This window comes from Oncorhynchus kisutch, linkage group LG4 (genome assembly GCF_002021735.2).
Source record: "Oncorhynchus kisutch isolate 150728-3 linkage group LG4, Okis_V2, whole genome shotgun sequence".
Lineage (NCBI taxonomy): Eukaryota > Metazoa > Chordata > Actinopteri > Salmoniformes > Salmonidae > Oncorhynchus > Oncorhynchus kisutch.
Window position 1 is genome coordinate 64,140,462 of NC_034177.2, and position 72,089 is coordinate 64,212,550.

At 42.5% G+C, this 72,089-nt stretch overlaps 2 protein-coding genes, 2 long non-coding RNA genes and 1 other non-coding gene across 5 annotated transcripts; 3 read left to right on the forward strand and 2 right to left on the reverse strand.

The window, feature by feature from the left end:
• Positions 1-3,662: 3,662 nt before the first annotated feature.
• Positions 3,663-9,277, forward strand: LOC109888762 (uncharacterized). Its single transcript, XR_002255197.2, has 6 exons — positions 3,663-4,164; positions 4,637-4,705; positions 6,126-6,332; positions 6,419-6,508; positions 8,573-8,699; positions 8,805-9,277. It is a non-coding gene; the product is annotated as an uncharacterized LOC109888762 (long non-coding RNA).
• Positions 9,278-12,837: 3,560 nt separating this feature from the next.
• Positions 12,838-12,931, reverse strand: trnai-uau (transfer RNA isoleucine (anticodon UAU)). The gene is made up of 2 exons: positions 12,894-12,931; positions 12,838-12,873 (listed from the first exon to the last, which is right to left on the reverse strand). It is a non-coding gene; the product is annotated as a tRNA-Ile (tRNA).
• A 6,571-nt stretch (positions 12,932-19,502) lies between these two features.
• On the reverse strand, positions 19,503-30,508 carry LOC109889828 (transmembrane protein 229B). Its single transcript, XM_020481567.2, has 2 exons — positions 30,262-30,508; positions 19,503-20,972 (listed from the first exon to the last, which is right to left on the reverse strand). The coding sequence occupies exons 1-2, from the start codon at positions 30,311-30,313 to the stop codon at positions 20,488-20,490; spliced, it is 537 nt and encodes a 178-aa protein (XP_020337156.1). The 5' UTR covers positions 30,314-30,508; the 3' UTR covers positions 19,503-20,487.
• On the forward strand, positions 26,342-29,011 carry LOC116374018 (uncharacterized). The gene is made up of 3 exons (XR_004209818.1): positions 26,342-26,547; positions 28,471-28,566; positions 28,676-29,011. It is a non-coding gene; the product is annotated as an uncharacterized LOC116374018 (long non-coding RNA).
• A 4,005-nt stretch (positions 30,509-34,513) lies between the features above and the next one.
• Positions 34,514-37,306, forward strand: hcar1-3 (hydroxycarboxylic acid receptor 1-3). The gene is made up of 2 exons (XM_020481569.2): positions 34,514-34,706; positions 35,180-37,306. Exon 2 carries the CDS (start codon positions 35,284-35,286, stop codon positions 36,289-36,291), a length of 1,008 nt encoding a protein of 335 aa, XP_020337158.1. The 5' UTR covers positions 34,514-34,706; positions 35,180-35,283; the 3' UTR covers positions 36,292-37,306.
• The last annotated feature ends 34,783 nt before the right edge of the window (positions 37,307-72,089 follow it).

Consider the following 72,089-nt stretch of genomic DNA (forward strand, 5'->3'; position numbering starts at 1 on the left):
ATTTATTTTCTAATGAATGACAGTTCGGTTACCCCAGGGCAGATGAAGGAGGAGATAAAGGAACAGGCCCCACCACCACGCTTAAAAACCCTTCACCTGCTGTTCATTCCCAAGTCTCACCACTATCTCACCCTTTCACAGGTCTTTTTTCACCGAAAAAGATAGAGCTTCTGTTTGACCCCCTAGATGCACCACACCTCTCCAAAGCATCATGCCTGATCAAGTGGTAAATGTCTGTTTTCCAACTGTGCTTTCTGTTTGTTGTAAATGTGTCTTTGTATAAAACGTTATATGCTGCTATTTTAGCCAGGTCGCTCTTAAAACATAGATTTTTAATCTCAATGAGATTAACTTCGTAAAATAAAATTCTATACCGATATGATGACGAACCAAACCCGTACGTACGTACATATGCTGCTAGGCCTACACCTTGCCTCATTTAGTCGTCAGACTGAGGAAGGAGATTTTGAGAAGAATTTAGCTTTGATATATGGAGACCTTGTGAAATCAATGTGACAGAACACCATCCAACAAGTACTGTTCCAACGTAAGAAAACTGGAGAGGGAAAACTATGCGTGCCATTTCACTGGAACACATACCTGTGTCACAAAAGATGTGCACACAAGCAACTACATGAACAACACAAACACACATTCAGTGTTTCACTACAGTCCTGTTCATCATTTAGCCAACACTAATCCACGCAAAATATGTCAGAGAAGAAACTCAGGATTCATTTACCCAAGGGCACATTTGAGTTGAACGTGGATTGATGAGAGAAAAAAAGATAAAACACTCCTGGAAATGTTTGGATAGACAAACAAGTGTGTTGTGGTTATGATGGTGTGTTTGGCATGTCTCCATCAAAACCTGTCTATGCTGAACCGACAAGCTTTCATACAATACACTGTCTCCACAAATGGAGATATGGTGATGTGTGTGTGCCTTAGGAGAAGGCCTATATGGGCAGAGAGCAGAAGAGAGAGCCTACGACTCCCAGAGTAGAGTACAAGAACATCTTAATGGGGTTACCCTGCATTCATAATCCAGTGGGAAGGTAGTATTTACTACATATGACTGGGAAAAATCCACTTCAACACCCTCCAACTGGTAATTAGCCTACTAGTAGGAAACCTGTCTATCATCCCTGAGCTCCAACTTCTCCCACATGCTGTGCCGCACGGGAAGAGAAACATGCAAGCATTGTAGCCTACAACATTCTTAATGCAGTCGCGGGAAAACACATTTGAAAGCAGTTTTGACGGCCACTGTTAATGAAAGAGGAGGATCACAGAGCGTTCTAGTGTACACATTTCTCAAATCCCCCAAATGTGGGAACCGTTTTGGAACAAGAGTTTTTAGCAGCGGCATGGTTACTAAATGTAACATGGGTCAGGTGTAACATGGAGGCCTACAGTATATTCGCAGTACATGATCCTTGGCTGAGTGCCAGTGGAACTTTTTTTTTGGGGGGGGGGGACATTCAAGCCTTCAATATGTTGCTAACTAGCAACAAGATAATGCTTAGAGTTTGATCTAGCTAAATGCAGATGGGCAACCCTCAGCCTATTTATTTATAGCCAATATTCCTCATCGGTTGGGCTACAGCAGGTGATAATGTTTATTGTTGAATAGCACACCTCCCTGATAACATGGATCAAAATGTTATTGGGCTCAATTCTGGAGGGGGAAATTATATTTTAGACCATCTCACAGTCATATGTCCCACAAAAAATGGTAGATCCATCTGTATGCTGTGATATGTGCTTTTGTCAGCATATGTTGTTTAGGCTAACATTTTAAACTCCTTGAGCCCCACCGCACCGTATTTGAACTTCTAACCCCTTTTAAACATTTGCGCCACAGACTTTGGGGTTGTACCATTGAATGTGTCTATTTATTTTGCACCCATATATACCAGCCATTAGTCTGTGTGATAAACAGGGCTGAGCTAGAGTGGTTTTGGTGAGACAAGGGCAGTCAATTATATAGTTCTTAGTCATTCAATTTGGGATGAGTGTGTGTCTTCTCACAAAAACGTCTGTAGAGTCCCAAATGGTTTGTGCTATATTATGACCCAGCTATGAAAAGCTGAGACTCTCACAAACACGTACATGTGATCTGTCTTGCTCTATGATGCTCAGAGTAGTTAGAAGGTATGAGATTCTTCTACATAGAAGGTCATTGGCAATCCCAGGACATAGTGCCTATAATACTGTAATAAACTCACATAGTTGCTGTCACAAACTCCACACAGTTGTCACTGACTAGTTGGATATTAATTTCCTACCTAGCAAACCATTTCTATTCTCCTAAATGAATTATTATCAGGTTTTTGCTTGGTGGACCTTATTTTAGTTGTTGTTGACATTTGTCAATAAAACTCATGTTTATGTCAAATTGTTTTGTGTTGTACTTGTTGGCCTGGTTTTCCTGAAAGTAAAATACTTCAATGGGATGCTAAACATAAGCAGTGAAAAAAATGCAGATTTTTGCTGGGGTCCTCGGGCCTGATGTTAAATTGAAAAACTCCTCCATACAGCTACAGAGCTTGTGAGAGTCTTGAGGTTACTGGTGGGGAGAAGACTTTTCATTTTTGCAGTACAAGAGGGACAAGTTCATCACCTGCTGTGACCTTGTTTCCACTGATCTCATGCTAATTGCATTTAGCGTTCAAGTGTTCCTGGGAGGGCACTAAATGGACAAAAGGTTCAATCCCTCAACACCGAATGTTTTTTAAAATCAGCTGTGTTCTTTCTGTGTAAGAGTCAATTATATGAAACTTGGAGTCATTTAATTTGAGATGATGTCAAATCCTGAGTGTGTGTATTGGGGTCGGGAAGAGGAGGAGGGGGAGAGGGGAGGGGAGTTGAGCGGAGTGGAGGGGGAGGCCAGCTGCCAAAGCTCTCTCTGCTCAGTGCTCAGTTTTCTCTACTGTAAAATCTCTCTCCTCTATCATGTGTTACTTTTCTTCATAATGGATCCATCCACTCACACACGGTTGTCTAAATTAATTAGGTGCTACCTAAATAACAGCTTATAGCCTATTCCTAAAGAGTTTTCTTATCAGCTTTTCACATTCCCCTAACATCCATTTGTTTTACACGTTCTTTCCCCGCAACATTTACATTTGACCATGTTTTCTAGAGTGTAATGTATACAGTAGGATGTATTCAACATTGAATCAGTATAGGAAAACATTCTGATCAAGTTCAGGGAGCATTCTCAAACATGCGCACACAGACAAATCAGTATAAATCATCATTCTGACATTTAAAAGAAACTGTATTCATGTCAACAGAAAGGTTGCGAATGATGCATCAATCAAATGTGTCTAAATCATTCAACGAAAGAGAGGCGTGGCCAGTCACGACCAGACACCAAGCCTCATTGATGTATTTAACTAGCGATGTTTACGCCCAACTCATAGCATGGACAACAGCGCCCCCGAGTGGAACTTGATACACTACATTGCAGGCTGGCCAGAGAAGTATACTAATACACCATTCTAATGTAATACTGGTAAATTACCTCAACTACAGTCACTCTCACCTTGTTCAAGTTCAAATGCAGTTAATTATCAAATACCATCTCCTTTAGTGAAGTTAAACAGCAAGTCTTATTACAGCCCAATAGATTTGTGTAGAAATTCCTTCATGCTGCCTCCTATATATAGATAATGAGAGGGAACAACTTCAGCTCAGTTTGATGAAATACTGTGCTGGTCAGAAACACACTTCTTACATTTACAGCTAAAAACGAATAATATATTTGCACTTTATATTAGGCCTTAGCAAAGTCCTCCCACCAAATAGTGTCACAAAAACAGAATAACTAGAAAAATTGCTAGGCCTACACATTGAGGTGTGCTACAAGATAACTGGTAACTCTGTAAACAGGAGTAGGTGCATCACCGGTCACTGAGCTGGCAAGCTAAAGTTAGCTAGTTAGTCACATAAATGTACGTTCAGCCTGATGATTATTTATCTTACGAAGTCAGCATGGCTTAACATAGTTTATTTCGTTTTTGACCTCGACATTGTTGCTGGATAGATACTTTCATACCTAACATGCTGGCGCTGCTAGCTAGCTAATGCTATAACGGCGCTAGCTAACCTCATATCTGGATGCCTCACTCTAGTTCCCGAGAGAGCAGCATACTGGTAAGTCAACTTTGCTTTCAAGCTTTGTAATCATCTGAAAAGTTGTTTTACATGCAATCATACAAGCTAGATAGATAGATATTTTTGTTAAAAAGCCTGATATCATTCATTGGTTGTTTCCTTGGAGCTAGCTAAGCTATCACTAGCTAGCTAGATGGATAATAATGTAATGTAGTTGGCTACAGCAACGTTACAGTATAATATAGCCTTGTTACAACTAGTTGGTTGATATGGGGTGTAGTGTGCTAGCGTCGTTGTTAGCCTATTTTACCAGGTCAAAAATAAAAACATAATGGTTGTGTGCACTCTAGCTGGATAGAATTGTGTGGTTTGGTGGCAGATTTTCTAAAGAAAATAAACATATACAGTATATGATCAGCAATTCTCAATCAGTTCAGATACACATTGAACCCATGTTGAAGTTCATTCATACATGCGGACACTAATTATTGTTAATATTCCAATTCTCTAGGCCCTCCATTCCCAAACCTGAAGCCCCCTGTCCCCAGCAAGAAAGACCAGGAAAAAGTGCTAGCTTAAGGTACAGCTTCTATTTTGAGGAAATATAAGACAACTCAATGTCACATTTAGATTTAGAGTTACTGACATGAATAGAAGCATATACAAGCAATCTATCAAATGTATTTTATTAAACCCCATTTTACATCAGCAGTAGTCACAACGTGCTTATACAGATACCCAGCCTAAACCCCAAAGAGCAAGCAATGCAGACGTAGAAGCACAGTGGCTAGGAAAAACTCCCCAGAAAGGCAGGAACCTAGGAAGAAACCAGGCTCTGAAGGGTTGCCAGTACTCTTCTGGCTGTGCTGGTGGAGATTACAAAAGAGTCCAGCTATTTAGCCAGATTATTCTTCAAGACGTTTAAACGTTCATAGATGACCAGCAGTGTCAAATAATAGAGGGTTATAGAGGGTGCAATAGTTCAGCACCTCAGGAGTAAATGCCAGTTGGCTCTTCATAGCTGAGCATTTAGATGTTGAGACAGTAGGCCCGGTAGAGAGAGACAGGATCAAACAGCGGGTCTGGGACAAGTTAGTACCTCCAATGAGCCTTGAGTAGGTCAGGGTTCCATAGCTGCAGACAGAAACAGCAGAGACTGGATGAGCAGCACGACTAGGTGGACTGGAGACAGGGACAGCCAGGAGTCGTCAGGCCAGGTAGTGCTGAGGCCATGGTCCTAGAGCTCATGTCCTGCATCCTTTATTTAAATTGAGTGTAGACTAAGCCCTAGAGGTTTGTAACTTCACATGATTTAACATACTTGTCAATCCAGATCCTTTTTACTGTACACGGTTGATAGTAATTTTTCCCAAGCTAATCACTGATTGGCCTACTACAAGGATGTAGTCAGGTTGATACTTCTAGGTCATAATAACACAGAACACACACGCACACACACACACACATCAGATTGCATGGGCAAGTACAATGAGCAGTAGGGAAAATGAAGTCTGCTGCGTGGGTTGCCAGACACACACACACAAATTTAATTTGTTGTATTGTATTTATTATGGATCCCCATTAGCTGCTGCCAAGACAGCATTTACTCTTCTTCTTCGGGTCCAGCAAAATTAAGGCAGTTATACAATTTGAAAAACATTACAATACATTCACAACACATTAAGTGTGTGCCCTCAGGCCACTACTCTACTACCAGATATCTACAACACAAAATCCTTGTGTACGTGTGTGTACAGTGCATATGTTATCGTGTGTATGCATGGGTCTCTTCACAGTCCCCGCTGTTCCATAAGGTGTTTTTTTTGTTCCACCAATTTTTTAAATCTAATTTTGCTGCTTGCATGAGTTACTTGATGTGGAATAGAGTTTCATGTAGTCATGGCTCTGTGTACTACTGTGCACCTCCCATAGTCTGTTCTGTTTAGGTTAGTGTGTAGTCAAGGCTTTGTCATTAAAATTATATTGTGCCCATTTTTCAGACCTGCTCGGTGGGTGACAGGTAACCGTCTTTCCACCAAGATGGGCCAGGCCTGGAGTGGGTGACAGGTAACTGTCTTTCCACCAAGATGGGCCAGGCCTGGAGTGGGTGACAGGTAACCCTCTTTCAACCAAGCTGGGCCAGGCCTGGAGTGGCACGCTGGAACTTCCAGAGGCTTGTAGACCTGAAGCAGTGTGATGTGGTCCAGGTAATTATCAAATACACGTATATACATTCACTCACTCTGTTTTGTTGTATAATTTTAACTTAAAAAATGGTTCCTCTCTCTTTGAGATCTGACACCCCTATTAGCTCAACCACAGTCTTCACAGCTGCAGTCGTCTGCCCCTGCATCTGCTACACCGGCCACGACAGGTGATACAGGTAATTATCACATGCATGTATACACACATGCACACTGTCCCTCACTTGGGGCTCTATTCAATCAGATCCGCTTTAGCCGACATCCACATAGCGGTTGTGTAAGAGCTGTCAAATTCACAAGCGGCTCCTGGCATTATACCTAAAGCGGACATTGCCATTGGCTTCACTGAGTCGCATTAACAGAAATCTCATGCAGTCCTGTTTACAGGTTAGAACATTGCAATTTGAGATATAATCTACATCTCGACTAGGCTGACAGAAATCCTCATTATTTAGTTTAACGATTTAGAATTTGAGCATCGTTATTTCTATATAACCTACACTTTCTGGTTCTGTACTTGTAAAGAGAGTAGGACGGGTGTAGTTTTGTGACAATGATCAAGAGCTGCTGCTTACTGATTTGATAGATCCAACGCAGTTACACCTCAGACACCGGCAAAACATCAGCTATGTGGGTGTTGGCTATCGCCGGTTAACACTTGATCTGAGGTGCTTCTACACCTGCATTGCTTGCTGTTTGGGGTTTTAGGCTGGGTTTCTGTACAGCACTTTGAGATATCAGGACGAAGGGCTATATAAATAAATTTGATTTTGATTTGATCTGATTGAATCTAGGCCTTACAACTAAATAGATTGAATGAGTGCATGATTAGTGGCTTGCGAAAGTATTCACCCCCCTTGGTATTTTTCCTCTCTTGTTGCCTTACAAACGGGAGTTAAAATAGATTTTTTGGGGGGGGGGTTGGTCATTTGATTTACACAACATGCAAAATATTTTTTATTGTGTAACAAATAACACAAGAACTTGCATAGCTATTCACCCCCGCAAAGTGAACACTTTGTAGAGCCACCTTTTGTAGCAATGACAACTGCAATTCTCTTGAGGTATGTCTCTATAAGCTTGCCACATCTAACCACTAGGATTGTTGCCTATTCTTCAAGGCAAAACTGCTCCATCAAGTTGGATGGGTTCCGCTGGTGTACAGCAATCTTTAAGTCATACCACAGATTCTCAATTGGATTGAGGTCTGGGCTTTGAATAGGACATTCCAAGACATTTAAATGTTTCCCCTTAAACCACTTGAGTGTTGCTTTAGCAGTATGCTTAGGGTCATAGTCCTGCTGGAAGGTGAACCTCCGTCCCAGTCTCAAATCTCTGGAAGACTGAAACAGGTTTCCCCAAGAATTTCCCTGTATTTAGCACCATCCATCATTCTTTCAATTCTGACCAGTTTCTCAGTCCCTGCCGATAAAAAAAAAAAAATTAATAAATAACATCCCCACAGCATGATGCTGCCACCACCATGGTGTTCTCGGGGTAATGAGAGGTGTTGACATTGCATTTTCCTTGATGGCCAAAAATCTCAATTTTAGTCTCATCTGACCAGAGTATCTTCTTCCATATGTTTGGGGAGTCTCCCATATGCCTTTTGGTGAACACCAAACGTGTTTGCATATTTTTTTTCTTTAAGCAATGGCTTTTTTCTGGACACTCTTTCATAAAACCCAGCTCTGTGAAGTGTAAGCTTTGCAGCTTACTTATTTTCCACCATAATTTGCAAATTAATTAATAAAAAATCCTACAATGTGATTTTCTGGATTTTTTCCCCTCATTTTGTCTGTCATAGTTGAAGTGTACCTATGATGAAAATTACAGGCCTCTCATCTTTTTAAGTGGGAGAACTTGCACAATTGGTGGCTGACTAAATACTTTTTTGCCTCACTGTATATACTGAGATCATGTGACACTTAGATTGCACACAGGTGGACTTTATTTAACTAATTATATGACTTCTGAAGGTAATTGGTTGCACCAGATCTTATTTAGGGGCTTCATAGCAAAGGGGGTGAATACATATATGCATGTGCCACTTTACCATTTAAAAAAAAATTTCACTTTACCAATTTGGACTATTTTGTGTGTGTCCATCACATGAAATCCAAATAAAGTCCATTAAAATGACAGGTTGTAATGCAACAAAATAGAAAAAAACACCAAGGGGGATGAATACTTTTGCAAGGCACTGTATTTTCAGTGAAGAAAATTGTGTCTGTCTCTTTTAGATCTGCCACCCCCAGCAGTTCAGCTGCAGTCACAGCAGTCCTCTGCTTAATTTACCGACTGCACCAGGTCCTACTACACTGGCCGTTAAGGAAGAAACTATTTTTTACGATACCCAGATGAATACAGGTTATTCAGAATTATATTGCATATGCTCACCCACACCAACAAGTGTACACACAGACATGTTGTTGAGCTGTATACTTACTGTCACTTTGTGCATCTCTCTTTCAGATCTGCCATGTACTCCACCACTGCCTGACAGCCTCACCCAGAAGTGCATACACACGGGGCCTAGCAAGACTGACAAAGCAGAGATGGGTGGCTGACAAGGAAAAATAAAACAACATGCACTCAAATACATTATCCACAATGTAAATAAGTTGTAATTACTTGTTCATTTAATGTTTGGCCCATTTTATTTTAGGATTGGATAGATCTACTCCTTCATATCCATTGTCAATATCTACATAATTACTCTAAATATCTATCAAATCAAAGTGTGATTGATCATTTTGTAAAAGGCTATGGCTTAATGTTTAGTTTGCGAAAATTCTGTGTGCTTTTTTCTGAGTTGAAAAACATGTCTCCCTCTCACACACACATTAGACCCAATGTAAATAAATTGTAATAACTTGTTTATTTTATGTATGCTACATTTTATTTGAGGAAAATATCTGCAATAAACTACATTCAGTTAAATCAAATCAAATGTATTTATATAGCCCTTTGTACATCAGCTGATAAACAGCAAGCGGCAAGCAATGCAGGTGTAGAAGCACGGTGGCTAGGAAAAACTCCCTAGAAAGGCCAAAACCTAGGAAGAAACCTAGAGAGGAACCAGGATATGAGGGGTGGCCAGACCTCTTCTGGCTGGGCCGGGTAGAGATTATAACAGAACATGGCTAAGATGTTCAAATGTTCATAAATGACCAGCAGGGTCAAATAATAATAATCACAGTAGTTGTCGAGGGTGCAGCAAGTCAGCACCTCAGGAGTAAATGTCAGTTCGCTTTTCATAGCCGATCATTAAGAGTATCTCTACCCACTCCTGCTGTCTCTAGAGAGTTGAAAACAGCAGGTCTGGGACAGGTAGCACGTCCGGTGAACAGGTCAGGATTCCATAGCCGCAGGCAGAACAGTTGAAACTGGAGCAGCAGCACGGCCAGGTGGACTGGGGACAGCAAGGAGTCATCATGCCAGGTAGTCCTGGGGCATGGTCCTAGGGCTCAGGTCCTCCGAGAGAAAGAAAGAGAGAATTAGAGAGAGCATACTTAAATTCACAATGGACACCGGATAAGACAGGAGAAGTACTTCAGATATAACAAACGGACCCTAGCCCCCCGACACAAACTACTGCAGCATAAATACTGGAGGCTTAGACAGGAGGGGTCAGGAGACACTGGCCCCATCCGATGATACCCCCGGACAGGGCCAAACAGGAAGGATATAACCCCACCCACTTTGCCAAAGCACAGCCCCCACACCACTAGAGGGATATCTTCAACCACCAACTTACCATCATGAGACAAGGCAGAGTACAGCCCACAAAGATCTCCGCCACGGCACAACCCAAGGGGGTGGCGCCAACCCAGACAGGAAGATCACGTCAGTGACTCAACCCACTCAAGTGACGCACCCCTCCTAGGGACGGCATGAAAGAGCACCAGTAAGCCAGTGACTCAGCCCCTGTAATAGGGTTAGAGGCAGAGAATCCCAGGGAAAAGAGGGGAACCGGCCAGGCAGACAGCAAGGGCGGTTCGTTGCTCCAGAGCCTTTCCGTTCACCTTCATACTACTGGGCCAGTCTATACTCAATCATATGACCCACTGAAGAGATGAGTCTTCAGTAAAGACTTAAAGTTTGAGACCGAGTCTGCGTCTCTGACATGGGTAGGCAGACCATTCCATAAAAATTGAGCTCTATAGGAGAAAGCCCTGCCTCCAGCTGTTTGCTTAGAAATTCTAGGGACAATTAGGAGGCCTGCGTCTTGTGACCATAGCATACGTGTAGGTGTGTATGGCAGGACCAAATCAGAAAGATAGGTAGGAGCAAGCCCATGTAATGCTTTGTAGGTTAGCAGTAAAACCTTGAAATCAACCCTTACTTAACAGGAAGCCAGTATATGATCAAATTTGTTGGTTCTAGTCAGGATTCTAGCAGCCGTATTTAGCACTAACTGAAGTTTATTTAGTGCTTTATCCGGGTAGCCGGAAAGTAGAGCATTGCAGTAGTCTAACCTAGAAGTAACAAAAGAATGGAATAATTTTTCAGCATAATTTTTGGACAGAAAGTTTCTGATTTTTGCAATGTTACGCAGATGGAAAAAAGCTGTCCTTGAAACAGTCTTGATAATGTTAGTCAAAAGAGAGATCAGGGTCCAGAGTAACGCCGAGGTCCTTCACAGTTTTATTTGAGACGACTGTACAACCATCAAGATTAATTGTCAGATTCAACAGAAGATATCTTTGTTTCTTGGGACCTAGAACAAGCATCTCTGTTTTGTCCGAGTTTAAAAGTAGAAGGTTTGCAGCCATCCACTTCCTTATGTCTGTAACACAGGCTTCTAGCGAGGGCAATTTTGGGGCTTCACCTTCTTTCATTGAAATGTACAGCTGTGTGTCATCCACATAGCAGTGAAAGTTGACATTATGTTTTCGAATGACATCCCCAAGAGGTCAAATATATAGTGAAAACAATAGTGGTCCTAAAACAGAAGACAAACCATTCACAGAGACAAACTGAAATCTTTCCGACAAATAAGATCTAAACCAGGCCAGAACTTGTCCGTGTAGACCTCGGTCTGACGCCATTAAAAGGTCATTTACCACCTTCACAAGTGCAGTCTCAGTGCTATGATGGGGTCTAAAACCAGACTTAAGCATTTCGAATACATTGTTTGTCTTCAGGAAGGCAGTGAGTTGCTGCGCAACAGCTTTTTCTAACATATTTGAGAGGAATGGAAGATTCGATATAGGCCGATAGTTTTTTATATTTTCTGGGTCAAGGTTTGGCTTTTTCAAGAGAGGCTTTATTACTGCCACTTTTAGTGAGTTTGGTACACATCCAGTGGATAGAGATACGTTTATTATGTTCAACATAGGAGGACCAAGCACAGGAAGCAGCTCTTTCAGTAGTTTAGTTGGAATAGGTTCCAGTATGCAGCTTGAAGGTTTAGAGGCCATGATTATTTTCATCATTGTGTCAAGAGATAGAGTACTAAAACACTTGAGTGTCTCTCTTGACCCTAGGTCCTGGCAGAGTTGTGCAGACACAGGACAACTGAGCTTTGAAGGAATATGCAGATTTAAAGAGGAGATTTGCTTTCTAATAATCATGATCTTTTCCTCAAAGAAGTTCATGAATTTATTACTGCTGAAGTGAAAGCCATCCTCACTTGGGGAATGCTGCTTTTAGTTAGCTTTGAGACAGTATCAAAAATAAATTTTGGATTGTTCTTAAAGCAATGTCTTTGGTTTATTGGATACTTCTCTGAATACAATGTGTGACCAGAAGGAAGTTGGCAGACCTGCAACCCTTGGACAGTGTAGGTTTGTCATCTGGAGCTGAAAAATAGAGAGCCAGGGAGGAGAGGAAGAGTGCAGTTGAAAGGTTTATCATAAATACTGACAATTCTATAATGAATACATATTAGAATAATAATAGAGAGATCAATAGTATGATTGTTTTGTGTTTTATATACTCAATCAAGTAGTGTCCCAAGGTGGGATCGAACCGTGCCTCAAAAGCAGCAGAAAAAGTCAAATAAGGTCACCAAAATGTCCGTTATAGATATACACGACTGGCCCCCGCGAGGGGAGTGTGGATGATAGCTATTTTGTTGTATGTCTTCATAAAACAACAGGAATATATGTTAATGATAACATGTAGCTAAGAAATAGCATGTAGCTAAGACATGACAAATTGTGATTAAATCGAATCAAATCTAATTGTATGGGTCACATACACGTGGTTTGCAGATGTTACTGCGAGGGTAGCGATAGGCATGTGCTTCTAGTTCCCACAGTGCAGCAATATCTAACAAGTAATATCTAGCCTACTCTACCTACATTTTTATATTTGTACTAGGTTTAGGCAAAAAAATATGTTAGAGAAGAAAGTCCCTACCTGATATTGTCTTGGTCTACACTGCTTAATTGACAGTCACTGACAGTTTAGGTAGCTACTGAGCGGCTGGTTCACGTATTCAATGTTATCTCAAGTTCAACCGTTAATACCTATCACTCTTCTGCAGCAGTAAAAATACTGCTCCAGGTGAGGCTCGAACTCACAACCTCGGCATAGCTCTACAATGTACTGTCATATAAGTACCGCGCGCTAACCGATTGCGCCACTGGAGCTCCACTTCTACGGCTCAGCAATAGAGATTATGAACAGTCTAAACCGGATGCTATCTTCTCTTTTTTAATGATTTATTATCGGTAATTATATTGTCTGTTATGTGTTACAACACAACCAGAACCATACAGCAACACCCATAGAAACCGATCAAGACCCGACTAAGCTTTAATAAATTACTGATTTGCCGAATCAGTCGTTTGCGTTGTTTGAACATCGCTAACTAGCTTGCTAACGTTAGTTCGCCTGAACTGCTCATTGGATGGATAGAGAGCTATTTGTTGTCGAGTCTATTGTGACTAAATTGTATTTTCCTATATTGGCCGTGTGTATTTGACAGCTAATCTGGAAAGTGATATAATATTGTGTGGTTGTAGTACGAATATTCATTTCATAACAAGTTGCTAATTTCTGTGAAATCGTGGCTGCTACAGGGTCCTGACTAGTTATCACAGCCACAAAGTTATGGCTAAACCCCACATAGTTTTACAGTTTATGTTCCTAACCGTAACCCTAACTTAACAACACTGCTAACCTTAATTATAGTCCTAACCTTAAATTAAGGAACAATGTCAGCATTGCTGGTTTGGTAAAAAAAAAGGTAGGTGTATAAAACAGTATCTTGCAGGATTCAACCGTTGGAATTGTAAGAGTTGTTGCCCTGTCCTGGGGACTTTCGATCACCATAAAGACAATGCACAATACAGTAATTGATTGACTACATTGACACATCAACTGTTTTGTGATGTGATGATGTGGATCAGTTCTGTTGTATTCAGCGCACGTGACAAATAAACTTTGATTTGATCACCATTTTTCAGCTACTTAGCTGTTAATGCTACTTTGCTCACATTTTTCTCTCTCTCTCTACCTCTCACCCTTTCCTCCTCCCTCAGGAGAGGTCTTCTATGACTCTAGCCAAGATTCCCCCTGTCTACAGGAGTCTGATCATTCGTGGACACAGCCAGTGAGTCAGTTTTCTTTAGAATACAGGAATTAGCTAGTGTATGAGAAAGTAAAAGAGAAGTAATCAGGTATATTGTTTATTTCTTAGTTAACAGTGGGGGTGGGCTGAGGGGGTTGCCCTATTCATCTTACAGAGCCCTGACCTCTGATGTCATCACCCTGGTTGTGTGTCATCAATCTGGACCCAGACAGTAAGAGCTGATAGTAGAATAGTAAGTCCTATGCACCTTTTTTAGATCAAATCATTTGATCTTGTATTTGTCACATGCTTCACAAACAACAGGCTTATACTAACAGTGTAATGCTTACTTAAGGGCCATTCACAACCATGCAAATAACACAAATAAATACACAATGAGTAAAGATAACTTGGCTATATACACAGGGTACCAGTACAGAGTCGATGTGCAGGGGTACAAGGTAATTGAGGTAGATATGTACATATAGGTAAGGGTAAAGCGACTAGGCAACAGGATAGATAATGAGAAGTAGCAGCAGCATATGTGAGGAGTCAAAAGAGTTAGTGCAAAAGGGTGTCAATGCAGATAGTCCTGGTAGCTATTTGCTTAACTATTTAGCAGTCTTATGGCTTGAGGGAAGATGCTGTTTAGAGTCTTGTTGGTTCCAGACTTGGTGCATCAGGACTGCATGTCGTGCAGTAGCAGAGAGAACAGTCTATGCGTGGCTGGAGTCTTTGACAATTAGAAGGGCCTTCCTCTGACACCGCCTGGTATAGAGGTCCTGGATGGCAGGGACCTTGGCTCCAGTGATGTACTGGACCGTACACACTACCCTCTGTAGCGTCTTGCGGTTGGATGCCAAGCATTTGCCATACCAAGCGGTGATGCAGCCAGTCAAGATGCTCTCAATGGTGCAGCTGTAGAACTTTTTGAATATTTGAGGGCCCATGCCAAATCTTTTCTGCCTCCTGAGGGGGAAGAGGCGTTGCCGTGCCTTTTTCACAACTGTTTTGGTGTGTGTGGACCATGCTAATTCCTTAGTGATGTAGACACAGAGGAACTCTCAACCCGGTCCACTAAAGCCCCGTCGATGTGAATGGGGGCGTACTCGGCCCTCTGTTTCCTGTAGTCCGCGATCAGCTCCTTTGTCTTGCTGATGTTGCGAAAAGTGGTAAGTGGTAAAAGAAGGGGATTTTAAGGTGATGAACTCAGCCAATAAAACAGGTTCAAACATTGAGTACAGTCAATTTAAAATGTTTTTTAAAACATAAAAAAAATACAACTAATTTAATTGTACCTTTTATAATATACATTGCTTATCCATGTACATTCTATGAGACTGCAGACACTGCAGTGCTAATTTTAATGTGATTCCTGCTTCCCTCCTACTCATTAACATGTGCAGCCCTCGTCCCCTCATCACTTCACTCCATCACATTACTGACAAGTGTTTCCGCTTTGGTTTTATATGACCGCCCACATCACTGTCACTAGTTTTCTTATTGTGGGAATGGAAGCAACCTTTCACCGATCACACCAGACTCCTACCCTAGTTATCCCACTTCTGTATTTTGGACTCTCAGTCTCTCTGAAACCCCCCCCCAAAAAAACACACAGAACTAAGTGATTCAATACGCAAAGAGTTATTTTTTCAGTTACAATTTTCACATCACTTTGCAATAATGAGTGGGAAACCACTTCTTGTGAACGTGGACAAATGGATTGCAGAGAATGAAAAGGCCTTTCTACCACCAGTGTGCAACAAACTCACGTGAGTAGCAGCCTGGGCTAGTTTCGCTTAAAGACATAGTTAAAGTTTCAGTTTTAGTTGCACACTCCGGTGTCACTAGATTAAACTATAACTTATAAACGTATAAACTCATAAAGTCTTCATATGAAGTGTTCATAAGCATAGATGCTTCACAAATCATCTATAAGATTTATATGAAGCATCTGTTGTTTTTTTTAAATGGGACCATGCTATTATCATGTTGAGTTGTAAAATAAGTTCTGTTTACCCCCTGACTATCTTTAGTAGTCAAATAGGAATCATTCACGCTATGTTGGCAAAGATTGACAAAGGTAATGAATGTGAGCAAAGTGCATGCTTTCATATTTTCTTTCTCCTCTAGGCATTTTTGTCAGCTGTACATCATGCTTGTTGGAGGTCCCAACACCAGCAATGATTAACACATAGAGGAAGGGGAGGAGGTAGGAGAAAAGGCCAGCATTCACCTATGACATTGACCAAATACTGTGGCAAAGGATTGAGTGATGTTCTTCTGACTGAGTTTATGTGAGAAGGTTAGGCACGTGGGCCAGGAAAGATACTACGTTGGCTTGACTGATTGCTAACTAACTAGCGTGGTATTGTCCTTGCATCAGTTGCTTACTTTCAGATAGGGACATTGCATAGGAATGATATCTCAAGCACTTGCAGACAATGGGCATTCAAACGACTAAGATATATTATGTATGTGATATAAGACTTATCAGACTTATTTGCGCTATGTAAAGACTTTATACAATGAGTGTACAAAACATTAGGAACATCTTTCTACTATCGACTTAGACTAGCCTCAATTCGTCGGGGTATGGACTACAAGGGGTCAAAAGTGTTCCACGGGGATGCTGGCTGTTGACCCCAATGCTTCCCATAGTTATGTCAAGTTGGCTGGATGTCCTCTGGGTGATGAACCATTCTTGATACACACGGGAAACTGTTGAGTGTGAAAAACCCAGCAGCGTTGCAGTTCTTGACACACTCAAACCGATGTGCCTACTACCATAACCTGTTCAAAGGCACTTCAATCTTTTGTCTTTCCCATTCACCCCTCTGAATAGCACACATATACAATCCATGTCTCAACCATTTCAATGCTTAAAAATCCTTCTTTAACCCGTCTCCTCCCCTTCATCTACACTGATTGAAGTGGAATTAACAGGTGACATCAATAAGGGATCATAGCTTTCACCTGGATTCACCTGGTCATGGAAAGAGCAGGTGTTCCTAATGCTTTGTGTACTCAGTGTATTTACAAAGCAGAGAGGATTGTACTTGCATCTTCAAGAACACAATCTAACCACTGGAGGTCAGTAGAAGCAAATTCATAGCTTAGTGAGCACTTGAATGTGATGTGAAGCCTAAGATATGATGTATGATGTATCTGTTTTTTCTAGTCTGAAGGTATTGCTTTTCACTGTCATGTCCTCTTCCTGTCTTGTTTTGTGCAGCTCTACTCGGTGGAAGGGGACATATGTCTGAAGGTGGTAGAGAATGGTAAACATAAATTTAACTTGGCAAGTCAGTTAAGAACAAATTCTTATTTACAATGACGGCCTACTCCGGCCAAATCCAGACAGCGCTGGGCCAATTGTGCACCACCTTATGGGACTCCCAATCACAGCCGGATGTGATACAGCCGGGATTCAAACCAGGGACTGTAGTGACATCTCTTGCACTGAGATGCAGTGCCTTAGACCCCTGCACCACTCAGGAGCTTGTGCATATCCACAAGGCACCGGTGAGAGAAACAACAGTTATTCCAAGCTTCTCTCGCCAAGTCCACTGTTTAACATAAGTGATAGTGCCATAAAAACTATGCAGATTTTTTAGGTTTGTGTTTGTGTCACACACACCCCATGTCCTCCTGTGTCCATATCTGGTCCTCAGACATTTCTGCTCCTAGCTCAGATCCCCCACTCCCCCCAGAGACTGGATAACACTGTGGGGCTGGTGTTGGAGAGAAGGAGGCTTCATTCAAAGACAGACTGTTTAAGGTACCACCATCCACCATGCCTTCTTCTTACACACATCTCACACCTCACATCCCCTTGACCCCCCTACGAGAGAAAGAGGGAGAGAGAGAGAAAGAAAGAGAGAGAGAGAGAGAAAGAAATCATGCCTCTGTGGTTTCAGGTACTGTGTGGATTACACTACAGACATTTTGAGAGGCCAGTTGGTGCCAGTGATTCAAAAGTGAGACGCATGTCATTGAGTTTAGTCCGGCATTAAACAGAACACTTTTTTTGTGAACATTAGTGCTCGGCAGGGAATACTCAGCGGATGCTGCGGTCCTCAGTTTTTTTTGCATCGGAGCAGCACAGAACAGGCAAGTTAAACCCAGGTGACTCCCCCTCTCACAAAGTGACAATGGGAAAGGTGGGCTTCAGTACGTGTTGCACACTACTTTTATTTTTTGTGTGGTTTTACATCGGGTTTGTGGATATTTTGCTGTGCAAGTGTGTCCCACGACACGAGAACCCTGTTGGCCAATGTGCTATCATTTTCTGTCTGTCTAGACTTCAGACAGCCTCAGAACACCTTGCATGTGATGACCCCCTTCCACTTCAGAGACTGAGTGGAAAAACAGCGTCCCTCCCTGGCCAGCTGACACCCCATCTGCATGTTCAGGGCCCAGTTTGAGACGGAGGTGACCCTGGAATATCTGGAATGATGACTTAGCTATTTGTTGACCTTTTACGTTCATTGAAACCTTTCAAAGCGACCAACAACCAGTCCAGACTGAGCTCCCCACTGATTCAAACTCATGACTTGCTAATATTGAAAGTTACAGTAAGTTGCTCACTAGTGTAGTAGGAGGAAAGTGAGCTATAGGTCTGGTTTATCAGACTAGTGAGTGTAAAGAGGATGATGGTGGTGCTAATGATACTTCCACTACTCTGTGACAGACCATGCTGTGTGGCCCCGGGCAGACAGGTTTGTAAACAAGAAACTGATGTCTGGTTATGGCAGTAGGTACAGTATCACTAATCTATTCGAGAATTTGCATTTCTGTCACGTCATCAATGCCTTCACTATTTATTTAAACGTGTGGTATCTCTCTCTTTTCATTTCACTCGCTCTGCTTCCTTCTGTCTATTTGCACTTTCGTCCTCACCTTCTCATCCTCTCCCAGGAGGGATCCCTCCCCATGTGACTCTGGATGGCCAAGAGTTCCCTCAGTCCACAGGAGACAGCCTACTCATTCCGGGACACAGCCAGTGAGTGGGATGATGAGTGTGGTAATAAGAAAAGGAAACGGAAGATAGAGTGGATATGTGCATGTTTGTGAATTGCCCCAATAAATAATGGCTCCAGAGAAAGAATGTTGTATTCAAGTAACCCAAGAAGAAAGAGGTCGCCACTCATACATTAGATGCTATTATTTTGTGGTTTGCTAGAGGAATCTGTTTGAATTTCTGTTTATGTATGATTCCGGTGCTTCCGGTTCCAGTGGAGGGGAGAATTTGCCTGTTTGTCACTCAAAACCCAGGAAGGAGACGTGCATGACCTCTGACGAGCACGCTCTCTGCTGCGACGCACAAGGGAAAAGGAGGGTCAGAGAAAGAGATTGTATGTTCTTTTGCTGCAGAGACCGTGATTGTAACCCTGAGTCATAAATGACGTTAAAGATTAACACTGTAATGAGCTCAAAGATAAGATTTGGGTAAGTATTGAGTAAAACAGGAAGTCAAAACAAAACTGTAATAGAACATCTTGACAAATAAACATAGCAACAACAATATATTTTCATGCTTTCGGAATAAAACCATTGCATGAACACCTGAATCAGTGTTGAAATGTATTCAAACTGAATTGTACATTTGTACAATTTGTACAAGTGTTCATAAATAAATACAAATATGGTATGTGATCTTTTATTTGTTAACACACCAAATGGTTTCGTTAGCACTTCCCAGCAGTCAGGATGGTTGACTGAGGAAGTTCACACGTACTTCCTGTAATACTTCCCTTCATGTAAACCACACACTGAAGCATAACTTTTTTATCTTCCATTGATGCAATGCTGCATTAGATTCATTTTAACAACATCCATTTAACCAAGTTAAACCCAAAGTTCAGAAAAACTCATTTTATTTCTCTGTAGTCCAAACCTGATGCATGTAAGATAGCAGAACAAAATAGAAATCAGCAATTCACTGAACGTTAGTCGAGATATTTGACGGGCCTACTAATTAAAACCTTTTTTTAATATGAAGCCTTTGATCCTTTAGGATGTTTGAACAGTACTTAGGTTGTTCAACTGAATGTGGTGTGTGGGTTTGTGACAGTGGCCCTACAGTAGATTCTCTTCCCAGCACAGTGTACTGCCCACAGAGCAGATGACTGATACATTCTGTCATGTTCCAGCTTGCCTCATTTGATGCTTGATAGTGCACTATTCGCTGCCATGGCAACCGACTAGTGCTCTCTCGGTAAAAATGCTTTCCGGTATTACCATGTTGACAGTTTATTACCATGCTCACTGAAAACAATGGACTTAAGGGTTTGTGAGGACACTCAATTACATGGTGTGTTTCCATTTATAAATTGGGTGGTTCAGGTCCTGAATGCTGATTGGCTGACAGCTGTGGTATTTCAGACTGTGTACCACGGCTATGACAAAACATTTATTTTGAATGCTCTAATTACATTGTTAACCAGTTTATAATAGCAATAAGTCACCTCGGGGGTTTATGATAAGGACTGTTTCCAGGCACTCCACGTTGCGGCATGCATAAGAACGGCCATATACCACACCCCCTCGGGACTTATTGTTCAAGTATGCTGTGTATATAATAGGATGTAGGTGAGACTGTATGACTTGGTAATCCTCTACAGAGAGTCATCAGTTAGCCAGTCGCACTCTCAGAGTTTTTCTGATGACATGCTGCTCTGCTATTAGTGAGGCCAGGGCCCAGGGCAGGGCGTACTCAAGAGTCACCAGCCCTGCCAGGTTATAGCTAAACCCAGAGTAGTCCCATGGACAGGCTCCTAAAAACCTCAGCACCACGCCCCAGCTAAACTCCCACAGGTAGATGAACAGGGTGTAGACCAGCATGCGTAGCAGCAGGGGGCAGCGCTGGGCCAACAGCCTGCCACGCAGGCCCTCTATGAGGAAGATGGCCAAGGCATACATGGGGAGGGCCCAAAGGCTGGTGTGTCCTGCCAGCCTCCTGTCCTTGGTCTCCCACCAGTCCCATACAGCGGTGAAGCCCACCTCACACAGGCAGCCATGCAGGGCGTAGACATAGAGGCGGGCCAGAGGGGACAGGGGACGATGGGTCACCCGCTCTGGTGGCTCTGGTGGGGCCTCCTCGTCATCACCAGCCTCTGTCACAGGAAGAGAATATCAAGACTTGTCGCACTCTATGAAGTATTTCTCACCTGTCCAGACAGTACAGTCGATTACGAGTGATGAGTGCACAGCGTTACATGCTGACCAGACTGGACACGTCGCGTGCGCGAGCATCCCAAAATACATTTTGAATCCATGTTATTCAATTATTGCACCCACACTGCTCACGGGCGCCAACGAGTGTCTGCGTTGCCAAGGGCTAAAAGAGAATTCCTTTCTATTTCTGACGAAGATCGCGCTGAAAGTCCTACCTCTCCCACCTCCTCAATGGTTTATAGAAGCAGGTACCCACGTGCCATCTCCTCATTGGTTATACCCACGTGAATGATTGAAAGACAAACTGTTTTGCCGATCACCATATAAGTTCAAAGATGAAAAAGCCTGGAAGGAGGAGAGATGACTAGAAACGATTCGGTTGGCCGTTTTATGTGTGGATTAATTGTCGGAGTAGAGGACCTTGTGCATTTCAGGTAAAATAACAACTCAATGTTTATCTCCCAGGACAAATTAGCTAGCAACAGCAAGCTAGCTAAACAGAAAGCTAGCAAGTGCAAGCTAACTAGCTAAATTGCCATACCTGTTTAATGCTTTTCGACTTGTCCCCAAATTAATGTCATTGGTTCAGAGTTTGTTTTGCTATTTTAACCTGCATCTCGTGATCACGTTTGGTGTAGAGGGACAAAATAAATGTATGCACGATAGAACAGGATGTCACACGCGCGCAGCAGGTTTGGGTTCCGTGATACAGTTACAGTATTATGCAACACAGAGCAGTTTAACAGTCTCACAAAATACTTGCTCCACATATCTGCATGCTCTGGTTAAATGCACATAGTCATAGACCCATGCCAGTGCATATCAGGAGACAACTCTACTATTCTCTGTCACATTTATGTTTCTTCATCATCTGTTGTCTTCATGATGTCTTAGCATGTCCAAATGGAATGGTTTGAGATGGTTCACTCTGTATGTTTCCATGTTCAGTTACAGCTCTGTGATACCTACAGTATGATAACTATTTAGTTATGCAATATTAGAAATTTCATTTTGACAGCAGGTTCACCAGGCAAATACACAAAACCCCAGTTGTCAGATCGAGAAAGACAGTCATTCCCACTAGTTACAGCATCAACTTGTGTGTAACCCATACACCCAGTGTGACTTTTACACCCAATAAAGTTTGCCCTTTACTAAATGGTTTTAAGGATACACTCTACAAATATTCTACCACTAAAATGATATAGTTATACATAATAGATATATGCTTACTACTGTAGCTACACCCATGAGTGATCCTGCAAACCCAGCCATGTGGTGGGCTACTGAGATAAGGGAAGCTATTTTAATGAACTTTCTCACTTGGTACTGTCAGCTAAAGAAGAAGAAAACCACCGCTGAAGATGCTATGATGAGTGTAAATGTTGAAGAGAATGTTTCTTCCCTGGTTTGCATTCCCCCTTTTGCAGGTTTTACTATATCATTGAGTCCATCTTCGACACATTTCCTCATCACAACCTTCCTGCTTTCATGCTCCTCCCCTATGTAAACATGTTTTGTTACTTCCCTTATGCACTATGCTTTTCTGGGAGCTAACTTCACCACAGGTCAATATAGTCTACAAGTCTGTCTATCCTGACCTCTATCCACCATGCATAGTGACAATAGTGGTAAGTGGATCGTTTGTCCACATCTGCAATAGGCTTAACTGTAAAATCATTCAAAGCTGCACCAAGGCTGTCAACTGCAGTGATAATGTCATTTGAACAACGGCGCAAAAGCCCTGTGATTTGAATATTGCCTTCCATTTGGATCAGTTGTGGCTCTGCTCTCGAATGGTTTATAAGGTCTAGAAAGGCACAGTAGCAGGCCAGTCTGCTGTATTTTGTGGATCATCATTCTCCCAAGTCGTCCTATAATAATGTGGCCACATACAGTACCAGTCAAAAGGTTGGACACACCTACTCATTCTTTATTTGAACTATTTTCTACATTGTATAATAATAGCGACGACTATGAATAGCGAAAACTATGAAATAACACGTGGAAACATGTAGTAAAAAAAAAGCGTAAAACAAATGTAAATATATTTTATATCTCAGATTCTTCAAAGTAGCCACCCTTTGCCTCGATGACAGCTTTGCACACTTTTTGGCATTCTCTCAACCAGCTTCATGTGGTAGTCACCTGGAATGCATTTCAATAAACAGGTGTGCCTTGTTAAAAGTTAATTAGTGGAATTTCTTTCCTTCTTAAGTGCGTTTGAGCCAATCAGTTGTGTTGTGACAAGGTAGGGGTGGTATATATTTGGTTTAAAAAAACAAGAACAGCTCAAATAAGCAAAGAGAAATGACAGTCCATCATTACTTTAAGACATGAAGGTCACTCAATCCGGAAAATTTCAAGAACTTGGAAAGTTTCTTCAAGTGCAGTCGCAAAAACCATCATGCGCTTTGATGAAACTGGCTCTCATGAGGACCTCCACTGGAAAGGAAGACCCAGTTACCTCTGCTGCAGAGGATAAGTTCATTAAAGTTACCAGAAATTGCAGCCCAAATAAATGCTTCAGAGTTCAAGTAACAGACACATCTTAAAATCAACTGTTCAGAGGAGTATGTGTGAATCAGGCCTTGATGGTCGAATTGTTGCAAAGAAACCACTACTAAAGGACACCAATAAGAAGAAGAGACTTGATTGGGCCAAGAAACACGAGAAATGGTGGAAATCGGTGGAAATCTGTCCTTTGGTCTGATCAGTCCAAATGTTCGATTTTTGGTTCCAACCACCATGTCATTGTGAGACGGAGAGTAGGTGAACGGATGAGCTCCACATGTGTGGTTCACACATGAAGCATGGAGGAGGAGGTGTTATGGTGCTTTTCTGGTGACATTGTCTGTGATTTATTTAGAATTCAAGGCACACTTAACCAGCATGGCTACCACAGCATTCTGCAGCAATACGCCATCCCATCTGGTTTGCGCTCAGTGGGACTGTCATTTGTTTTTCAACAGGTCAATGACCCAACAAACCTCCAGGCTGTGTAAAAAAGGTACGCTTAAATTGCTCTGCTTCCTCTCTACAAACTTACGCTTTAATATAGTCTGTATTTGTAATTTCACTATTTAAATTACCTTTCATGTGTGACACAAACACAAACAGTCACAATGTTCTAATCTGATTAGGCTAATTCAATGGAAAGAGACATGTGTTACAAAACACCAAAAAGTGTAATGACATTCAGAGATTGTCAAGCCAAGCCTTCGATACTGGGTAGGCCTACAAGGTAGGGAGGGATGTAGACCTATATATTCTGTTTGTCGAGATTGACAAGCCTATTTGATTGTGGTGTTGAAAACGCAAACCATGATGTTGAAGCGTCCAAAGTCGATATGCTTGGCTTATTGGTTCTGTGGTGCATTTGGCACAGAAACCTGTTGGTGGATAATGAATTGCATATGTTTTATATAATGATAAATATTGCATCAACATTTTGTAAATCGGATTCCTACCTAGCTGATCATTGTCTGCAGCCGGCTCTGATCGTAGTGTAATGAAACAGGTAGGGAGAGTTAACTTGTCCGTGGTGGTCTGCGAACCCTCAACCTTCTGGCCCGTAGCCCTGCATGGTATCGACTGTGCCACAAAAGCATGGTGAAGTGGCGAAGACGATATCCACGTTTAAAAACACAGGGTCGCAACAGTTATTGTTATTTGTGGTCGTAAACATTGTTTTGGGTTAATTCTATAAGTATAAGGGGGAGGGTGTGCATTTGTACCAAGGTAAAGACAGTTTCAGGTTGGATATTCAATGGATATTTGCCTGTAGTTTTCCTTAAGACCACCAACAGCAGTTAGGGACCGTCAACATAGTAACAAATCAAATTTTTCAAATGTCAATAGCTCTTTACCCATTACACCTAAAGCTTTCAAAACTGGTTGTAGCTAACCCGATGGCATAGACACACATTGCACAAAAGTGTATTTACATCTCGCACTATTTTAAATGATTTATTTACATTTTTGAATTTCAATAGCTCCTTGGTCATGTGACCTACTGACTTCAAACAAGGTTCAGAATGTCCACTGACTACCCTTCTATATTGCACACCCTTTAGTTTGTCCATTTTCATCTCACATGATTTTATATGAATATTTCTAAATTTTACATTTCAATAGCTCCTTGGTCATGTGACCTAATGACTTCAAACAAGGTTCGGTACGTACACTCAGTGGGCCTACACATTGCACACCCTTTAGTTTGTCCATTTTCATCTCACATGATTTTACATGAATTTTCAACATTATAATTTCAATAGCTCGCTCCCTGGTCATGTGACCTACTGACTTCAAACAAGGTTCAGAATGTCCACTCGGTGGGCCTACACATTGTACACCCTGATGTTTGTCTACTTTCATCTCATGCTATTAGATTTAAATCTGTAAGCTTTGCAGGCCTTCATTTTACATGGGTGTTCAACATTTTTGGGGGAAGTTAACAAATGTTCCAGCCTCGCAATAACTATTGTTCACATGGACACTGAAAAGATCCACAAATGGCTGTATGCGGAATGGATCAAGGACGGGAGAGGTGTTCGAACAGAGGTGCTTAAAGGAAGGCGCACAGGTAGGCCTCATGAAAAACATATGCTCTTTATATTCACAGTAATAGGCAGGGATTTGTCAGTCAGAGTGAGCTTGATAACGTGAAATAATCATTTTCATAGCATCACTTTCATATACTGTACATTAACACAAATCCTTCTACTGTGAGTATTATCACGCAGTTTACATAACCTGATAAAGACTTGATATTTGAGTGCATTCACAACAAGCCACCTGCAGACAACTTACAAAATACTATAGTGCATTTGAGGGTTCGTTTTTCTGATGAAAATAGTTATTTGATGCATGGCCTACTATTTCTAACTGGGAAAATAGATTCATATGTCTTTTGTGTATCACCAAAATGTATAACATTCGCACCACAACTACACGTTGAAACTACAGTTTTTTCCTGTGAAGTGATAAAGGTATCGACATAAAGGTATCGACATAGTGATGAATGAAACTTTTAATGTCATTCCAGAAAACATACAACGACAACAAAATGATTGAGTTATTAACAACACATTAGAAACGGAGCGTGTCATGAAACTGGCAAATAAAGAGGACAATGGAAAGGGAAATATTGATGGTGGCCAGAAGTTCAGTCAACACCATCTAGATCCTTACTCCAGAGACAGAGGGACAGAAGGTGAGGCAGAGAGACACTAGAGAGGACAGGGAAGATGACAAACAATCACGAAGTGACAAAGTTTTTTTTTTTTTTCAAATGTTAAAGGTTGGTGATAGTTTGTTTTCGGTTCTTGTTTAAGAGGACAATAACTCTTCTAAATGTGTTTCATTTGCATATTGCAGGTCACAGCTCTGTGGCGAAGAAACAATTGCGAGGTGGTGGTTGCTGTCGTGAGGTCTACAGACAAAAATACCCTCTTTCCTTCTCCATCATTCAGAGTTTAAAACTCTGCAGCCCCACAAATGCTTGTGGGTGAGGTAAATAAATTCTCGTCATAACATGACAATAAGCTTCTTTTTTTATCACAATTCTAAACATATTGTGTAAAACATAATTCATTCAGTATGAAGGATGAACATAGAAGAACATTAGATGTGCAACTAACCAAGTATAAGGACATGTAATATCATTATGTAGTTATCTGGAAATGGAGCTGAATGTTTCTGATGAAGTACACTTTAATATTTATGTCCCTCATTTTTTATGACATACTGTGAAAAACTGTCTTGGCTGCTAGCTCTGTCACTTTCAGACATGCGCAGAGCAGACTGAAAGCGGAAGGGTAGCTCTTGACTTGAACCACAGGGGTTCTCTGTAAAGAGAGAGTCATCCAAAAGGCACAGACACATCACTTGACTTTCAATTGGTCTCCGTGGTGCTTAGTCAATGGGATCTCCATTGCTGGCCCCATTAAGTTTTTACACAGTCTGGCAGTCTGACTAAAGTGCCAGAGGTATGAGGAAAGACATCCTCCATTGTATTTATGGGAACAAATGTTTTCTATTGCTTTGTATCCTATTCTTGGACAGTTAGAAGACAATGCATTAATGCAAAAAAATATATATTACTAATTACTGGCAATGAGTAACATCAACCTTGTGGGTCTGTGGATGTTTGGGCCAATAAAATGCCAACTCAATTCTACCACTGACTAGTCACTCATGCCCCTATGAACGGGGACACAGGACAATAGTTTTTAATCTAAACCAGACTTTTTTAACTGGAGTACACTAACCCCTAATTGGGGCTCTTTTCTTGACACACGGTAGCAGTTTACCAGATAAGAAGTCAAGAAGATCAAAAAGTAGATTGTTGTAAGGGGTGTATTACGTCCTGTGATGGCCCCATTGTCATATCCATTATGGATTCTGAGTGGTAAAATCATAGCTGAAAAATACCTCTATGTACGTGTATACTGTATGTGGGAATGTCTTATGTCCGCCCTACATTTCATGTTGGTACATGGAATATTGCTCATCTGTATATGTCATAAATTGTTATTGCAAATAGAGGTATTATGTTCAAAAACGGACATTTACAGATATTATTTTGACAAACACACTTTAACACACTTTGGTGCATACAATTCATTCTCCGTTGTCATAGATTTGGTGGGCACTGTCATTTGTGATATGACTTTCTTTAAGCACGTACTGATGAAACTGTCCCTTAATAATTTTTCCTTAAAGTCTACAAACGCTCTACATTTATTCACTCTGTGATAGGGTTGGATCCTATATGCTACTTTTATTATTGTCCTGTAAATGGTTCAGTGCCTATAATTAGGCTGTGTGTGTGTGTGTGTGTGTGTGTGTGTGTGTGTGTGTGTGTGTGTGTGTGTGTGTGTGTGTGTGTGTGTGTGTGTGTGTAGAATGGGGCATAAAGGAAATTACCTCTACTAAATTACAGTGATAATGAAAACAGCATACATTTTTGGCCTGTGTATTAATATGCCTATATTAATCAGAATCCCGCTATGTTTAAATAAAAAAGAGAATAACTCAAAATGAGAAGATCCTGTCATGGAAAAGATGACTGGGTGGACAAAGTGAAAAGGAGGGGAAATAACTCCCACCATGCAGCAGGACACCTTCAGCTGTGGGGTCTTTATAATGCAGGGTTGAGAGTTATATTTTCAATAATGGATGGTTAGCTGTTATGTGACAATTAGGTCAAAAACTCAATTTTATTTTTGGTGTAAATGACCAAGGAAGTTGCACAGAACTTCCCCAACATCCCTCCCAAATTGATATAAAACCTTCAAAAACACATGGAGCAACTGCGAAAAAAATGGCTTGAGGTTATACTAAAAATGTCTGCTATGTAATGACATTTAATTCAAAGTAAATGTAAATCTTTTTTTAATGTTATGTATATTTTTATGTTGTTGTGTGGGACAGCCATATGCACAGGTCATGCCTATGATTTCAGAGTTCAACAACTGCTTCATGTGTGCCACTGATAAAGAACCTGGATGTGGCCCAAAGACTGACTGGGTTAGTAACATGTAAGACAATTTATGATCTAACACAATGGATGGCTAATACGTCATTCTGCATTGATATTTGATATTATTTATAACGTGTTAAGCTTTGTTTGTTTTAGATTGAATGTTTCCATGCCAACGGTGGTTCCATGTGCTGTGAATGAAGACAAAAGAGTTCAACAGAGTAAAGAACACAAACTGGAAGTGCTGTCTTTGTTGTTGAAAATGTATGCTATTCCCCATCCACACTGAAGAGGCTCTGAAATGTACATCAACCAGGGATAAAGAGAAAGTTAACACGGTGAAATGTTTCGTACTTAATTGAAGTAAAGTCTCTGTTGACATGTTGGAAAATATTAAAGGTCTACAATTTCTGTTTAATTTGTCAATATAAATTTTTTATTCATTGGTTTACTGGCCACCATTACTGTGTTTACATGTTCAGTATATGTATTGACCAGCAAACCCACTGCAGCCTACCTCACTAGCTCACTCTCCATCCCTGCTTTGGACAATTAATAGCATGACTCTCATACTTTGACCTTTTCCTTTATGGTTGATATTATCTGTCTCTCTCCTATTGTGTACCACTGTTAAAATACTGTGGAAAAAAAAAAACTGGGAAAATAAGTACTTAGAACTACCAATTATTATAGATAAATATTAAAGAAAAGGGTAAACACAACACTGAACTGAACACCCAAATTGTCAAACCAATATTAATGTACAACAATATAGAAGATACATAACTAGAGGTTATGCAATATGGGTGTATATCCACTGTATGCTTCTTAGGTGTGTAATTGACATGACCAAGTAGCTATTGAAATTTAAAACTATGAAAAATGTGAGTTACACCGCATGATTTTACAGTATACAACCAAGAAGTGTGCAATATAGAAGGGTAGTCGGTGTACATTCTGCACCTTGTTTGAAGTCAGTAGGTCACATGACCAAGTAGCTATTGAAATTCAAATGTAAACAAAGTTTGTACTTACTAATTAAATTAGGAATTCAAAATGCTGCTCACATTTCCACATGTTTATTAGCTTTGGAAAGCAAATTAATGTCCAAATAGTGAAAATATGACCTGTGCAATGTTGTGCGCAATTTTTCCAACATCATGACAATTATTTGGAGTCTGTGGCTCAAATAGTTTGAAAGTTATTGAGGTTTGAAAGAGCGAATATCCGTTGAATATCCAACTTGAAACTGTTTTTTCCTTGGTTGCATTTTTTTTTTTTTTTTACAGTACAAGGGGAGTGTCATGTGAAAATATTTTTGACGTTGGGGAGGGGGGTGCAAGTCAATAACCTTTGTCTTCTATTGACTCACGGGGGAAACACAGACAATTTCACTACATGCTTTCCTATTAAAAAGTCTCTATGGTATTCCATGCAAAGTTTAAGAAATGTGCTTATACTATGTCAGCATTGTTATGGTCTATAGAGTCTATTGTTCTCAATTTAACAGACAAACAATTGACTTTAACTGTGATTGTTATGGTTCAGGCTGTTACTGTAAAAGACTCAGCTTAGGAAAGAACTGAACAAGTTTTATTTCAGCATAGAAACATTTATGGCTCCTAGGTCCACTGTAACAAATTGATTAGCTGATAGTCATGATTGTTATCTGAAACAATGACTTTGTGATAAAAATGCAATCCTATAAAACCAACTCCCCAAAAAGTGACTCAATGACTCACCCAAAGTTTTACCGCCTAGTGCCCTCCTTACGTGTAGTGTTCCTGATTCCATCCCTGAGCCGTGTATGTCTCTGTGGTTACGTTGCCTTTTATACTGCTTCCCGGTCTGCCTCTTTGTGTCTATGTGTGTGTGTGTGTGTGTGTGTGTTTAGACCCTAGGCTAAACATTAAGCCAGTCCATGCTTTCAGAGGTACAGAGCGACATCTCTTCTCCAGTCTAAGGTCAGGGTGGAGTGCGGAGGCGGTGGGGAGGAGAGCCAACCAGGTTTACCACTCACCTGGGCCATCAGTGACAAACAGTGTGTGTGTGTGTGTGTATGTGTGTGTGTGTGTGTGTGTGTCACTGTCGCCAAAGTAAACTTTACTAAGGCTTTGGGGGTCCTTTCTCTACTGTCTCAGAGCAGGCTGCGTGAGGCTTATCAGTTGAGGACAGGCGAAGGGAGTGAGGGACATGACCTTATGGGACACTGATAAGGATGGGCTAGCCCTGACATTACATCTAGGTCCTCTGGAATTACAGAGAGGATCACCATTGTCTGCCTCCCAGGCTGGTTTAATGTGTGATGTGTACATTTACATGGGATGGGAGAATTGTGGGTATGTGTTAATGTGGGATGTCTAACATGCAAGTAGGGCTGTCACTCTTAGCAAAAAAAGGTGCTATCTTCTAGAACCTAAAAGTGTTTGTTGGCTGTAGAACCCTTTTCCAGAGGGTTCTACCTGGAACCCAAAAGGGTTCTCCTATGGGGACGGCTGAAGAACCCTTTTGGAACCCTTTTTTCTAAGAGTGTAGTACACTGTACTCTGTTTACACAGTGACCAAGATATTGGTACAAAGCTGATCTGTCCAATATCTAACAATTGACATTTGTGAATTTTAAAAAGATAATGGAAGTACGCTTTCAAGACAGTTTGCATAATATCTTTCAGTTCTGTGCCAGAAATGTCATAGGTTATCTAGCACAGGTCCTTTTCACAAACCACATCACTTCCCCTCGAAAGGCTCTCAAAACATTACGATTCAACTACTTTTACAGTCATTCACAGACAGAGGGGAATGACTTAGTGGTAATTGACTCCCACACTGTGAGTGTGGTCCACCTCCTAGGCCTCCCACAGTGTTTGATGCCTGCTGCTGCGTGTTTTTGTGTGTGTGTGTGTGCGTGCGTGTGCGTGTGTGTGTGTGCGTGTGTGTGCATGCGCGTGTGTGTGTGCATGTGTGTGCGTGTGTGCGTGCGTGTGTGTGTGTGCATGTGTGTGTGTGCGTGTGTGTGTGTGCAAGCTGGACTCTGGTCTCTTATTTTCCTACTTTATTACACCGCACACAAAACAAACAGAGGCCGTAAAAGTGGCACCACCATAGGGTTAACATCTGCCTATCAACACAGATACACTAATGTATTGCAGAGTATTTGTGCATGGAGAAATGTTGTTTTGAACGTGTGAAAGTCAGTGGGTGCGGTTGTGTGCCCCTATTTATTTTTTGCAATATGTGCAACTTCTGTTCTGTGCTCTGTGAAATAGAGCTAGTGAGACTGGCAACCTCAAAATGACTGACGACAGAGGACTTGAGACATCGCTGACAGTGCTGTCATCTGAACATTTCGAAAATAATTTCCTATGGACTTTTGATCAGAGTACTGGACTTTGTTCAGAGTAACACCGTCTGTTGTCACATACTAGGCGATTTTTTTACCTTGAGATGTATATGGTTATAATATGACGTTAATGCTATAAACATTATTCATAGATCAGACAATTTTTCTTATTTTCTTTTTTTTCTTCAAGAATCAATGGCTATATATCATTCATTTAAAAGTCTTAAAACGGATGTGGCAATCCCAGAATGCTCCTTTAAGACACCCAAACTCATTCTTGAAAAATTGAAGTAGTCCTCTATCGCTGCTACGAGCTTAATCACTGTTCTCAGCCAGGTGCAATCCGTGGACTGGTTCATAGTCTACAGTATAGCGGGATCCAGCGGGAATTAAGTTGAAAGGGAGCTTCTGGGTTGATATAGTATATGTTGCTCATATGTCATGACTCATGGGTATTAGTGGAACTGTATGCTTCAGGAAAATGTCTTCCCCCATTTGTATGCCTGGTTTTTGTTCTCATGAGGACAGCACATTTAACCTTCTCTTATTCCTCATAACACGTCTATATCTTGACTCACTGGTATTTTGACCAACATCCCCTATCGCTGTGAACAAGCAGTTGCATGTTAAAATAGCAACAATGATACCTCAGTTTGAGCAAAGACCTCCAGTCATACAGAGGTACAGTGCCTTCAGAAAGTATTCATACCCCTTGACTTAGTACACATTTTGTGTTACAGCCTGAATTCAAAAATTTATGAAATATTTTCACGCAATAATGACAAAGTGAAAACATGTTTTTAGAAATGTTTGCAAATGTATTGAAAAGTAAATACAGAAATCTCATTTAATCTCACCAAAGTATTCACACCACCGCACTTGTAGAAAAAAGGGTTCCAAAGTGTTATTCAGCTGTACCCATAGGAGAAACATTTTTGGTTTCATGTAGAACCCTTTTTGGTTCCAGGTAAACTATTTTGGCTTTCATGTAAAAACCCTCTGTGTAAAGGGTTGTACATGGAACTCAAAACGGTTCTACCTAGAACCAAAAAGGTTCTACTTGGAACCAAAAACGGTTCTCCTATGGTGACATCTAAATAAAGGATTGTTCTAGATACACACTTAGAAAAATAGGTGCTGAGGCAATACTTTGTAGAAGCACCTTTGGTGCCGTTACAGCGTTGAGTTGTCTTGGGTGTGTAAGTATCAGCTTTGCACATCTGGATTTGGGGATTTTCTCCCATTTGTCCTTGCAGGTTTTCTCAAGCACTGTTAAGTTAGATGGGGAGTGGTGGTGAACAGCAATCTTCAAGTGTTTCCACAGACTTTCAATGGGATTCAAGTCTGGGCTTTGGCTGGGCCACTCAAGGACTTTCACATTCTTGGACTGAAGCCATTCCAGCATTGATTTGGCTGTATGCTTGGGGTCATTGTCCTGTTGGAACGTAAATCTTCACCCTAGTCTGAGGTCATTTGCACGCTGATACAGGTTCTCATCAATGATTTGCCTTTATTTGTCTGTATTCATTGTTCCCACTATCCTTACAAGTCTCCCAGTCCCTGCCGCTGAAAAGCATCCCCATAGCATGATGCTGCAAACACCATGCTTTACGGTAGGGATGGTATTAGACAGGTGATGCCTGGTTTTCTTCAGACATAATGCTTTGCGTTCAGGCCAAAGAGTTCAATTGTTGTCTCAGACCACAGACTCATTTACCTTATGCTCTCAGACTTTCACGTGCCTTTTTGCAAATTCCTAGGCATGCTGTCATGTGCCTTTTTCTCAGGAGTGGCTTCCGTCTGGCCACACTCCCATAAAGCCCAGATTGGTGAGGTGAGGTGCTGTTGAGACTGCTGTCCTTCTGGCAGGTTCTCCCATCTCAGCCAAGGAACTCTGTAGTTCTGTCAGAGTGGTAATTGGGTTCTTGGTCACTTCCTTGACCAAGGTCCTTCTTGCTCGGTTGTTCAATTTGATAGGATGGTAAGCTCTAGGCAGAGTCTGGGTAGTTCCATATCTTTTCAATTTCCCAATGATGGAGACCTCTGTGCTTTTTGAATCTTTCAACACTCTAGAAATGGTTTTATACCCTTCCCCAGATATACGCCTCATCACAATCCTATCTCTGAGATTTACGGACAATTCCTTGGACTTCATAGTATAGTTTCTGCTCTGACATGTGATGTCAACTGTGGGACTTATATAGACAGCTGTGTTTCTTTTTAAATCATGTCCAAACAATTTAGTTGGCCACAGGTGGACTCCAATCAAGTTGGAGTGACATCTCAAGGATGATCAAAGGAAAATGGATGCACCTGAGCTCAATTTGGAGTGTCATAGCAAAGGGGTGTTAATAATTATGTAAATAAGGTATTTCTGTTTAATTTTAATAAATTAGCAAACATTTTGACAAAGCTGTTTTCCCTTTTCCATTATGGGGTATTGTGTGTAGATGGGTGAGAAAACAAATTGATTGAATCCATTTTGAATTCAGACTGTAAAACAACAAAATGTGGAATAAGTCAAGGGGTGTGAATACTTTCTGAAGGCACTGTATATGCAGACATGGCTGAACAAGATGACACTCAAAAGAGGGTTTGGTTGTGATTGCAAACTCCCTGAATTAGCTCAGAGATCACACTTGTGATGTCATGTTTGCACTGGCCTGCCCTCAGAGGAAGTCAGTCTTAAAGTGTATGTCAAGACGCCTCTCGAAAAAAACAACAGAAAATCCTGAACAGTGGAAACACACAAGAGAGGAGATCTGTTGAGGACATTCAAAGTCACCTACAGGATTCTAAACTGCTCTTCAACCCCAAATGCAGTCATTGACCCCAAACGCTCAACTGGTGAGTAGTGAATATGCGAAAAGTGATCTTATATATATATATATATATACACAGTGGGGCAAAAAAGTATTTAGTCAGCCACCAACTGTGCAAGTTCTCCCACTTAAAAATATGAGAGAAGCCTGTAATTTTCAGCATAGGTACACTTCAACTATGACAGACAAAATGAAAAATAAAATCCAGAAAATCACATTGTAGGATTTTTTATGAATTTATTTGCTAATTATGGTGGAAAATAAGTAAAAACCAAAAACCTCAATGAGGTCGAAGGAACACACAGCCTGACTGAAAGCAGTTTTGCTGAGCTCTTTCCCAAGCCCTGTAATAGACAAACCTCCAATAAGCTTCCTTTTTATTTACAAAGAGGTAGGCATATGAACAGACTATTTGTAGAAAACAGCTCTTTGTCTGTCTTGAATAAATTACCCTGGCAAATTTGATGTTATTTTCTCACATTTGCCTTGTTTGTGCAGATATCCTCTGAGATGCTCTGAAAAGAGGAAGAAGAAGAGGCAGATTGTGTGAAAAACACCAACATCTGAGTCTTCCTGGAAGCAAAAACATACTCAATCTAACGATGGTTGATGAAGCAACAGTAGTGCACAGTAACTCTACCGGAAGACTGAACCAGCCCTTCCACTGCCTGGCCACTCAGAATCTGGTGGCCAACATACTGCCTCCTGTCCTGATTATAGAGCTCCTAGTGGGCTTGCCAGGCAACGTAATGGCCCTGTGGATCTTCACCTGCCGTCTGAAGACTTGGAGGGCCAACACCCTGTTCCTCTTTAACTTGGTCCTGGCTGACTTCCTACTGCTCATCTGCCTGCCCTTCCGCATTGACAACCTGTTCCGTGGGGAACACTGGGTGTTTGGCGAAGCCTGGTGCCGGATCAACCTCTTCATGCTCGCTGTCAACCGCTCGGCCAGCATCGCCTTCATGACTACCGTGGCCTTCGACCGCTACTTCAAGGTGGTCCACCCACACCACCGTGTCAACCACATGACATCTACCCAGGCAGGATGGGTGGCGGTGGGCATCTGGGCAGTGGTGATCTCCCTGCGGCTCCCCCTGCTGACCACCAACCTCCTCAAGCAGGATGGCAACATGTCCCTGTGTCGCAGCTTCAGCTCCTACACTGTGACTCCCCTGGCAATCGAGATACACAACATGGTGTTCGTCGGAGAGTTCTTCCTGCCCCTGCTGCTCTTGCTCTTCTGCTCAGCCAGGATTGCCTGCATCTTACGCCAACGGCAACTGGACAAGGAGCAGAAGGTTCGGCGGGCCATCCGGGTGGTTGGGCTGATCGTGGCTGTGTTTGTGCTGTGTTTCTTTCCCGGCATCGCCACAGGCCTGAGTACGGTCTATATCAAGAAGGTCAGACCCAGGGACTGTCTGTCTTACAACATGGCTGCGCAGCTCTTCAGCCTGTCCATTGGATTTACCTACCTTAACAGTGCTCTGGACCCAGTCATCTACTGTTTTTCCAGTTCCATGTTCCGAAACTCCCTCAAGAGCTCCATCAATAAGCTGGGCCTGGTAGAGATGAGGCTGAGTCGACGGGCAAGCATGACCAGCGATGGGTGAAGAGTGAGGCCTGCCTTGTTCAGGGGCAGAACGGCAGATTTTTACCTTGTCAGCTCGAGGATCCGATTCTGTAGCTATGTGGGATACATACTTGAAAGGACTGAGTACGTGTGTATGTGTGTATATGTATGTGAAACAAAGACAGGAAAAAGAAAGCCTTCATTCTACTGAATGGTTATTTTTTTTTATAACCGAATGATGTAGAGTGACATGTTTTTGTCTTGATTTAGTCATGTCTATCAAATACACCATTTTTACCAGATGCAGTGTTAAGGGATGTTTCAAAATGTACAGATCGGGGACCAGGGGGAGAATGGGGGAGGGACATGCTTTCTATTTCAGTCGAGGAGGATTTAGTATTTTCTAAATCAAGTCCAGGGGAGGGTCATGCAATTTGTAATTGATTACATTTGAATATTTATCAGTGTTTTAGAATTAGTTGCTTATTATGCTATACAATGCCTTCAGAAAGTATTCCCACCACTTGACTTTTTCCACATTTTGTGTTAAAGCAATTAAAAAAAATTATGTCACTGGGATTTAAAAATGTTTTATTTTTATTTTTTACAAATGAATAAAAAACGCAAAGCTGAAATGTCTTGAGTCAATAAGTATTCAACCCCTTTGTTGTGGAAAGCCTAAATAAGTTCAGATGTATAATAATGTTGCTATGGATCGGTGTCCCGTCAACTGGACAGTTGTTGCTCAATATGCATAATGTGACTAAAATATTGTTTTAAACAAAAACAGAAATTTGGTACATAGAAGTGTCTTATATGGGCAAAATGCTTCAATTCTGGTTAATGTAATTGCATTGTCCAATTTACAGTAGCTAGTACATCGCAAAAATAACATGCTATTGTTTGAGTGCACAACAAAACACTTGTATCACAGTGACAGGTTTGATACATTCACGTCTGAAGGTAAATAATTGAATTACATTCTGAAATCTTGCTCTGATTTGTCATCCTAAGGGACCCAGAGATAAAAATGTAGTGTGGTTTGATAAAAAAAAATAAAGTACCATTTAGTATGCACGAATTTTGTATTTCCACAAGTTGAACTTGCAAAGAAAAATCTGTGCAAATCGAATGCTAAACATTGTTTCAACCAGTCAAATTAGGTTTGTATTTATTCCTCAGACACTCAAGTAACCAGCCTTTGCTATCATTCTGCATTCAGTATATCCACTGGAAAGCCCAGTTTAGCCAGGAAGATATGACGCGTCATTGCGCGCCGATGACATGGCGGTGTTCACTTGACTGTATCTTTGTCCAAACGATCGTTTTGAAACCAAGCTAGCTAGATAGCCAATGACCTGTGCTTTACGTGAGTAGGTGGGAACCCGTTGTGTGAAACCCGTTTTGAACATAAATGGCTACTAATTCTGGAAAAGCTCAATCAAAGTCCAGGTATACAGATTTTGGATGATATTCTAACAGAAATCTACCAGGAAAGTGTCACGGACTCAATGAATATAGTTTAGACAACAGCTAAAGGAGGGGAAGCTACTTTAGACTGGTAAGTGAAATACCAGTCTTTATATTTATATTTTATATTTTGTTGTTAAGTATTCATTTGAGAGATTTTTGAAATATTTTCTTTGATTGCTATATATTTATGTATATAAACTCAGCAAAAAAAGAAATGTCCTCTCACTGTCAACTGCGTTTATTTTCAGCAAACTTAACGTATAAATATTTGTATGAACATAATATTTAACAACTGAGACATACACTGAACAATTTCCAAAGACATTTCCAAAGACACAGAAATTGAATAATGTGTCCCTGAGCAAAAGGGGGGAGGGGGGGGGGGTAAAAATCAAAAGCAACAGTCAGTACCTGGTGTGGCCACCAGCTGCATTAAGTACTGCAGTGCATCTCCTCCTCATGGACTGCACCAGATTTTTCAGTTCTTGCTGTGAGATACCCCACTCTTCCACCAAGGCACCTGCAAGTTCCCGGACATTTCTGGTAGGAATTGCCCTAGCCCTCACCCTCCGATCCAACAGGTCCCAGACGTGCTCAATGGGATTGAGATCCGGGCTCTTCGCTGACCATAGCACAACACTGACATTCCTGTCTTGCAGGAAATCACGCACAGAACGAGCAGTATGGCTGGTGGCATTGTCATGCTGGAGAGTCATGTCAGGATGAACCTGCAGGAAGGGTACCACATGAGGGAGGAGGATGTCTTCTCTGTAACGCACAGCATTGAGATTGCCTGCAATGACAACAAGCTCAGTCCAATGATGCCGAGACACACCGCCCCAGACCATGACGGACCCTCCACCTCCAAATCGATCCCGCTCCAGAGTACAGGCCTCGGTGTAACACTCATTCCTTTGACGATAAACGCGAATCCGACCATCACACCTGGTGAGACAAAACCGTGACTCATCAGTGAAGACCACTTTTTGCCAGTCCTGTCTGGTCCACCAACGGTAGGTTTGTGCCCATAGGCGAAGTTGTTGCCTGTGATGTCTGGTGAGGACCTGCCTTACAACAGGCCTACAAGCCCTCCGTCCAGCCTCTCTCAGCCTATTGCGGACAGTCTGAGCACTGATGGAGGGATTGTGCGTTCCTGGTGTAACTCGGGCAGTTGTTGTTGCCAACCTGTACCTGTCCCGCAGGTGTGATGTTCGGATGCACCGATCCTGTGCAGGTGTAGTTACACGTGGTCTGCCACTGCGAGGATGATCAGCTGTCTGTCCTGTCTCCCTGTAGCGCTGTCTTAGGCGTCTCACAGTACGGACATTGCAATTTATTGCCCTGGCCACATCTGCAGTCCTCATTCTCTTTGCAGCATGCCTAAGGCACGTTCACGCAGCTGAGCAGGAACCTTGCGCATCTTTCTTTTGGTGTTCTTCAGAGTCAGTAGAAAGGCCTCTTTAGTGTCCTAAGTTTTCATAACTGTGACCTTAATTGCCTACCGTCTGTAAGCTGTTAGTGTCTTAACGACCGTTCCACAGGTGCATGTTCATTAATTGTTTATGGTTTATTGAACAAGCATGGGAAACAGTGTTTACACCCATTACAATGAAGATCTGTGAAGGTATTTGGATTTTTTCAAATTATCTTTGAAAGACAGGGTAGTGAAAAAGGGACATTTCTTTTTTTGCTGAGTTTATAATGCATAATGAAATATCTATATGAATAGCAAACAAGGCACTCGAAAGCCACAACATGTCAAAGTCAACATAAAATACACTTTGGGCTCCTGACTTGCGCAGTGGTCTAACACACTGCAGTAGCTGGTTTGAATCCAGGCTGCATCACACCATGATTAGGAGTCCCGTAGGGTGTTGCACAACTGCCCCAGCATCGTCCAGATTTGGGCGGGGTAGGCGTCATTGTAAATAAGAATTTGTTCTTAACTGATTTGCCTAGTTAAATGTTCAATAAAAATAATTGAAAACACTTCTTGCTCACACACGCTTTTTCAGTTCTGCCCAAACATTTTCTATAGGATTGAGGTCAGGGCTTTGTGATGGCCATTCCAATACCTTGACTTTGTTGTCCTTATGCCATTTTGCCACAATTTTGGAAGTATGCTTGTCCATTTGGAAGACCCATTTGTGACCAAGCTTTAACTTGATGTCTTGAGATGTTTCCTCAATATATCCACATAATTTTCCTTCCACGTGATGCCATCTATTTTGTGAAGTGCACCAGTCCCTCCTGCAGCAAAGCACCCTCACAACATGATGCTGCCACCACCGTGTTTCACGGTTGGGATGGTGTTCTTCGGCTTGCAAGCCTCCCCTTTTTTCCTCCAAACATAACAATGGTCAGTTATGGCAAAACAGTTCATTTTTGTTTCATCAGACCAGAGGACATTTCTCCAAACAGTACGATCTCTGTCCCCATGTGCAGTTGCAAACCGTAGTCTGGCTTTTTTATGGCGGTTTTGGAGCAATGGCTTCTTCCTTGCTGAGTGGCCTTTCAGGTTATGTCGATATAGGACTCGTTTTACAGTAGATATAGATACTTTTGTACCTGTTTCCTCCAGCATCTTCACAAGGTCCTTTGTTGTTGTTCTGGGATATATTTGCACTTTTCAAACCAAAGTACGTTCATCTCTACGAGACAGAACGTGTCTCCTTCCTGAGCGGTATGATAGCTGCGTGGCCCCATGGTGTTTATACTTGCATACTATTGTTTGTACAGATGAACGTGCTACCTTCAGGCATTTGGAAATTGCTCCCAAGGATGAACCAGACTTGTGGAGGTCTACAATTGTTTTTCTGAGGTCTTGGCTGATTTCCTTTGTTTTTCCCATGATGTCAAGCAAAGAGGCACTGAGCTTGAAGGTAGGCCTTAAAATACATCCACATGTACACCTCCAATTGACTCAAATTATGTCAATTAGCCTATCAGAAGCTTCTAAAGCCATGACATCATTTTCTGGAATTTCCCAAGCTGTTTAAAGGCACAGTCAACTTAGTGTCTGACCCACTGGAATTGTGATACAGTGAATTATAAGTGAAATAATCTGTCTGTAAACAATTGTTGGTGTCAAACAAATTACTTGTGTCATGCCTGTAATCCATGGTTTCTGGTTTGGGTATGTACGTGCAGTCACTGTGGGGATGACGTCATCGATGCATTTATTGATGAAGCCAGTGGCTGATGTGGTGTACACAGTGACTCCTCAATGCCATCGGAAGAATCCTGGAACATTTTCCAGTCTGTGCTAGCAAAATAGTCCTAAAGCTTAGCATCTGCTTCATCTGACCAGTTTTCTATTGACCGAGTCGCTGGTGCTTCCTGCTTAAATATTTGCTTGTAAGCAGGAATCAGGAGGATAGAATTATGGTCAGATTTGCCCAATGGAGTGCGAAGGAGAGATTTGTATGCATCTCTGCGTGTGGAGTAAAGGTGGTCTAGATTTGTTTTCTCTCTGGTTCCACATTTAACATGCTGGTAGAAATTTGGTAAAACGGATTTAAGTTTCCCTGCGTTAAAGTCCTCGGCCACAAGGAGCGCCACCTCCGGGTGAGCTTTTTCCTGTTTTTTTTATGGCGGTTTATGGCGGTATACATTGAGTGCGGTCTTAGCGCCAGCATCGGTCTGTGGTGGTATGTAGACAGCTATGAAAAATACAGATGAAAACTCTCTAGGTAGATAGTGTGGTCTACAGCTTATCATGAGACTCCTCAGGCGAGCAAAACCTTGAGACTGCCTTAGATATCGTGCACCAGCTGTTGTTTACAAATATACATGGACCACCATCCCGTGTCTTACCAGGCTGCTGTTCTCTCCTGTCGATACAGTGTATAACCCGCCAGCTGTATGTTATTCATGTGATCGTTCAGCCACGACTCTGTGAAACATAAGATATTACAGTTTTTAATGTCCCGTGGGTAGTTTAATCTTACTCGTAGGTCATCGATTTTATTTCCCAATGATTGCACGTTGGCCAATAGAACGGATGGCAGTGTTTTTTTTTCTTGATCGCCTACGAATTCTCAAAGGCAGCCCGAACTCCGCCCCCCTTTTTCTCCATCTTCTCTTAATGCAAATTACGGGGATTTGGGCCTGTTCCAGGGAAAGCAGTATGTCCTTCTCGATGGACTCATTAAAGGAAAACACTTCTTCCAGTTCGTGGTGAGTAATCTCTGTTCTGATGTCCAGAAGTTATTTTCAGTCATAAGAGACAGTAGCAGCGACATTATGTTCAAAATAAGTTTTAAAAAACAAGTTACAAAGAACGCAAAAAAAACGAACAAAATTACACAGTTGGTTAGGAGCACATAAAACGTCAGCCATCCTCTCCGGCGCCATTCTACAAATCTACTTACACATTTCTGCAACAAACAGTGTTAGAAATGGGTGTAATTGGTAAATCTCTTCCTCTTCTCTGTAACTCCACACGTTTGAGTTTGAGTGAGCGACAAAGAGAATGAGCAAGAGAGAAACTTTACATGGCTCACCAAGTGAAGTGTCTGTTGAATCAGCTTTTGCACATAAAAAAAGGGGAGTTAAAATTGGATTTGCTTTACAATCTTATATTATTAGAAGCGGTGCTACAAAATAGGTTCTGCGGCTGTCCCAATAGGAGAACCCTTTTTGGATCCAGGTAGAACCTTTTTGGGTTCCAGGTAGAACCTTCTGTGAAAAGGGTTATATACTGAACAAAAATATAAACGCAACATGCAACAATTTCAAAGATTTTACTGAGTTACAGTTTGAATGAGGAAATCAATCAATTGAATTAAATGAATTAGGCCCTAATCTTTTCAAATCAAATCAAATGTTATTTGTCACATACAAAAGGCATGACAGTAGTTTGCTTATCATGTCAAATATAATCGTATATTTCAGATCAACTCCAGACCAGCCATTGCATTGACAGCCGCTGTTGCGTTAGCCATCTGGCCTCTGACGTTGATCCTAGCTTTACCATCAACTGGCTAGCTTTATCAAGCAGCTTTAGATAGGAGGGGACAATATATTTGCTAGTTAACAATCTGATTGATAGTTTATATGATTGCCATTAACATTAGCAAGATAGCTAGCTAAATTGAAACTGTGGGGTATCATTATAATCCCATACAACTTTCATATGGAATGTTGCCAGATGCTCTTGAGCAGGCTGCCTGAGCGCAGAGATCTATAGCTGTGCATGAGGCACAGATTCCAATTAAAGTTTTAGCAGGAACTTCTGCTTCTGTAAGGTTTCATGGCTTACTGCTGCCACCTACTGTACGGGGTAGTGAAACAAAACATATTTAATCGCTTTAGCTGGAACTGATATGCCTACCTTTTTTTTATTTCACCTTTATTTAACCAGGTAGGCTAGTTGAGAACAAGTTCTCATTTGCAACTGCGACCTGGCCAAGATAAAGCAAAGCAGTTCGCCACATACAACAACACATAGTTACACATGGAATAAACAAACATACAATCAACAATACAGTAGAAAAATCTATAAACATCATGTGCAAATGAGGTAGGATAAGAGAGTTAAGGCAATAAATAGGCAATGGTGGCGAAGTAATTCCAATATAGCAATTTAAACACTGGTGTGCAGAAGATGAGTGTGCAAGTAGAGACACTGGGGTGCAAAGGAGCAAGATTTGAAAAAATACATACAGTATGGGGATGAGGTTGGATGGGCTATTTACAGATGAGTTATGTACAGGTGCAGTGATCTGTGAGCTGCTCTGACAGCTGGTGCTTAAAGCTAGTGAGGGAGGTAAGAGTCTCCAGCTTCAGAGATTTTTTCAGTTTGTTCCAGTCATTAGCAGCAGAGAACTGGAAGGAGAGGTGGCCAAAGGAAGAATTGGCTTTGGGGGTAACCAGTGAGATATACTTGCTGGAGCGTGTGCTACGGGTGGGTGCTGCTATGGTGACCAGTGAGCTGAGATAAGGCGGGGCTTTACCTAGCAGAGACTTGTAGATGACCTGGAGCCAGTGGGTTTGGCGACGAGTATGAATCGAGGGCCAGCCAACGAGAGCATACAGGTCGCAGTGGTGTGTAGTATATGGGGCTTTGGTGACAAAATGGATGGCACTGTGATAGACTGCATCCAATTTGTTGAGTAAAGTGTTGGAGGCCATTTTATAAATGACATCGCCGAAGTCGAGGATTGGTAGGATGGTCAGTTTTACGAGGGTATGTTTGGCAGCATGAGTGAAAGATGCTTTGTTGCAAAATAGGAAGCCGATTCTAGATTTAACTTTGGATTGGAGATGTTTAATGTGAGTCTGGAAGGAGAGTTTACAGTCTAACCAGACACCTAGGTATTTGTAGTTGTCCACATATTCTAAGTCAGAACCGTCCAGAGTAGTGATGCTGGACGGGCGGGCAGGTGCAGGCAGCGAACGGTTGAAGAGCATGCATTTAGTTTTACTTGCATTTAAGAGCAGTTGGAGGCCACGGAAGGAGAGTTGTATGGCATTGAAGCTCATCTGGAGGTTATTTAACATAGTGTCCAAGGAAGGGCCAGAGATATACAGAATGGTGTGAACTGCGTAGAGGTGGATCAAAGAATCACCAGCAGCGAGAGCGACATCATTGATGTATACAGAGAAGAGATTCGGCCCGTGAATTGAACCCTGTGGCACCTCCATAGAGACTAACAGAGGTCCGGACAACAGGCCCTCCGATTTGACATACTGAACTCTATCGGAGAAGTAGTTGGTGAACCAAGCGTGGCAATCATTTGAGAAACCAAGGCTGTTGAGTCTGCCATTGAGAATGTTGTGATTGACAGAGTCGAAAGCCTTAGCAAGGTCGATGAAAACGGCTGCACAGTAATGTCTCTTATTGATGTCGGTTATGATATCGTTTAGGACCTTGAGCGTGGCTGAGGTACACCCATGACCAGCTCTGAAACCAGATTGCATAGCGGAGAAGGTATGGTGAGATTTGAAATGGTCGGTAATCTGTTTGTCAACTTGGCTTTCAAGACCTTAGAAAGGCAGGGTAGAATAGATATTGGCCTGTAGCAGTTAGGGTCTAGAGTGTCTCCCCCTTTGAAGAGGGGGAAATTGAGGTGCAATAATTGTACTATTTATTTATGTAAATAAATGCGATAAAAATTGGTGGATTGTAGTAGGATATTGAAATAAATGACAGACCTGTGTTACTTGATACATTTAGTGATAATATAACATCAAAACAGTATTTAGTGGAACAGAAGGAAATGTGCAGCACAATTAACATTGCAATTTGCTAACAGACAAAGGATTGCCATTAGAAGCCAACAGTGCAAGCAATCCAGATATCATTAATTCAACCATTATACTGCAGTTTTACTGCATTTTGTAAGGGTATCCTGTATTATTGTGCATGTTTATCTCACATGCTGGTAGCCTAGAATGAATGTTATGAAAGTGAATGTGCACTTTTCAATTGGGTGGACTGCAACTACGAAAAACACACTGCCATAGCCTGTAGTGAAAACACAAGCATTTATAGCATTGAAGATTCTCTAAATTAGGGACCATATCTGATAGCTATAGGACCACAGAGACTATCACAAATTTGAGCGTTTAATGAACTAGCAAATTCATTGACTTGGAGGTGAATATATTTCACCTCCAATATATTTCATATTTCTTTGTTTAAAAGAAATTGCCATTTCATCACCTGCCGAATGAAAACCTCAAAATGTCCCTACTCCTATAAAAGTTAATCGGCCCTGATAAGCTGAAGTGGTCTCGGCCCGAGTACCATTAGCCGGAGCCCATAGTATTATGATTCTGCCGGAGAGAGCTCGGCCTGCATGAAGCCCACCCTGAGTCACAGTCCAGGCCAAATCCCCAGGGTCTCAAACGGAATAGGCCTGAACCCAGTGTGTTGACTGGGTTCAAAATGCCACAAGACCCTGACCCTGCTTTGGTGAGCTCTGCCAGCTGTTTGCCAAGTGTGCTCAACTCAATCATGCAAACCCTGCTGAAAAAGAACATTACTCCAATATTAATAGTTGTAATGGTTCATGTGTTTTATATGCAATGGGTGCACCGCCCACAAACACTATGCACATGTTTATATAGATGTGTTTCTATTAATTAAGTAGCATTTAGATAACTGGTCAGTAATTTAATCAGATTTCAACCAAAAAACAGATTAGCAGTAGCGCATTTGAGGAATGGGCGTGGCGATCGTTCAGAGTTCCAGGGCTCGCTTCAAGGCCACTCACAACATACTTATAAGAAATGAAAAACAGAAAACTGGTAACAGTATAGTGTCTGAATCCTGAATAATTCAGTCTATTAAATCGCCAGAAAAAATATTGTATTTTTTACAATATGCCCAAGGACTAAACCAAATCAAAAACAGTAAGGGTGCCACAAAAGGCGCAACAAATAAACTAATAACTATGTCTAAAACCCACACTTACTCCAGTGCTCACTCACTCCGCTAGTCAATGAACACGCACACACAAATTCTACCACCTGCTACAAGTAGGCTACCACAGCAATTCTTGGCTTTTTCATTAATTACGTATCTCTTCCACACTTCAGCAAAACACTCGAGATCTGGACAAGCTCACCAGAGGCCCAGGAATCGATGGGCCCTGTCAAACTCCCAGTGAGTATGGTGTTGCGACTTGTGGAGTAAACGTGGCGCAATCTGCTTCTTTTCATCTGTTTCTATTAGTCTACTTCTCATCTGTGTTTGTTTCGTCACTGGTTCTTTTACACCATGCCCAAACATCAGAACTCAAAAGAGCAGACAACGACTCTTGTTTCAGCACTCACGCCACCCTATCTGCGTCGTAACGAACAATGAGCATCACACACCCCAGGAATCTTCCCCTCCAGTTGCTCAACTTCTTCATTTATCGCGACCCCAGTAATCACTCCTTTCAATGGCACCCTTTTCTTGAGAGCAAGACAATTCACATTTCTTGCCCCAATGGGTTAAACGCGGAGTGCCTTCTCCCTCTGACCAGCAGAACCACAAACAATTATTACAAGACCACTTCTGGTTACCCTCCCCGATTCCACAGCACCCAATTCTGTTTTCACCCACCCTGAAACCACAAATGTATCAGCTTAAAGGCAAGAGTCCACCTTTTCCAAAAACATCACTCCTACTGTCACAGATGCATCTTTATCCTGACCCTCAGTACAAGCCTCTGGCTCGAGAAATTCATCACACTTCATACCGATACTTTGCCCTCATACACTTCCATTTCTCCTCCTGTCTTCATCTCACTCAGCTTACACTTTCTACCATTCCTCTTTAACAAACCATCTCCCTTTTTCCCGCGATTTTTAACCGACTCAAGCTCACCCTCTTCCTCCCTCTCTCTTAGACCTCCTCTGCCTCTCTTTTCCCCCTCCATTCCTCCTCTGTACTCCAAATATATGTCCCCTTATGATGATACTGCACTTCTCCTGACATACATCTTGTTCTTGCCTTCTCAAGGGACGCCATTTAACCGGCTGTCACAATCTCCGTACGGTCAGCACGGACCCATCAGGATCTAGCACTCAACAGTGCATCCCACTTATAACGCAGCTGCTTCGTCTTGATGTTCTTCTTTATCAAAAGCTACCGCAACACTTTTCCAGTTCAAACAGGCACGCTCTTCCAACCACCACCCACCGTCTCGCTTCACTCGCTTGGTCAGAGGACGGCGCATCCGTCCATCTCTCATTATAAGAGCAGCGAAGCATGTGCACCCGTTCAGGTAATCAGAGGCAACCTAACATGATTTGGGCTCACTTACACACAAAGGGGTGGGTTAATAACATGAGATTAACACGTCATATACAAACCACAGTAACCCCCTTTGGCAAACATGTGTCACGCTCGTCGTAAGGAGGAGACCAAGGCGCAGCGTGATGAGAATACATTCTTCTTTTAATAACCGAAGAACACTAAACAAACTATACAAAACAACAAAACGAACATGAAGCTATGCACAACGAGTGCTGACACAGTCAACTCTCCATAGACAATAACCCACATAATAACCAAGGAATATGGCTACCTAAATATGGTCCCCAATGAGAGACAATGAAAAACAGCTGCCTCTGATTGAGAACCAATCTTTGCAACCATAGACATATAAACCCCTAGACATACAAAAAACCCTAGACAATACAAAAACTAAACAAACCACCCTTGTCACACGCTGACCTAACACAAATAATAAAGAAAACAAAGATAACTAAGGTCAGGGCGTGACAACGTGTGACATATGAAAGACAAGTTATTTTGATATAATTTCACTCCTACGTATTTCCTTATGATCTATAGCGGGATTTAAACATCGTAATTTTATTTAATTGACTTTGATCCTCTTCACCCCTGTCTATGCACAGGCTTTGGGAATGAATGAACAACTTGGGAACGTGACAAATTTTGTGGAATTTTGAGGTTGACTGTTCCAAAGATCTAGATACCAGATATACGAAGTATGTGGACACCCTTTCAAATTAGTGGATTCGGCTATTTCAGCCACACCTGTTGCTGACAGGTGTATAAAATCGAGGACACAGCCATGCAATCTCCATAGACAAACATTGCCAGTAGAATGGCCTTATTGAAGAGCTCAGTGACTATCAATGTGGCACCGTCATAGAATGCTACCTTTCCAACAATACAGTTTGCCAAATGTCTGCCCTGCTACAGCTTCCCTGGTCAACTATAAGTGCTGTTATTGTGAAGTGGAAACGTCTAGGAGCGACATTGGCTCAGCGTGAGTCTGTTTTTGGTTGCGACACTCACTGCCGAGTTTAAACTGCCTCTGGAAGCAAAGTCAGCACAAGAACTGTTCGTCAGGAGCTTCATAAAATTGGTTTCCGTGGCCAAGCAGCTGTACAAAAGCCTAAGGTCACCATGCAAAATGCCAAGCGTCGGCTGGAGTGGTGTAAAGCCATTGGACTCTGAAGCAGTGGAAATGCGTTCACCTGCGTGATGAATCACACTTCACCATTTGGCAATCCGACGGACGAATCTGGGTTTGGCCGATGCCAGGAGAACCCCACCTGCCCTAATGCATAGTGCCAACTGTAAAGTTTGGAGGAATAATGGTTAGGGCCTGTTAACTATACAGGAAGCTCTGGGGACAGGTTGTCTGGATACTGGACAGCAGACGCTAACAGATTATCATCTTTCGCTGACAACAGTTCTTGAGGGCTTGAACAAAAAAAGAGTTTGCATTTTTCGTTCATAGGCTGCTGATGAACTGGCATTTGAGTTGTGTGGCTGCAATATCAAGTCTCTTATCTCTGGTATATATTGGCATGCATCATTCAAGACTACGTATAAATTGTGTGCAGCGCAATAGACAGATAACGCACAATGCCTCAGAAAAGACTGTCTGGGTTGGTAATGCTTAGTACAGAAAACAGTCAGGCCCGCAACCTAGACCTACAGGCCGTGGTGTAAACATTTGGACATAAAAAAGGAGGACTTCAGGAGACCAGGGGATTTCAGGGGACCAGGGGATCTCAAGTTGGATTTAATTTGATTTAATCAAATTTGCCACGAGTGTTTGCAGCCCATTTGTATAGGCTATTAGCCAGACAAATCCTGCTGAGTAGTGGCTAAATTTATCCTCAAGCTAACTACTTTCTTCCTCATTGTTAATCTATTTGATTTATCATTTTTATAAAAAGTTTATAAAAAGCAGCTAAATACGGTATATAGCTATAGCTAGTACACTGCATAATGAAACAATTCCTAGTAAGCTAGTTTTTTTTAGGGTTGACTTATTTAGCACTAATAGACTGGTTTTACCAGCCAGGTCACCCATGATACAAGTCAGTATTTGATTATCCATCATTATCTGAGGACGTCAGGAGATGACGTGGAAACCGGCCACTAGGGGCAACAGTTAGTGCTGTTACCTTCAAGTAGGTTTCAGTTTTGGTAGGGCGTTGTGGATGGGGTTGGCAGATGGGCATAAGCATCTGCCTCTGATTCCAAAGGTTGCCAGTTTGAATCCAGAAATAGAAAGTTGTTTTTGCGTTTTTTTTGTTTTAAGCCTATCCCTAACCTGGACCTCTACCTTAACCATTTGGACTTAATGCCTAAACTTAACCCTAATCTTAACCATTCAACATTAATGCTAAACTTAACCTTAAACACTTTGAAATGTGACGTTTGAGAAACATTGATCAACATCTAATTCTGAAGTGAGACTGTGAGAGATAGTTGGGTTTTACGCAGAACAACTTTCTATCCAAGCTGGGAGAGAAGCCGTGGGAAAATGGCAGCATTGTGACACTGTGTATAGCATCATGAAATGTAAGGCTTAACATGAGAAAATAAACATTTATCCCTTAGCGAAAGCAAAGCTATACATACCCTGGCACCACAGAAAGCCTATAATCGAATCGATAGGCAAGCAGCCGCATAGGCATCTCGCAATCCCCCCCCCCCCCCCCCCCACTCTGACCTTAAGGAGGTCCAGAGAAATGGCGTTATGTTAGTGGCTTTTGCCTTCCCAAAATGTCACCCTCACTTACTTCTGATTTCATACAAATTTTACATTTGGAATATTTCAATAGTTTTGTGGTTTAATTTCTATTCCATAACAATGTAAAAAATAACATGCTCTGTGAAAAATGTTCCTTCTCTACTATCTCACAGTGAGATACCATTTATCTAATTAGATAGTTTCCACATGTTTGTGGAAACCTACATGTATTATTGACAGGGAGTCAAATAACACTAAATACATTCCTCGTACCACATAGTAAGTATTACTTAACATGGTATGCCATGTTAACATCTGTTGTTGCTGTATTTGTAGTTGATTGTCAACTATAGAAATCATATAGAAAATCATATGATGGCATACGAATAACTAGGGAGCATCTTTCAGCTAGCCTTTGTAGTGACCATAAAATGGGCACTGGCGCTAAACATGAGACCCCATGTCTATATGTGTTTAGTGCGCCATTTTAGGGGCAACATACAAAGCTGCTTTTTGTTTTCAGTCCGTTTGGTTTCTTTTAAAACCAGATCTCAGCCACCTGAAATCAGAGAAAGTTCATTCCATTGTCTCAGAGTGATGCCATATTTGCTGTTTGTAAAAAGCTCAATGGACCTGACCCACTGTGTAATATCTTTCTAATGTCAAGTTAGAGTTAAAAAACTATATTTTCTAATGTATAAAATTGGTACATCAGATATCTTGTACTGTATAATGTTATGACCTTGTAACTTTAATCCTCTTTAATAAAAGGCTTGTATGTTATTCACGGAAGTCTTTCTTAGTAAAGGAAGTGAAGTCAAAGCTGGAATCCTTAATTGGTGAAACTGCCACGTCTGTTTGTAATATTACAACAACAAAGACGTTATTGCAAAGCAATGAACACAGTTGTCCCCCTGACATCACTGCGCGTACGTTAGAACAGCAGTGTTCCAAACCTGCTGTCGCAACCTTCATGTAAGTTACATGAACTAAGCACAGACATGGTTATTGTTTGTGGGAGACAAAAAAAGAGATAAGAAGAATAACATGCTTAGAGGTCTGCATTCTGTACACCCAGAAATGTCTGCGTGTGATTACTACATGCATATGTGTGTTTGAGCGAGTGTGTGTGTGTGTGTGTGTGTGTGTGTGTGTGTGTGTGTGTGTGTGTGTGTGTGTGTGTGTGTGTGTGTGTGTGTGTGTGTGTGTGTGTGTGCGTGTGTGTGTGTGTGTGTGTGTGTGTGTGTGTGTGTGTGTGTGGTTGGGTGGATTTTTCATGCATATGAGTTCACAAAGAAGGTTATTCCATCATGTATTTCACATTCAAAATCCCGAGCTTGGAAGGACTTGATGCAATGTGCTCCTGGTCAACATTAACAGATAGATAGTTACACAAGATAAAACAAGATCAAAGACTTGAATAAATGATTGAACTCAAGAAGATCTTGGAACCAGAGACATGTAGGATTCTCATCTCGACACGGCAGCAAATAAGGCAATTTTTTTATGCCTCCCATGCTGGGCAGACAGATCAACGCACACATGTACACAGACACACCAACACGCTCACGCACACACACACATGCACGCCAACTACCCATCTTCTCACCCACTCACATATAGCTTTGCCTTGGCCTCTCTCTCCTTCAGGCAGAGCTACAGCAGACTACAGACAGGTCGAGATCGCTCTCACACTGTGTCTAATCAGTGAGTAATGCTTGGTCAGGTACAGCCTCATCAAACATAAGCCTGCTCTGCTCTCCACTCCCCTGACCATAACTCGTTTGTCTCCCCCTTTTCACCCCAGCTTCAGCCTCGTTCATCAGGGCCCAGCGCTAAATTTAGCCTGACTCACTGCCTGTCTGCCTGGGGACTTGGATGTCAGAGTGCCTGCATGGACTTGGAAAAGTATGCCAGGACTGTGATTTGTGCCACATCTAAAGAGTGTTTTGTCCACCAAACTTTTTCTTATGGTAGTATGATATATAAAGGTTGCAGTACTATAACTTTGAGAGTACAACAAAACAACCAGAGGCTGTCTCACTCGGTAAAGGTTTGAGTATGGATTTGTAACTGACCTGGTATTGAACTCAAGTCAAATATGACTATCCCACTGAGCTTAAGCCTCCATGTTAGCTCTGGGAGTTAACAAGAGTCTGCAAGTCAGCAAAGTTACTCATCATCAACTGAGCACAGTTCACTACACCACCTCCGCTACAGAGAGGAAGACAGGACTGACCAGGGATACTAGCCGTCTACCTGGGGCAAGGTAACAGCTCTCTTCCCAGAATGATCCATGACCATGAGGCACTAGTGGTAGACCAGCACAGTTTGGGAAAACGTAGTCTCGCAAGACAGAAGTGATATTCTTGGAATCCATATTCTTGGAGTTTTCTGAATCCGTTCTTCACGGATTAGGAAAAGACTCTGGAGCTGGAGCTCAAGGCTGCACTCTTAGGAAAAAAAGGCTCTATTTAGAACCTAAATGAGTTCTTCGGCTGAACCATTTGAAGAGCCCTTTTGGGTTCCATGTAGAACTATTTATACAGAGGTTGCTACATGGAACTCAAACAGGTTCTACCTGGAACCCATATCCTATGGGGACAGCTCTATTTTTTAAAATTAATTTCTTTAAGAGTGTAAGGAAACATACTGTAGGCCCTGGTGTTAATGATCCAAAACACAATTTAGATTTTATTACCTGCACTATGGCACATTTCAAGGTTATGTCCCACTGAACGGCTGTTTGTCAGTCACACAACATTTCCCCTGTACATTAGAACTATCCATGTTCTGAGATCACCTCTCACATGGTTGATTTTTCGATAGAGAACTCAGGAACTTAACAGTAACCAGAAATGATAATCAAATACTGTATATCTCAGGAAATCCTCAAAAGCTACATCTACACCACTTCACTCATCTCAACGCTCATTGACTCTGTACCAGTATCCACTGTACAGTGCCTTGCGAAAGTATTCGGCCCCCTTGAACTTTGCGACCTTTTGCCACATTTCAGGCTTCAAACATAAAGATATAAAACTGTATTTTTTTGTGAAGAATCAACAACAAGTGGGACACAATCATGAAGTGGAACGACATTTATTGGATATTTCAAACTTTTTTAACAAATCAAAAACTGAAAAATTGGGCGTGCAAAATTATTCAGCCCCTTTACTTTCAGTGCAGCAAACTCTCTCCAGAAGTTCAGTGAGGATCTCTGAATGATCCAATGTTGACCTAAATGACTAATGATGATAAATACAATCCACCTGTGTGTAATCAAGTCTCCGTATAAATGCACCTGCACTGTGATAGTCTCAGAGGTCCGTTAAAAGCGCAGAGAGCATCATGAAGAACAAGGAACACACCAGGCAGGTCCGAGATACTGTTGTGAAGAAGTTTAAAGCCGGATTTGGATACAAAAAGATTTCCCAAGCTTTAAACATCCCAAGGAGCACTGTGCAAGCGATAATATTGAAATGGAAGGAGTATCAGACCACTGCAAATCTACCAAGACCTGGCCGTCCCTCTAAACTTTCAGCTCATACAAGGAGAAGACTGATCAGAGATGCAGCCAAGAGGCCCATGATCACTCTGGATGAACTGCAGAGATCTACAGCTGAGGTGGGAGACTCTGTCCATAGGACAACAATCAGTCGTATATTGCACAAATCTGGCCTTTATGGAAGAGTGGCAAGAAGAAAGCCATTTCTTAAAGATATCCATAAAAAGTGTCGTTTAAAGTTTGCCACAAGCCACCTGGGAGACACACCAAACATGTGGAAGAAGGTGCTCTGGTCAGATGAAACCAAAATTGAACTTTTTGGCAACAATGCAAAAGTTATGTTTGGCGTAAAAGCAACACAGCTCATCACCCTGAACCTACCATCCCCACTGTCAAACATGGTGGTGGCAGCATCATGGTTTGGGCCTGCTTTTCTTCAGCAGGGACAGGGAAGATGGTTAAAATTGATGGGAAGATGGATGGAGCCAAATACAGGACCATTCTGGAAGAAAACCTGATGGAGTCTGCAAAAGACCTGAGACTGGGACGGAGATTTGTCTTCCAACAAGACAATGATCCAAAACATAAAGCAAAATCTACAATGGAATGGTTCAAAAATAAACATATCCAGGGGTTAGAATGGCCAAGTCAAAGTCCAGACCTGAATCCAATCGAGAATCTGTGGAAAGAACTGAAAACTGCTGTTCACAAATGCTCTCCATCCAACCTCACTGAGCTCGAGCTGTTTTGCAAGGAGGAATGGGAAAAAATGTCAGTCTCTCGATGTGCAAAACTGATAGAGACATACCCCAAGCGACTTACAGCTGTAATCGCAGCAAAAGGTGGCGCTACAAAGTATTAACTTAAGGGGGCTGAATAATTTTGCACGCCCAATTTTTCAGTTTTTGATTTGTTAAAAAAGATTGAAATATCCAATAAATGTCGTTCCACTTCATGATTGTGTCCCACTTGTTGTTGATTCTTCACAAGAAAATACAGTTTTATATCTTTATGTTTGAAGCCTGAAATGTGGCAAAAGGTCGCAAAGTTCAAGGGGGCCGAATACTTTCGCAAGGCACTGTATATAGCCCTGCTATTGTTATTTACTGCTGCTCTTGAATTATTTGATGTATCTCTTATTTTTTGGTGGGGTATTTTCTTAAAACTGCACTGTTGGTTAAGGGCTTGTAAGTAAGCATTTCACTGTAAGGTCTACACCTGTTGTATTCAGCGCATGTGACAAATTGATTTGATTTGATTCACTAACAATCAACATCAAGACTCAATCGGTACGCAAGGGGGCGTTTTTCTATTAGAAAACACAACAAAAAAGCCATACTGTGTAATCTCACACTGGAAGCCATCTCTGTAGAATGCTAATTAACATTTTTAGAGCTGAGTGGTTTTAACGAGGTAGTTTCTGTTGCCTCTGACCTGGAGGGGAGTCTAGAACAGGAGAGCTGCCGCTAACGAGATTCCCTGCCTCCTTCTCAACTTTGTAGGAAGAAAAAGTCCACGGTCCCTCCTTCTTATCCAATATGTTTTGAAAATGAGGTGAAGAGAGAGGATGTGAGAAGATTAATTGAGAAAGAGCCCCTGGCCTGAGCCCTAACACTTTGCCTAGAAACAACACCTACTTCAATAACCACTCCAATATGGCTCCCACCCCTCCAATCAGGGTGCAGCTGACAACTTTACCCCCCCCCCCCCCCCCAAGGTGAGGCTAGAGAAAGCACACTCTTGTTACTCTTGTGTAGTGTGTGGGCTCTATGAGTGGTTTTTGGTTTGGCAGATCAATTCTATGCTATAATCAAATCGCTGGTGTGGAGTAAATTGACTTACTAGTAGAGAATTTTTCCTGGTCAGGTCATGTGGTCAGGGACACTCCTGAACCTAAGGATAAGGTAGCCTATGAAAATAAAGTTCAGAGGTAAGAGGCACATCCCTACACCTCTATGCTCTATCTAGTAAGGCAGAGGAGTGTTGCGCCATCGTGGAAGGGCATGCCTTATTCAAACTGCTCTAACTATGCTCAACAAAGTTTCCGTTGTCAGATGAAATTAGTAGCATACAGGTTCTTATTGAGGGTTTACGTTCAGACAGTTTGGACGTCCTTGGTAAAGGCCATTATTTGACGGGGTAATGAGGTTCGGGTATTGTGTCTATAGTTATAGTTTTGATTATAATTGGTGACATTCAATCAAACAGAGTCCCTGAGGTGTGCTTAGTGTTTCGTCCACAGGGACTTGTCTGGGATTCCCAGACACAGCTCAGACAGAGACAGTTTAATGAGGGCAGAACTCTGGGTACCTTACACACCCTTAACATTGCCACTGTGGCATTTAACATAGAGTTTGATTGGGATGGGTGTGTATGTGTGTCAACATCCATGGGATTTCTTGAGTGTCCTGCTCAAAAGTCTTGCAACGTGTGTGTGTGTGTTTGTGGACAGTGGAGTGGGTGTGTGTAACAATATGAGTGCCAGGCTGTCTGATAAACATAGAGCCTCCTGGTAATTGCTCAGGCTTTGGACAGGTATGGTTTGAGGAGTGATAATTGGGCAGATGAGAGTGAATAGTGTGTGTATGTGCAAATGTGTGTGTGTGTTTGTGTGAAAACACCTCTCCTATACCATGGCCATGAGGTGTGTCTGTGTGTGTGCATGTGTTCTTGCGCGTGTGTGCGACATGCAGTCAGGGTAGGCAGGCTAGCAAGTGTTGATGTTGACCAGGAGCACATTACATGAAGTCCTTCCAAGCTCGGAGAAAATACAACTATATGGTGTTTTTTTTGTCATTTATCCAATGTTTTTTCTGAATTATTCTGGCGGTTTTTATGCTCAAAAATATAAAATGTGCTAAATCTGCCTCAAAACCACAGGAAAGGTGCCAGGGTATTCATGCCTTTAATTTCATCCATTCAAAGTCATTAAAATCCCTGACACACAGCCTTTCCTGACTCCAGTCCTTTTCAATGGACAAGGTCAACAAATGCATCGCTGCTTTGCCCAGCTTTAAGTAGCTTCATTCGACCCGATTTCATATTTTGCGCATGCGTACTGCCTAAATATGTTTTGTAGGTATTGGCCTGTGGTACTGTGCACATTTAAGAATTTCTGCCTAAGAGCGGAACAAGGTGCAGCGTGGTGAGCGTACATCTTCTTTAATTAAGAAAAGACGCCAAACAAAACAATACACACTACAAAACAAAACCGTGACGCTTAAGGCAAAGTGCTATAAAAGAAGTCAACTTCCCACAAAGACAGGTGGCAAAAAAGGCTACCTAAGTATGTGGTTCCCAATCAGAGACAACGATAGACAGCTCTCCCTGATTGAGAACCATACCCGGCCAAAACATAGAAATAGAAAATCATAGAAACACAAAACATAGAATGCCCACCCCAACTCACGCCCTGACCAAACCAAAACAGAGACATAAAAGGATCTCTAAGGTCAGGGCGTGACACAGAGGATCAATAGTTTCTACAAAAAAATAACTGTGGATTAACTTTTATCACAAGCACATACAGGTAACTGACAAAACAAAGGAAACACTAACATAAAGTGTCTTAATAGGGTGTTGGACCACCACAAGCTGCGAGAACAGCTTCAATACACCTTGGCATAGATTCTACAAGTGGAACCTAAACCATTCCAGGAAAATGCACCCCACACACCATAACGTATACTTTGTATCCCTAATTTACTCAAGTGTTTCCTTTATTTTGGCAGTTATGTATGCCTAAAGTCGAGAAGGAGGCAATTTGGGCAGCATTCAAATATAGAACAGCTTGTTGCGTTGTTGCCAGAGACATATAATCCATTGAAGGGTTTTAGAACCTCACACATTTCAGCAAATAAACGCCTGTTTCAAATAAACGCCTGTTTCAAATAAACGCCTGTTTCAAATAAACGCTGGGTCTAAAATTGAGTTGTTTATAAGGTTAATGCTTCTGAAGTGCAAAATCCTCTGTCACCAAGCTATGTCTTTGCAAGTCAGATCTGCAATGGATTTGTTATGAAAGTATTTTTTCGGGTGACAGCACCCATCTTTCTCATGTCACTCAATCAAGTGCGCCATGCTCTAAAAATAACTCCACTGGCTAGTCTGTAAAGAGAAGGGGCGGGCTGTAGCCTACGTTGATTCTGTTGCCCTGATTGGATAGAGCAATGATGTATTTCTCATTTCAAGAGATCACTTATCCCTTTGCGTGTTTCGGTCTGGCTGGCAATTTAGATTGTTGCTGCCCTCTGATTGCCTGCTACTATGATAAATCAAATGGAAGAGAAAAATGAACGTCTGCTCGCTGTCAGATTTGAGTAGGCCTACGCTACACACAAACACAGTCACAGACCTCCGTGCACTGCTCCTGATCTGCAGCTTTTATGGTCTATATGGTCTACTTACTTCGGCATATTAAACACTTATTTTCAACATTTGTGTGCATGAAGTATCTGTGTGCATGAAGTATCTTTGTGCATGAAGTATCTGTGTGCATGAAGTATCTGTGTGCATGAAGGAAATAGACACCTGGCTCAAATAGAAGCCTGTGTCTAATAAGCGGCAGTTGTGTTCAGTGATTGAAGAAAATAAACGCCTGGGTTATTACATTAAGTATTTATGGTAGTCAAATGCCAATGACTACATCAAGCGTGTGACTCTACACCAACAAACTATCATGGTCCAAAACACACTAAGACAGTCGTGAAGAGGGCACAACTAACCCTATTTCCCCTCAGGAGACTGAAAAGATTTGGCATGGGTCCTCAGATCCTCAAAAGGTTCTACAGCTGCACCATCCAGAGCACTGGGTGCATCACCGTCTGGTATGGCAACTGCTCGGCCTCCGACCGCAAGGCACTACAGAGGGTAGTGCGTACAGCCCAGTCCATCACTGGGGCCAAGCTTCCTACCATCCAGGACCTATATACCATGCGGTGTCAGAGGAAGGCCCTAAAAATTGACAAAGACTCCAGACACCCTTGTCATGGACTGTTCTCTCTGCTACCACACGGGTAAGCGGTACCAGAGCGCCAAGTCTAGCTCCTAAAGGTTTCTTAACAGCTGTACCGGTACCCCCTGTATATAGCCTCCACATTGACTCTGTACTGGTACCCCCTGTATATAGCCTCCACATTGGCTCTGTATCGGTACCCCCTGTATATAGCCTCCACATTGGCTCTGTATCGGTACCCCCTGTATATAGCCTCCACATTGACTCTGTACTGGTACCCCCTGTATATAGCCTCCACATTGGCTCTGTATCGGTACCCCCTGTATATAGCCTCCACATTAACTCTGTACCGGTACCCCCTGTATATAGCCTCCACATTGACTCTGTACAGGTACCCCCTGTATATAGCCTCCACATTGACTCTGTACCGGTACCCCCTGTATATAGCCTCCACATTGACTCTGTACAGGTACCCCCTGTATATAGCCTCCACATTGACTCTGTACCGGTACCCCCTGTATATAGCCTCCACATTGACTATGTACTGGTACCCCCTGTATATAGCCTCCACATTGACTCTGTACAGGTACCCCCTGTATATAGCCTCCACATTGACTCTGTACCGGTACCCCCTGTATATAGCCTCCACATTGACTCTGTACTGGTAGCCCCTGTATATAGCCTCCACATTGACTCTGTACCGGTAGCCCCTGTATATAGCCTCCACATTGACTCTGTACTGGTACCCCCTGTATATAGCCTCCACATTGACTCTGTACCGGTAGCCCCTGTATATAGCCTCCACATTGACTCTGTACTGGTACCCCCTGTATATAGCCTCCACATTGACTCTGTACCGGTAGCCCCTGTATATAGCCTCCACATTGACTCTGTACTGGTACCCCCTGTATATAGCCTCCACATTGACTCTGTACCGGTAGCCCCTGTATATAGCCTCCACATTAACTCTGTACCGGTAGCCCCTGTATATAGCCTCCACATTAACTCTGTACCGGTACCCCCTGTATATAGCCTCCACATTGACTCTGTACAGGTACCCCCTGTATATAGCCTCCACATTGACTCTGTACCGGTACCCCCTGTATATAGCCTCCACATTGACTCTGTACAGGTACCCCCTGTATATAGCCTCCACATTGACTCTGTACCGGTACCCCCTGTATATAGCCTCCACATTGACTCTGTACTGGTACCCCCTGTATATAGCCTCCACATTGACTCTGTACAGGTACCCCCTGTATATAGCCTCCACATTGACTCTGTACCGGTACCCCCTGTATATAGCCTCCACATTGACTCTGTACTGGTAGCCCCTGTATATAGCCTCCACATTGACTCTGTACCGGTAGCCCCTGTATATAGCCTCCACATTGACTCTGTACTGGTACCCCCTGTATATAGCCTCCACATTGACTCTGTACCGGTAGCCCCTGTATATAGCCTCCACATTGACTCTGTACTGGTACCCCCTGTATATAGCCTCCACATTGACTCTGTACCGGTAGCCCCTGTATATAGCCTCCACATTGACTCTGTACTGGTACCCCCTGTATATAGCCTCCACATTGACTCTGTACCGGTAGCCCCTGTATATAGCCTCCACATTGACTCTGTACTGGTACCCCCTGTATATAGCCTCCACATTGACTCTGTACCGGTAGCCCCTGTATATAGCCTCCACATTGACTCTGTACCAGTAGCCCCTGTATATAGCCTCCACATTGACTCTGTACCGGTACCCCCTGTATATAGCCTCCACATTGACTCTGTACCGGTACCCCCTGTATATAGCCTCCACATTGACTCTGTACCGGTAGCCCCTGTATATAGCCTCCACATTGACTCTGTACCGGTACCCCCCTGTATATAGCCTCCACATTGGCTCTGTACCGGTAGCCCCTGTATATAGCCTCCACATTGACTCTGTACCGGTAGCCCCTGTATATAGCCTCCACATTAACTCTGTACCGGTACCCCCTGTATATAGCCTCCACATTGACTCTGTACAGGTACCCCCTGTATATAGCCTCCACATTGACTCTGTACCGGTAGCCCCTGTATATAGCCTCCACATTGGCTCTGTACCGGTAGCCCCTGTATATAGCCTCCACATTGACTCTGTACCGGTAGCCCCTGTATATAGCCTCCACATTGACTCTGTACCAGTAGCCCCTGTATATAGCCTCCACATTGGCTCTGTACCGGTAGCCCCTGTATATAGCCTCCACATTGACTCTGTACCGGTACCCCCTGTATATAGCCTCCACATTGACTCTGTACCGGTACCCCCTGTATATAGCCTCCACATTGGCTCTGTACCGGTACCCCCTGTATATAGCCTCCACATTGACTCTGTACCGGTACCCCCTGTATATAGCCTCCACATTGGCTCTGTACCGGTACCCCCTGTATATAGCCTCCACATTGACTCTGTACCGGTAGCCCCTGTATATAGCCTCCACATTGACTCTGTACCAGTAGCCCCTGTATATAGCCTCCACATTGGCTCTGTACCGGTAGCCCCTGTATATAGCCTCCACATTGACTCTGTACCGGTAGCCCCTGTATATAGCCTCCACATTGACTCTGTACCGGTACCCCCTGTATATAGCCTCCACATTGACTCTGTACCGGTAGCCCCTGTATATAGCCTCCACATTGACTCTGTACTGGTACCCCCTGTATATAGCCTCCACATTGACTCTGTACCGGTAGCCCCTGTATATAGCCTCCACATTGACTCTGTACTGGTACCCCCTGTATATAGCCTCCACATTGGCTCTGTACCGGTAGCCCCTGTATATAGCCTCCACATTGACTCTGTACCGGTAGCCCCTGTATATAGCCTCCACATTGACTCTGTACCAGTAGCCCCTGTATATAGCCTCCACATTGACTCTGTACCAGTAGCCCCTGTATATAGCCTCCACATTGGCTCTGTACCAGTAGCCCCTGTATATAGCCTCCACATTGACTCTGTACCGGTAGCCCCTGTATATAGCCTCCACATTGACTCTGTACCAGTAGCCCCTGTATATAGCCTCCACATTGGCTCTGTACCAGTAGCCCCTGTATATAGCCTCCACATTGACTCTGTACCAGTAGCCCCTGTATATAGCCTCCACATTGGCTCTGTACCAGTAGCCCCTGTATATAGCCTCCACATTGACTCTGTACCGGTAGCCCCTGTATATAGCCTCCACATTGACCCTGTACCGGTACCCCCTGTATATAGCCTCCACATTGACTCTGTACCGGTAGCCCCTGTATATAGCCTCCACATTGACTCTGTACCGGTACCCCCCTGTATATAGCCTCCACATTGACTCTGTACCGGTACCCCCTGTATATAGCCTCCACATTGACTCTGTACCGGTACCCCCTGTATATAGCCTCCACATTGACTCTGTACCGGTACCCCCTGTATATAGCCTCCACATTGACTCTGTACAGGTACCCCCTGTATATAGCCTCCACATTGACTCTGTACCGGTACCCCCTGTATATAGCCTCCACATTGACTCTGTACCGGTACCCCCCTGTATATAGCCTCCACATTGACTCTGTACCGGTACCCCCTGTATATAGCCTCCACATTGACTCTGTACCGGTACCCCCTGTATATAGCCTCCACATTGACTCTGTACCGGTACCCCCTGTATATAGCCTCCACATTGACTCTGTACTGGTACCCCCTGTATATAGCCTCCACATTGACTCTGTACCGGTACCCCCTGTATATAGCCTCCACATTGACTCTGTACCGGTACCCCCTGTATATAGCCTCCACATTGACTCTGTACCGGTACCCCCTGTATATAGCCTCCACATTGACTCTGTACTGGTAGCCCCTGTATATAGCCTCCACATTGACTCTGTACCGGTAGCCCCCTGTATATAGCCTCCACATTGACTCTGTACCGGTAGCCCCTGTATATAGCCTCCACATTGACTCTGTACCGGTACCCCCTGTATATAGCCTCCACATTGACTCTGTACCGGTAGCCCCTGTATATAGCCTCCACATTGACTCTGTACCGGTAGCCCCTGTATATAGCCTCCACATTGACTCTGTACCGGTAGCCCCTGTATATAGCCTCCACATTGACTCTGTACCGGTAGCCCCCTGTATATAGCCTCCACATTGACTCTGTACTGGTACCCCCTGTATATAGCCTCCACATTGACTCTGTACCGGTAGCCCCTGTATATAGCCTCCACATTGACTCTGTACTGGTACCCCCTGTATATAGCCTCCACATTGACTCTGTACCGGTAGCCCCTGTATATAGCCTCCACATTGACTCTGTACTGGTACCCCCTGTATATAGCCTCCACATTGACTCTGTACCGGTAGCCCCTGTATATAGCCTCCACATTGACTCTGTACTGGTACCCCCTGTATATAGCCTCCACATTGACTCTGTACCGGTAGCCCCTGTATATAGCCTCCACATTGACTCTGTACCGGTAGCCCCTGTATATAGCCTCCACATTGACTCTGTACCGGTAGCCCCTGTATATAGCCTCCACATTGGCTCTGTACCGGTACCCCCTGTATATAGCCTCCACATTGGCTCTGTATCGGTACCCCCTGTATATAGCCTCCACATTGACTCTGTACCGGTACCCCCTGTATATAGCCTCCACATTGGCTCTGTACCGGTACCCCCTGTATATAGCCTCCACATTGACTCTGTACCGGTAGCCCCTGTATATAGCCTCCACATTGACTCTGTACCGGTACCCCCTGTATATAGCCTCCACATTGACTCTGTACCGGTACCCCCTGTATATAGCCTCCACATTGACTCTGTACCGGTACCCCCTGTATATAGCCTCCACATTGACTCTGTACTGGTACCCCCTGTATATAGCCTCCACATTGACTCTGTACCGGTACCCCCCTGTATATAGCCTCCACATTGACTCTGTACCGGTACCCCCTGTATATAGCCTCCACATTGACTCTGTACTGGTAGCCCCTGTATATAGCCTCCACATTGACTCTGTACCGGTAGCCCCTGTATATAGCCTCCACATTGACTCTGTACCGGTAGCCCCTGTATATAGCCTCCACATTGACTCTGTACCGGTACCCCCTGTATATAGCCTCCACATTGACTCTGTACCGGTAGCCCCTGTATATAGCCTCCACATTGACTCTGTACCGGTAGCCCCTGTATATAGCCTCCACATTGACTCTGTACCGGTAGCCCCTGTATATAGCCTCCACATTGACTCTGTACCGGTAGCCCCTGTATATAGCCTCCACATTGACTCTGTACTGGTACCCCCTGTATATAGCCTCCACATTGACTCTGTACCGGTAGCCCCTGTATATAGCCTCCACATTGACTCTGTACTGGTACCCCCTGTATATAGCCTCCACATTGACTCTGTACCGGTAGCCCCTGTATATAGCCTCCACATTGACTCTGTACTGGTACCCCCTGTATATAGCCTCCACATTGACTCTGTACCGGTAGCCCCTGTATATAGCCTCCACATTGACTCTGTACTGGTACCCCCTGTATATAGCCTCCACATTGACTCTGTACCGGTAGCCCCTGTATATAGCCTCCACATTGACTCTGTACCAGTAGCCCCTGTATATAGCCTCCACATTGACTCTGTACCGGTAGCCCCTGTATATAGCCTCCACATTGACTCTGTACTGGTACCCCCTGTATATAGCCTCCACATTGACTCTGTACCGGTAGCCCCTGTATATAGCCTCCACATTGACTCTGTACCGGTAGCCCCTGTATATAGCCTCCACATTGACTCTGTACCGGTAGCCCCTGTATATAGCCTCCACATTGACTCTGTACCGGTACCCCCTGTATATAGCCTCCACATTGACTCTGTACCGGTACCCCCTGTATATAGCCTCCACATTGACTCTGTACCGGTACCCCCTGTATATAGCCTCCACATTGACTCTGTACCGGTACCCCCTGTATATAGCCTCCACATTGACTCTGTACCGGTACCCCCTGTATATAGCCTCCACATTGACTCTGTACCGGTACCCCCTGTATATAGCCTCCACATTGACTCTGTACAGGTAGCCCCTGTATATAGCCTCCACATTGACTCTGTACCGGTAGCCCCTGTATATAGCCTCCACATTGACTCTGTACCGGTACCCCCTGTATATAGCCTCCACATTGACTCTGTACCGGTAGCCCCTGTATATAGCCTCCACATTGACTCTGTACCGGTACCCCCTGTATATAGCCTCCACATTGACTCTGTACCGGTACCCCCTGTATATAGCCTCCACATTGACTCTGTACCGGTTAGCCCCTGTATATAGCCTCCACATTGACTCTGTACAGGTAGCCCCTGTATATAGCCTCCACATTGACTCTGTACCAGTACCCCCTGTATATAGCCTCCACATTGACTCTGTACCGGTAGCCCCTGTATATAGCCTCCACATTAACTCTGTACCGGTACCCCCTGTATATAGCCTCCACATTGACTCTGTACAGGTAGCCCCTGTATATAGCCTCCACATTGACTCTGTACCAGTACCCCCTGTATATAGCCTCCACATTGACTCTGTACCGGTACCCCCTGTATATAGCCTCCACATTGACTCTGTACGGTACCCCTGTATATAGCCTCCACATTGACTCTGTACCGGTACCCCCTGTATATAGCCTCCACATTGACTCTGTACCGGTACCCCCTGTATATAGCCTCCACATTGACTCTGTACCGGTACCCCCTGTATATAGCCCTCCACATTGACTCTGTACCGGTACCCCCTGTATATAGCCTCCACATTGACTCTGTACCGGTACCCCCTGTATATAGCCTCCACATTGACTCTGTACCGGTACCCCCTGTATATAGCCTCCACATTGACTCTGTACCGGTAGCCCCTGTATATAGCCTCCACATTGACTCTGTACCGGTACCCCCTGTATATAGCCTCCACATTGACTCTGTACCAGTAGCCCCTGTATAAAGCCTCCACATTGACTCTGTACCAGTAGCCCCTGTATATAGCCTCCACATTGACTCTGTACCGGTAGCCCCTGTATATAGCCTCCACATTGACTCTGTACCGGTACCCCCTGTATATAGCCTCCACATTGACTCTGTACCAGTAGCCCCTGTATAAAGCCTCCACATTGACTCTGTACCAGTAGCCCCTGTATATAGCCTCCACATTGACTCTGTACCAGTAGCCCCTGTATAAAGCCTCCACATTGACTCTGTACCGGTACCCCCTGTATATAGCCTCCACATTGACTCTGTACCAGTAGCCCCTGTATAAAGCCTCCACATTGACTCTGTACCGGTACCCCCCTGTATATAGCCTCCACATTGACTCTGTACCAGTAGCCCCTGTATATAGCCTCCACATTGACTCTGTACCGGTACCCCCTGTATATAGCCTCCACATTGACTCTGTACCAGTAGCCCCTGTATATAGCCTCCACATTGACTCTGTACCGGTAGCCCCTGTATATAGCCTCCACATTGACTCTGTACCGGTACCCCCTGTATAAAGCCTCGCTATTCTTATTTTACTGCTGCTGTTTAATTATTTGTTACTTTTATTTTCAAATGTTTTACTTCAATTTTTTGTTTTATTAAAACTTCGTAAAGCATTGTTGGTTAAGGGCTTGGAAGTAAGCATTTCACTGTAAACTTATTAAAGCATTGTTGGTTAAGGGCTTGGAAGTAAGCATTTCACTGTAAACTTATTAAAGCCTTGTTGGTTAAGGGCTTGGAAGTAAGCATTTCACTGTAAACTTATTAAAGCATTGTTGGTTAAGGGCTTGGAAGTAAGCATTTCACTGTAAACTTATTAAAGCATTGTTGGTTAAGGGCTTGGAAGTAAGCATTTCACTGTAAACTTATTAAAGCCTTGTTGGTTAAGGGCTTGGAAGTAAGCATTTCACTGTAAACTTATTAAAGCATTGTTGGTTAAGGGCTTGGAAGTAAGCATTTCACTGTAAACTTATTAAAGCCTTGTTGGTTAAGGGCTTGGAAGTAAGCATTTCACTGTAAACTTATTAAAGCATTGTTGGTTAAGGGCTTGGAAGTAAGCATTTCACTGTAAACTTATTAAAGCATTGTTGGTTAAGGGCTTGGAAGTAAGCATTTCACTGTAAACTTATTAAAGCATTGTTGGTTAAGGGCTTGGAAGTAAGCATTTCACTGTAAACTTATTAAAGCATTATTGGTTAAGGGCTTGGAAGTAAACATTTCACTGTAAACTTATTAAAGCATTGTTGGTTAAGGGCTTGGAAGTAAGCATTTCACTGTAAACTTATTAAAGCATTGTTGGTTAAGGGCTTGGAAGTAAGCATTTCACTGTAAACTTATTAAAGCATTGTTGGTTAAGGGCTTGGAAGTAAGCATTTCACTGTAAACTTATTAAAGCATTGTTGGTTAAGGGCTTGGAAGTAAGCATTTCACATGTTGTATTTGGCTCATGTGACAAATACAATTTTAAATGCATTTGATTTATTAAGCAAACTTTATTTGTCACGTGCCAAATACAACAAGTGTTGACCTTACCGTGAAGTGCTTACTTACAAGCCCTTAACCAACAGTGCAGTTCAAGAAGAATTAAGAAAAAATGTACTAAATAAAAATAAAATAAAAGTAACACAAGAAAATAACAATAACGAGGCTATATACAGTGGTTATGGGTACCGAGTCAGTGTGTGGGTGTACAGGTTAGTCAAGGTAATGACACTTTTTCAGTCCTTTTGATTGTTGATATGGACATTTAGTTAGAAACGTATTCATTATGTGTGTGTAATAATAATATTATTATTATATGTGTGAACTTAGATTTTTGGTTGATTGTGATGTGAATCCAACATATGAATTATTAAACGTCCCAAGTAAAAATAGCATTTGAATGACCAAAACATCACCCAAAATATTTTTACACTGTTCAAATAGTCTGAATTTAAGAAATTGTGCCTTTTATCAAATCTCTAACTATCAGGAAGTCTGAAAGAACAGGCTGAGTTGGCGGGGAGCTTACAGTCATGAGCCTGCCTTGACTGACAGCTCTTTGAAACACCCTTGTGGTCGTTGCCAGATAACAAGGTAAACAATGGGCCACATTTCATTCCGAGCCTAAATAGTATACCTCACCCCATTTTCTCAGCAAAACGCTCTCATGGTCAACAGAGCTGATCAGAGACTATTGGGTATCAGACAAACTGCAGCAATAAACAATTACATTTCCTTTGTTTTGTAACTATACTGAACAAAAATATAAATGCAACATGCAACAATTTCAAAGATTTTACTGAGTTACAGTTCATGTAAGGAAATAAGTCAATTGAAATCAATGAATTAGGACCTTATCTATGGATTTCACATGACTGGGCTGGGGCGCAGCCACAGGCCCACCCATTTGGGAGCAAGGCTCACCCACTGGGGAGCCAGGCCCAATCAATCAGAATTTGTTTTTCACTACAAAAGGGCTTTACAGACAGAAATACTCCTCACTTCCATCAGCTTCTGGGTGTCTGGTCTCAGACGATCCCGCAGGTGAAGAAGCTTGGATGTGGAGGTCCTGGGCTGGCGTGGTTGCCAAATTCTAAAATGACGTTGGCAGTGGCTAATGGTAGAGAAATTAACATTAAATTCTCTGGCAACAGCTCTGGTGGACATTCCTGCAGTCAGCATGCTAATTGCACACTCCCTCAAAACTTCTGAATTTTTTGGCATTGTGTTGTGTGACAAAACCACACATTTTAGAGTGGCCTTTTATTGTCCCCAGTCCAAGGTGCACCTCTGTAATGATCATGCTGTTTAATCAGCTTCTTGATATGCCACACCTGTCAGGTGGATGGATTATCTTGGCAAAGGAAAAATGCTTACTAACAGGGATGTAAACATATGTGTGCACAACATTTCAGAGAAATAAGATTATTGTGCGTACGGAACATTTCTGGGATGTTTTATTTCACCTCATGAAATATAGGACCAACACTTTACATGTTGTGTTCATATTTTTGATCAGTATAATTACAGAATAAAGTTCACTGATACACTTCACGAGAGTTGGTCAAGCCTGAGTAACTTTAGAAGCTTAGATAAGGGAATGTACATGAAAACAGCATAAAATAATTGTACTGGACAGTTTATTGGTGCTTCTGCATTAGCATTATACATGACAATATGTTCAGAATTGTTAGTATTGATCATACATTCATTTGATCATTTACAATAGGCCAGCATAGTCAAAATATTGATCAACATGAACACTCATGAGAAATAAAGCAGAGAAATAATAGTTACATTTGACAACAACAGAAATATTAGAGCCATTAGCCTAATATAAGCACACGGCCGCCCTACAGTGTGCAGGACAGGATTTGTACAATTTGTAACACTCATCTCCCGTCCGAATGCTTGAAAAAAACAACACAAAGTAACAAATTGTGATATATCACGTAAAAGTATAAATATTTAGGCTTTAGTAACCAACTAAAGAGATTGATGGAAAGGGAAGTGGGAGAGGAGGGGGACCGATGTACCCTGCTTCATTCAAGCAGGCTTCAGTCACCCACTTGGCTTCAGTCATCCCCAAGATTGAAGCGGGCGACAAATCCAGCTATGGCCGCCTCCTTGTCAGGCCTCTCACACTGGGCAGACAGGGGCCCTGGGATGAACAGCTCACACAGCTTCCCCACATACAGCGCTGGATCAAGGGTGAGGAGATCCAGGAGCACGTATGTCATGTGTATGAAAAGGGATATGTTTGCTAAATGAGTAGTGAATTTTATTTCATTTTTTTCTGTTCTTAGCTATGAAGCTCTCAATTCATTTATGCAGTGATCTAGTGATTCTACAATGTGTTTTATAGTATTTTTGAAGTACTGAATTTGCAGTATGCAATATTTGGTTGTACACTTTTTGATGAAACTTTTCAGTGTTTGTATTTGGAATGTTATTTCCTGAAATGCTCAATTGATTTGAAATGAATAACTATGACTTGGGTCTGTCTTCACAGCCTATCCTAGCTGATATTTCTATGACAGCACTCCTACTGCGGTGGTTGACTGGGAAGCTGTGCAAACAGAGTAGATGTTACATGTTCTAAAATGTCCATCATTACAGCTTGATGATAGTGGAAAGACAAAAGGAGATGGAGAGTGAAATAATAACAACCCCCCCACCCCCCTAATCATCACGATTAGCCCCTATGACACAAGCTATATCAACTGTAAGACAACAACCCACACAATGAAAAGGCAAAAAAAATATGTTTAATTTGAGGGGTAAATTACAAATAATATGCACATCGCCGCTCCTTTTATGGACAACATTCCTCCGTGTGAGCTGTGTGGTGTCAGTTCTCAGACTCAATGTAGGGGGCTGATGGGTTGGAAGAACAAAAACCATATAGTGACTATCAGGTGTGTTACAGAAAATGTACTGTTCATAAGTCAAAGCAACCACTGTAGTGGAAAACTAGAGCACAATGATGAAGGCCAGGTCTGAAGATGCGTCTAGTGACTTGCTGACACCAGCCTGACATGTTGATTCAATTTGGCATTGTACGGATGGATGGCGCAGCGGTCTAAGGCACTGCATCTCAGTGCTAGAGGTGTCACTACAGACCCTGGTTTGATTCCAGGCTCTGGCCTGGCCGTGATTGGGTGTCCTCTAGGGCGGCGCACAATTGGCCCAGCGTCGTCCGGGTTTGGCCAGGGTAGGCCATCATTGTAAGACGGATTTTGTTCTTAACTGACTTGCCTAGTTACATTTGAAATATTTTTAAATATTTGTATCTCATAGGAGAGAGCCACACCTTCGCAGTGGCAATCTCCAGGTTGAGACCTTCTCATGGAAGTCCTGGGGTCACTGTCACCAGGAGAGTTGAGAAGACTAATGAAACTTGAATCAACAAAATGATTGTCATGTTTGGATTGTTTCAAGAGTTCATAAAGAGTTATGGATTTTGTTATGTTTCATTGTACTGTACGTGTTATGGATTTATTGTTACAGAGAAATTGTCTTATTCTGTTCATCGGACGGCGATAGTTCAAAGAGGAGCAACACAGGGGTGTGCACTTATAATACATTTGTCACACCCTGATCTGTTTCACCTGTCTTTGTGATTGTCTCCACCCCCCTCCAGGTGTCACCCATCTTCCCCATTATCCCCTGTGTATTTATACCTGTGTTCTCTGTTTGTCTGTTGCCAGTTCGTTTTGTTTCGTCAAGCCTACCAACGGTTTTCCCTCTGTTCCTGGCTTTCGATTGTTCCTGTTTTCTAGTTTTCCTGGTTTTGACCATTTCTGCCTGCGCTGACCCTGAGCCTGCCTGCACCTTTGCCCCACCTATCTGCATTACTGACCCCTGCCTGCCCTTGACCTGTCTTTTGCCTGCCCCTGTTGGATTAATAAACTGTTGTTAATTTGATGTTGTCTGCATCTGGGTCTTACCTGAAACATGATAACAGTTTGAGGTGTGGTGATTAGATTAGAGAATGCGTGTGAAGTTTTATGCCTTTTGTTTGAATGTTTTGGGCCATGAAACGTGATGTTAATTAGACAATGGGAGATATTGGGATTTGGCGCTCTTGGAAGAATAAAAGCTGGGTTTAAACTTTGATCAAGGAGTCATTGGTAAACCGATCTCCTGATGAAAGTTTGTATATCATAATGGTGAATTTTCCATGCTGTTAAGATTTAGGATATTTGTCACGACTTCCGCCGAAGTTGGCTCCCCTGCTGTTCGGCGGTGCTCGGCGGTCGTCGTCACCGTCCTACTAACCGCTACCGATCCCTTTTTCGTTTGTCCGTTGGTTTTGTCTTATTAGTTTCACCTGTGTGTATTTTGGTTTAATTAGCTTCCCTATATGTAGTAGTTTGACCCAACCTTGTTTTGTGCGGGATTGTTTTTTGTTACTCTGTTGGTTGTGGTTTCATGTTTGTATTCTCCGGACTGTTTGGTCCTGTGTTTGGGCTGGTCTGTTTTATGTGCCCTGTATGTTGGCATGACCGTTTTTTCCCAGAGAATAAATTACGATTTACCGAACCCTGCTCTCTGCGCCTGACTCCAACCCACCACTCCTAGTAGGCAGTGACAATATTTTATATTATTTTTATTGTGAAGATTGTACCATTTGTTACCATTAATTGTATTTTTATTGCTTAACTGTAATACATCAAATTACTTTTAAATGGATACGAACCATAGTCCTCAAATATTTATTTTATTATTATTTGGTGAAATGTCTGATGGTAAATGTTATTTACGACACATATTGCGTATATGCTTGGTCTCTAACTATGCATCTCTGAGCTAAGGTTAACACATTCATTTAATGCTAGGACATCGATTGCAAGATATTAGCTCCTTGTTCCTCAGCCTCTTATTAATTGCAGAACGGTAAAACGTAGACACTTGCATCATAT

What these genes read in the sequence shown, in the direction of transcription:
- LOC109889828 (XM_020481567.2), bottom strand. Translation starts at nt 30,313, where the DNA reads ATGGAATCAGGAACACTACACGTAAGGAGGGCACTAGGCGGTAAAACT. An exon ending in ACTAGGCGGTAAAACTTTGG is followed by an intron (nt 20,973 to 30,261) that starts GTGAGTCATTGA and finishes TTCCTGTGACAG; the next exon opens with AGGCTGGTGATGACGAGGAG.
- hcar1-3 (XM_020481569.2), top strand. Translation starts at nt 35,284, where the DNA reads ATGGTTGATGAAGCAACAGTAGTGCACAGTAACTCTACCGGAAGACTG.